This window comes from Lactuca virosa, chromosome 2 (assembly GCF_052849685.1).
Source record: "Lactuca virosa cultivar CGN04683 chromosome 2, Lactuca_virosa_CGN04683_v6, whole genome shotgun sequence".
Classification (NCBI taxonomy): domain Eukaryota; kingdom Viridiplantae; phylum Streptophyta; class Magnoliopsida; order Asterales; family Asteraceae; genus Lactuca; species Lactuca virosa.
The window spans coordinates 279,181,279-279,252,917 of NC_136427.1; the positions used below are offsets into that span (position 1 = coordinate 279,181,279).

General features: G+C 34.8%; 5 protein-coding genes and 1 long non-coding RNA gene across 12 annotated transcripts; 3 read left to right on the top strand and 3 right to left on the bottom strand.

The window, feature by feature from the left end:
• Window positions 1–27,986: 27,986 nt before the first annotated feature.
• Window positions 27,987–31,040, top strand: LOC145161183 (uncharacterized). Its single transcript, XM_079080672.1, has 7 exons — window positions 27,987–28,070; window positions 29,032–29,143; window positions 29,696–29,735; window positions 29,833–29,928; window positions 30,016–30,260; window positions 30,336–30,434; window positions 30,541–31,040. The coding sequence occupies exons 2-7, from the start codon at window positions 29,037–29,039 to the stop codon at window positions 30,902–30,904; spliced, it is 951 nt and encodes a 316-aa protein (XP_078936798.1). The 5' UTR covers window positions 27,987–28,070; window positions 29,032–29,036; the 3' UTR covers window positions 30,905–31,040.
• A 3,234-nt stretch (window positions 31,041–34,274) lies between these two features.
• LOC145161184 (CAP-gly domain linker) lies at window positions 34,275–38,095 on the top strand. 3 transcript variants are annotated; one of them, XM_079080676.1, is made up of 6 exons: window positions 34,275–34,452; window positions 35,001–35,081; window positions 35,193–35,519; window positions 35,613–37,251; window positions 37,338–37,544; window positions 37,613–38,095. In XM_079080676.1, exons 3-6 carry the CDS (start codon window positions 35,233–35,235, stop codon window positions 37,931–37,933), a joined length of 2,454 nt encoding a protein of 817 aa, XP_078936802.1. In that variant the 5' UTR covers window positions 34,275–34,452; window positions 35,001–35,081; window positions 35,193–35,232; the 3' UTR covers window positions 37,934–38,095. The 3 variants fall into 3 exon arrangements, with proteins under 3 accessions (XP_078936802.1, XP_078936800.1, XP_078936801.1); XM_079080674.1 differs by having other exon boundaries at window positions 34,277–34,452; window positions 37,329–37,544; XM_079080675.1 differs by lacking the exon at window positions 35,001–35,081 and having other exon boundaries at window positions 34,277–34,452; window positions 37,329–37,544.
• Window positions 38,096–40,302: 2,207 nt separating this feature from the next.
• On the bottom strand, window positions 40,303–45,037 carry LOC145161185 (glutathione S-transferase L3-like). 3 transcript variants are annotated; one of them, XM_079080678.1, is made up of 13 exons: window positions 44,103–45,037; window positions 43,785–43,978; window positions 42,830–42,901; window positions 42,366–42,670; window positions 42,128–42,199; window positions 41,819–41,879; window positions 41,644–41,730; window positions 41,436–41,534; window positions 41,242–41,344; window positions 41,072–41,148; window positions 40,886–40,993; window positions 40,690–40,776; window positions 40,303–40,576 (listed from the first exon to the last, which is right to left on the bottom strand). In XM_079080678.1, the coding sequence occupies exons 4-13, from the start codon at window positions 42,557–42,559 to the stop codon at window positions 40,559–40,561; spliced, it is 906 nt and encodes a 301-aa protein (XP_078936804.1). In that variant the 5' UTR covers window positions 42,560–42,670; window positions 42,830–42,901; window positions 43,785–43,978; window positions 44,103–45,037; the 3' UTR covers window positions 40,303–40,558. The 3 variants fall into 3 exon arrangements, with proteins under 3 accessions (XP_078936804.1, XP_078936803.1, XP_078936805.1); XM_079080677.1 differs by having other exon boundaries at window positions 42,366–42,685; XM_079080679.1 differs by lacking the exons at window positions 42,830–42,901; window positions 43,785–43,978; window positions 44,103–45,037 and having other exon boundaries at window positions 40,696–40,776; window positions 42,366–42,739.
• A 1,821-nt stretch (window positions 45,038–46,858) lies between these two features.
• On the bottom strand, window positions 46,859–49,407 carry LOC145161186 (CDP-diacylglycerol--glycerol-3-phosphate 3-phosphatidyltransferase 2-like). Of its 3 annotated transcripts, none has more exons than XR_013738405.1 (8): window positions 48,630–49,407; window positions 48,028–48,125; window positions 47,899–47,949; window positions 47,675–47,788; window positions 47,488–47,544; window positions 47,321–47,406; window positions 47,025–47,204; window positions 46,859–46,920 (listed from the first exon to the last, which is right to left on the bottom strand). XR_013738405.1 is itself a non-coding variant. In XM_079080681.1 (8 exons), exons 1-7 carry the CDS (start codon window positions 49,111–49,113, stop codon window positions 47,081–47,083), a joined length of 1,014 nt encoding a protein of 337 aa, XP_078936807.1. In that variant the 5' UTR covers window positions 49,114–49,407; the 3' UTR covers window positions 46,859–46,920; window positions 47,033–47,080. The 3 variants fall into 3 exon arrangements, 2 of the variants coding, with proteins under 2 accessions (XP_078936807.1, XP_078936806.1); XM_079080681.1 differs by having other exon boundaries at window positions 47,033–47,204; XM_079080680.1 differs by having other exon boundaries at window positions 46,859–47,204; window positions 48,630–49,406.
• Window positions 49,408–50,824: 1,417 nt separating this feature from the next.
• On the top strand, window positions 50,825–51,535 carry LOC145157031 (uncharacterized). The gene is made up of 2 exons (XR_013737053.1): window positions 50,825–51,107; window positions 51,214–51,535. It is a non-coding gene; the product is annotated as an uncharacterized LOC145157031 (long non-coding RNA).
• Window positions 51,536–54,842: 3,307 nt separating this feature from the next.
• LOC145158553 (uncharacterized) lies at window positions 54,843–55,406 on the bottom strand. The gene has a single exon (XM_079077438.1). The coding sequence runs from the start codon at window positions 55,404–55,406 to the stop codon at window positions 54,843–54,845; it is 564 nt and encodes a 187-aa protein (XP_078933564.1).
• Window positions 55,407–71,639: the final 16,233 nt, after the last annotated feature.

Below are 71,639 nucleotides of genomic sequence, written 5' to 3' on the forward strand. Positions count from 1 at the left end.
TAGTTTGTGAAATATTTGTTTAAACGCTTATATGTTATAAGTAAACAAACTAGTTTTAAAACTCAATATCAATATATGTTATGTTGTTAAAATGATACAACTAATAAAAATAACATATACTTTCCGACTATAAAAGTGCTATGACTATATAGATGGTTATCAACTTGGTATTTTCGACATACATCATACATAAACACACACACACACACACACACACACACACACATATATATATATATATATATATATATATATATGTGTGTGTGTGTGTCTGTGTGTGTGTGTGTGTGTTTATATATTTATATAAACCCTGGAGAAACTGGGGGCTCTCGATTACCCGGTCCACCACCCGGCCAAGCCCGTCCTTAAGGATCCAAGATATATCCTTTTCCAGCGTTCCCCTTGCGGCATTCTCAGCAACCAAATCAACCTCCAGTTCCATCGTCCGACCACTCAGACGGCTGTTCTCCAAAGTCAGGTCCCCCACACGATCGTTCAAGCGCCCCACCTCTTCCTTCAGCTTCGCCACTTGATCCGCTAAGCTTGCCCTCTCGAGCAGCACCGCCTCCTGCCTAGCCTCCAAGCTGCTCTTGTCGACTTCTAACTTCGCCACCTGGGCCTTCAGCTCTTTGCACTCAATGCCCCTCCTATCAGAATCAGACTGGAGGGTCTCCATTTTGGAGATACGATCGGCGGCCGCGACCAAAAAAGATGACACTTGGGCGGCAGCGTAGCGCAAGTCGTTGGCCATATGCTTGTCGGATAGGACAGTCAGGGCCTAAGTCGTCGCAGGAGGAAATGCGTACTGACACCATACGAGAGCGGTGTCGTGGTCGGAGACAAGATCTTGAGCAGTTAGTCTCTAGGCTGACTTATAGGCATCCGTATGAGAACTCACCAGAAGGGGGGTGGTTGCGATTTTACCAGAAGAAGTTGAAGCAAGAACATGGGGTGGCGAAGACCCAGTTTTCTCCTCGGCTCCCCCGGTTGCGGGAGAAGGCCTGGTTTTCTCGCTACTTTTTTCTCCTATATGACAGGGCAGTTCAGTTGCCCCAGTTTGTTTCCCCTCCGGCAGTTTCGAAGGACCTTCATCGGGGGTACGGGTGGAATCCTTGGTACCCTCTAGTAAGAAACTTAGATTGCGTTTCTTACGAAGAGGAGGACCGGTACTGGCTGACTCGGCTCGACCACCAGAAGAGAGGCTTCCACGAAACCATACCGCCTCTTAACACAGTGAAGACTCCTCAGAGACACGGAAGGTGTAGGATCTTTCTTAGAAGCACTGGTGACAACAATGTCCTGCAGATCTAGGTCATAGCCGGTGCCGGCGGCACTGTCAGAACGAACAGTTGCCTCGATTCCTCGTCCAGAAATAGGGGGTGGAAGAGCCTCCACAAGATCAACGTCACGACACTGAAGCTCATCTTTGAACTGGCCCTGAAGAGCTCTCTCTAAAGAAACAACCTCCTTCGCACCTAGAAACAAAGCAAAAGATAACGACGGTAAAATAGAATGTCGATTAAAATGGGCTTTGCAAAATTTTCAAAAAAAGGGGGGGGAGGAGAATAGGATCAAGAGAAATACCCTTTTTCTCAACGAAAAACTCGGGCATCTTTCCGCGAGCCCTCCAAGCGGTGCTCATTCCGTCGGCAGCCAAGAAGCAGTCAAGCCAGTCTTTACCATTGATGTTGATCTTCTCAAGGACATCGGCCAGTTCCTTGTCAGCACCAAAAAAGTATCGAAGAACGGTCGATGTCCACTTTAGTCCTCAGATAACTGAGCACCACGAGATAGTTGTTCACCCAAAAGAATTTCTCCTGCCAATTCTTCTTCGATTTCTTATCGGATCACAGTCGATGTACACTTTGTAAACCCTAATGACCCATGACTTTCCGCATTCTCATGCTCCATGGATTTAACTTTCATGGACTATCCATGGATTAGTTTAGCCCATCTACATAATCATAGATCATTGGCCCACACTACAAGAATCATTGATTTATATAATCAATCCCCATATATTTAATTAGTCTCTTTTGACCACAAAATTAATTCCAAATTAATTCTTGATCAATACTAATTAAATAATATGATTTCATATTAATATATTATACTTGTAATATACTAATAAACCATAAATAACCTTATTCTCAAAATCCAACCTATCAAATTGCATTGGTGAAGGCAACCCAAAAAGGACCATGCTACAATCGGGTCAAGTACATCCCAATTATAGTTATGGGCTTAGACACCAAATCCAACATAGCCTTGTTTAGTTATTGATTATGGTTTTGGGTTGTTTGCCTCAGTTCGAGAGACCATTCGCAACAGCAGCGGCAGTGTAGGATTATTCGCCTAGCGTTTGAGGTGAGTCTTCTCACTATATCCATGGGTCGAAGGCACCAATGTCGGCCCATTACGTGTTATGTGGTATGCTAGTTGTCTCTGTAATACTTGCATGGAAGACTCTAGGGGGATCCCGTGGCAATTAGATATCAGACCATGGGGTGAGCCCATGACATTTCAATTAAAGACCATGGGGGAGCCCATGGCATTCTAGATAAAGATCATAGGCGGAGCCCATGGCAACTATATGTATGTTGCATGATAATCTGTGGTTGTATGTTGTATGATATTTTGGGGAACTCGCTAAGATTTGTGCTTACAGTTTTCAGCTTTTTGTTTCAGGTACTCCGATTTTCAAATGGAAGGGCTCGAGATGATTGCAAAGTACACGCCACATGTTTCCGGATTTTGTGAATTACTCTAATTTAATGATGTTTAGCTAAAACTTGTTGAACTTGGTCTTATGGAAATATATGTATTAACGATTTATTAATCTACAAACAAAAAAAAATGTCTTGATTTTTGGGACGTTACAAGTGTTGGATTAGGTGTCTAAGCCATAACTATATTTGGTATGTACTTGACCCGGTTGTAGCATGGTCCTTTTGGGTTGCCTTCACCAAAGCAACTTGACTGGATGAATAATAGAGAAAGAGGATAAATATGATTTATTAATATATTATATGAATATTATATTAAAAGAGAAATCATATTAATTAATTAACATTTGTCAAGAATTAATTTAGAATTAATTCTGTGGTCAAAAGAGGTTAATTGAATTAAGGAGACTGAAGTTGTAATTATAGGATAATTGCATAATGGGCCGAGGAACCCTTTGGAAAGGATTGGATGAAATCTTATGGGAGCCCATAAGGATTTCGTCCAAGGGCTAGGGTTCTGGAAGATTCTTATGGGTTGCTTAGAGCCTAAGCAACCGGGTGAGGTCTTTGACCGAAACCCTAATTCCTCACCTATATAAAGACCCCTTGGGCATCTAAATTTTGGCCACTTGAACCCCAAGGATCTTAGAGCCGATTTTAGTATCCCTCCTCCCCTCTCTCTAACATTCTCCAATTGCTTTGGTGTTTGTGATTCATTAGAGGCATCGCATTTGAGGTGCTAGGTTCTCAAAAACTCAAAGATCATCAAGCTACAATCAAAGGTAACTTTCTAACTTGTTTATTAGATGTTAATTTCGATTTTGGTATGCTAGTTTTAGGGTTTGAGAGCTTTAGATGATTATTGCATTTACAATTAGAAAAACCTAGATCCAAAGCTTTAGGGTTTGCATGTGCACCGTAGGATTGATGATTAGCTCATAACCCAACAACAAGTTGGTATCAGAGTCTTGGTTTGAGGGATTTGGACATACTCTCGGATGTGTCTGAACTCAAACTGAGGATTTGGTAAAGTGTTCAAAAGAAAAATGTTTTTTTAGAAAAGGAATTTTCTAAGATAAGAAAAAGGTGTGGTGCATGCAATCAGTCGAGCTCAAGTAAGTTTTACCAAAATACCCATACGTGTTATCTGATATGATTTAATTTATGAATTGGTGCTAGTTAGGGCTAAGGATCTGCTCAATTTTTGCATGATAGAATTCTATGATAGATGCCTTTGTATGTTTATTGTATGAGCGAGTAGACTTGCATGCTAGAGCTGATGAGTCAGTGATAGATTGGCTTGATATATGTGATGTTTTGTAGTATTGGGAGTATTGGATGCTATGTTGTAATGGAAATATTTATTGGTATCAGTAACTGCTAAGTGTATGCTTTAAAAATTGTATACGGTTAGGATCTTATAGCCCTATAATAATTGATTTGGCCTTACTTCATGTTCCTTGTCTGGTTGTGGTCCTAGGGTAGAGTCTATTATTCGACAATCTATTCGATCATGTTCTGTGTATAATTTGCATGCATAAGGCAGCCGATGGTAAGGGTGGAATTTATAGCATGTGTTGTGGTGTGTGGGTTGAGTGTCCTATGATCGTTCTATGGATTGGAGTGTTACTGCACGAATGTTGCTTGCTTTGTGCTTTGTGGAACTCTTGGATGATGGGAGTCAGGTACTAAGTGAATGTGATGGTATTCATGAGGTGGATGACTGGCATTATGGGGAGTTCTTTAGCAGCTGATGGCAGTGTGAGCTCGGGAACCTAGGTGAGCCTAGGGAGTGCTGCAACGGTTTTAGTCGCATTGTTTAGTGAGATTTGGTGCATCTGTTTGAGTAAGTGACTTAGTGGATTCATGATGATTCTTGAGGAAAGTGGATATGTGTGGAAGGTAGTAATGGGCCCGTACTACTGAAAGTACAGGATCCATACTCGAATAGGGGAGAGTCTTGGAGAATCTAATAAGCTTGTGAGAGGAGGATCTTTGGGTGTGTTCCGATCATTGGCATGTTGTAGTTCAATGATATGGGCTTATTTAGTCATAGAAATCATTCATTATCTTATTAATTATTGTTGATTTTATATCATTTTATGGACAAAAGGTACTTAATTAGCTTAATATTTCAATTTCAGCAATAAAAGACATGCTCGGGTGAAAAGGAAGAGGATTGAGTGATTGGAAGCTTGGAGATTGAAGACTGAAGAAAGAAGGATGTTGCTGGACAGCTTGACCCCTCGTCAGTGTTTTGGCCATATCTCATGAACCGTAACTCCGATTGACGAGATTCAAAATGTTATGAAAACTAGACACAATTTCGGACGACTTTCGTGTTTTGAGAAAATGTTGATTCCAAAAGAAACTCGACGAGTTTTTAGCACAAACTCGACGAGTTGGTTAGAATGTTCCAGATTCGAAGATGCCTTGCCGTACACGCTGTATACGCGGATTATCAAAAAAACTCGACGAGTTTTTGGTGAAAACTCATCGAGTTGGCCCTGTTTTCAGAATTTATATATAGAAACACTTCTCATTCGAACCCTAACTTTTGCTGGAGGCTAGCTGCGATTATTGAAGACTAGAAGGGTTCTTGAAGCTTCAGATTTCGAGAATTCAACATAAGAAACAATTTAGAAGAGAATCAAAGGCAAATAATCATTCTTCTTTTCTTAATCTTTGTTTTGAACCATGTTTGAATCATTAGATTTTGATTTTAGGTTATTACTTGCTTTAGATATGAGCTAAAAGCTTTTGACTTCTGTTTGGATGAGATGATCTTATGAACATCGTTTGATTGAGTGGTTGGATTAATATTAATTTGGTTATTCATCTTGTTAAGCTTGTTAAAGATCCTCATGTATTGATGATAAATATTTTTTTGTTAATAAGTGAGTTATTAAGTTGCATGAACATCTTCTTGATTACTTGATTCATATAGTTTTGTGAATACAAGATTGTATGCCTAGGAATAATGAATATGAAACTAGGGTTAACTAGGAAATATGTAAATCAATGTGTGAGCATGTATGATGAACAACCATATATGAGTTGATTGAATTGAACAAATTTGATTCGATATTATTACAAGTCTTACTTGATACGAACTAAACACTAGGAAACTTGTTAGTTTAATCAACTGGCCATTGTTTGAATTAACTTGTCTACTAAAGGATTGGTAATAATGAACATGAACCCAATCACATTAGGAATCGGTAATCATTGACATATTAATTCATTGCACTTACCACGAAATCAACCATAGGAATAAGTAAATCGAATCTGAACAAAGGTCTCTTTTATCATTGAATCTAGTTGTCCTTTCTTGTTCTTCTTAGTTGTTAATTGTCTTTGTTTGAGTCTTAAAGTGTTTGCCTAAGTTTCTAGTCTTGCAAAACTAGAGAAAACCCCCCTTCTTTTATTAATTGTTTTATTTAGATAATATTAGTATTAATCTTAGCTGTTGTCGTTCCCTGTGTTCGATACCCTACTTGCTTAAACTAAACTGTTATCGATAGGTACACTGCCTGCGTGTGTTTGTTTTCATTTGAGTTTGTTAGGATTAAAACTAGTACGTTTCACACACATCATTCAATTTGGTGATGGGCGCTCGGGGAGAAGGTTCATGCTCTGGTTCCGGCTCAGGTGCAGGTGCCGACGAGCGAACAAATCTGGGAATTCATCTCGTCGGTGATTACCCGTGGTATTATGGAGCAGACTCTTGTAATCTTTTGGTTTAGTTAATGAGGAGATTTTGGAGATCGTGGGTGAACGCTTGGGCGCGATCCGTGCTAAGGATTTGGCTAATGTTGGAGCTAACACTTTTTCATGCTGTGAGCGAGAGATCGATTCGAGCACCTAGGCAATAGGGGGCAGATCAGGTGCGGGCAAGGGAAGGTCCCTGGGAGAGACCAAAGGTTTCGGATCAGCGATTAGGAGGCCAGCGGGGCCAGGGTCAGTGTGACACGTGCGAGAAACTGCACGATGGAGCTTGTCGTTCCAGGGGTATGGGTTGTTACAAGTGTAGCAAGATTGATCATGTCAGCATGGATTGTCCTCGGGGGGCAAGCCCGTTATGTTTTCTCTACGACCAGGTGGCCCACACGACCACCTTATTACCCTCAATATCCACACTACCCTCCACCGTACAATCCATAATTTCCACAACAATATCATCCGCCATTTCCACCTCAAGATCCTCTTCAGTAGTTCCGCTCTCTTCCTAAGAATCGAGGACGATGCTATATTTTTAGCCTGGGGAGGGGCTTTTCATTTTATTTTTCTCTCGTTTTTTTTTCATCTAAAATTTTTCAAAAAAAAGAATGAAAATGTTTTCTTTCTATTATGTTTTTAATATTCTTGCATCTCAAATTTTGCATTGCATAATTTTCAAAAAAAATGTTTGTTTTGATCCAATCCAAGTAGGACTGTTCATTATTTGGATAAAACCGAATTGTCCAATTGGACAAATTGGATTGGACTATTTGGTTCGGATATTCGGATTTTTGGATTGGTTTTCAACAAAACCGAATTGCTATTTTGAATTTCGGATTGATTTTGGTTTATAAAATATGAACCGAATAATCCAAAAAAACTGAATAACAATTTATTATTTATTTATTTTTAATATAACTATAACTATTTATTAATTTTATAATTTATTTTTTCAAATAAGTTCAAAAAGTTTCATCTAATAAAAAAACATTAATATGCATTTTCTCTTAAAAGTTCTTTATCTATTAAATATTAAACTATAATATACATTCTTAGTAGTTTATAAATTTTAAATCACAATTAAATATTTTTTTGCTTCTTCTATAAAAATTGGATTCTATTATAATTATATGTCATTTTAAAATGTTTTAGTTTTTGAAAACCGAATTATAAAAACTGATCCAACCGAATTGTAATTGGATCGGATCGGATCGGATTTGAATTTAGTTTGGATTATTCGGATTCATATTTTGAAAACCAAAATCAATTTGGATTTACTTAATCGAACCGATCCATCCAAACGAGCACCCCTAAATCCAAGCAACCGAATCTTCTTCAAACAGTTGAGTTGGTAAGTGAGTCATATGCCTTGAGATTAAACTTGCTCTTTTTATTGAAAATCTCAAAGCAAGCTAATCACACACGAACACAACTCCCGAAGCTACTCGTGCAAAAACATAAAATAAAAAGGTTTTCAACATCATAGCATAACGACATGTATGAGTCAAACATTTGGAACATATGACTGGTCTTATGAATAGTAAGTGCTCAATTGGACCCAATATGCGAAATTCAAGAAATCATAAAAAGAATATAAAATTTTAGTATCCCGAGGCTCCCAACACTCTAAAAGGTCCTTTCTGCCTATTGCCTTTTAAATACCATGCTTGGGGACATAATTTCCAACTATACCTATCGGTCTTTGCATGTTGACATCAATCCCCCGAGAAAAATGTCTTAAAATCCCCTCACGGTAATAGACCGTGAGATGTTCCAACAATAGAAAAGTCAATGACGAAAATATAAAGAAATAAGTCTAGCAAATAAATTAAAAAGGGTACTGTGTGTTGTCTTAGCTTTTAATTTTGTAAAAAAAATAAAAAATAAAAATAAAAAATAAAAAATAAATAAATATTATTAAATTAATCTGTGACCTTTGGGACTCGAATGAGTAAACTCCGAGGGGTGTTCTACACCTAATCGCCTAAAGCTGAATTATTTGGGACTGATTGGGGTGAAAGTTCGTTACACGGGTTACATAGAAAGTCATGAACTTAATATATATATATATATATATATATATATATATATATATATATATATATATATATATATATAAGGCTAATCTGTGGCTTTTGAGGTTCGGGCTATAACACCGTAAATTTTCAAACAAAATTTTCATTTAAAATCACATAATTCTCATAACAAATTTCACAAAAATCTCATTTATTTAATTTACAAATTGCAACTCCATAATTGTTTGATTAAAATTCAGGATCCTCAAAACATAACTCTTTCACTGGTGTGTACAATCAAGCCGGTGCCTTCCCGCGATGCTGAGAAAAACCTGAAACACATAACACATAACACGGTAAGCACGAAGTTTAGTGAGTTCCCCAAAATACCACACATATCTCAATAGCGTCTCATGGTTATACTCAGATAAGACCCTTCGGTCAATGTGTCTCAGTGGGACCCTCCGGTCCCACAACTCGGGTGGACACTCCGGTCCTAACTCAAGAAGCTCATAATAATAATACTCAACATAAATAACAAAGACATAATGCAGAATATCACAATACACAGATAAGCACATAAGAACTAAGTCCAAACTCTCACTCATTAGGTCTAAAGGTAGCCCACTAACCAACCCATTAATAAACTAAAACCCATTGGGCCCACCAAGGCCCAACAATAAATGGGCTCTCCCGAGGCCCAACTCTCAAATTCAATGGCAAGCCCAACCCAAGGGCCCAAAGCACACACACACACACACACACACACACACATATATATATATATATATATATATATATATATATATATATATATATATATATTCCTCTGGTCCAAAACTCTAGTGCAACAAGCCCAAACTCCAGGCCCAACACTCAAGGCCCAAAATAAGACTTAGCCCAAAAGTCCACAGTGAGGTTACGCGGGGCGTACCTCCCTTGGTACGCTCAACGTACTCACAAATCCAGATTGGTCATCGGGGACCCTTGGTCAGTACGCAGGACGTACTGGAATTACGCTCAACGTACTTCCCAGATTCACTCTTTCTTCTCATTTGGTCTTAATCCGTTAAGACCTTGGCTCATATCACAGATCTAGACTCCCTAATAGCTCTTACTCCATAAAGTCAGTGACTTTAAGCCTTGGAATGGCTGATAAGGTCACAAACACACAAAACTTTCACTCTTCTATCACAAAATGCTAATATCTCATGCATGGCTTGATTCCAACGTCTAAGTCTTGATTTTTATGACATTACACCACTAAATACACTCAAAGGTGATGAGACAATGAATCAAGTATTGAACGAATTAGAGTGTAAATTCAAAGTAGAATTGAAAGATTTGAACACCGATGTAAATATGATCTGTTTGGCTCTATTACGCTTTTGCAAATTTTACAGAGTACAATGAATATTCTGTAAAGACTTCGTTACTAAGACACTAGTAACCACTCCTATTTATAGAAGAGAAAAGCGTACAAAAAATATACTAAGGACTAAACATGAAGCTTCGAATATTATGCCCTAGTAAAATACATTACAAAAATGTTCGAAGACCCTAAATACAAACTTCGACTATTACAACATTTCGACCCTAACAATCTCCCCCTTTGTAATCAAAGTCGAAGTCTTCAGTTTGTAAGTAGAGTAATGGAGTACAGCAAAACTCTTCGAACCTCAGTATACCAAGAAATAATTTTCTTCAATTCCTTCTTGTCTCCTTCATTGTTCTTTTTGCAGTGGTTCATACGAACAATCAAGTTCGTATATTGAGATGTAGAATATCTCTCCACTTCGCTAGCTTGGAACAAAAACCGCTTCGCTTTTCCAGCTTTATCCTTTCCAGCAAAAACTATTCCAAATGGCTTTAAACATATTTCTCCATCAGCATATTTCTTTAACTCAGTCTGAGTCAACGAAGGAGCCATTGGAACTTTTACTTCCATTCCCTTTGCAGTAGCCAACTCCACATCAGTCAGTGCTAGGCACTCATAATAATTCTCAATGAAGATTTTGATGTGAGCAACTCCAAGTTTGAATTCCTCTTGATCTGTGTTTTGCAGAAAAGAAAAGGATTTGTCTTTCAGAAGCAATGCCACTTGTATAAGGTCATACAAGTTCATCAGAGGAAAATCTGCAATAGTGAATTCGCATGTTTTTCCATTTGCCCTGGCCACAACATATTTAACATTTTGAACAATGTTTTCAAAGACCACATCCTTTTTCATGCTTATCACCTTCTTGATCTTGATCAGTGACCAAACATCCTCAGGGGCTTTGCCAAGTACTGCATGAAAACGAATTTTCATATGAGTCCCTTCATCTTTTTCTTTGAAATTCCCTTCAGCTTTGAACTGAGGCATGATGAACATCATCTCATTTATAGGGAAATCCAACTGGCATGCATCAGTGTTTGTAACCACATAACTCTGTTTTGGCTTCTTATCAAATGAGTACATGTGATTAAAGGCAACCAAGGCTTCGATTGTTTCATAGTTGTAATGTTTTGCTGGATCACCTTTATTCATGCCCTTCGGATCACCAGCCCTCTGAGTCATGATGCTTTGAATAAGCCTCATTTTCTCGAGTTCAGCTTCAGCTTCAGCCTTCTTTTCTTCTTTAGATTTTTCAACCAGAATTGATTTTCCTTTGTCTTTCGAAGCAGATTTTTCAGTTACGTCTTTTAGCTTCGAACCACTTCCACCAGATTCCAAAGGTTTACCAATTACAATTCCTTTCGAAATTGTTCTTGTAATTGGTAATGTTGTTACGATTGTTGAGGTCACTGGTTGAGCAGACACAATTACTGCTTTTGTTGAAGGGATGCTAGATGGAAATACCTTGCCCACCACTTTCGCTTCTTCTTCTGTTGACTTCCTTTCTCCCCCTTGCACCCCTGTGAAAATAGGAGGGGCAGTAGTTGTGGGAAGAAGACTGGATATGCGAAATAGTGGAGCAAGTTGCTTGTTAAGTATGGCTTCGAACTGCACAAACTTCTAGGATAAAAATTCTGGAGTAATCAACGGTGACGAAACCGGTTTCGTTGAGATCTCCTTCAACTCCTTTAACAACTTGATCACACCTTCAAAATTTTCACTTTCAGACTTGGAGATTTGAGTTATTTGAGGACTCAAACCTTCGTATAGCTTGACAAATCGAGTGACAGCATCACAAATGATATCGACCTTCTGATTCAAGGACGCATAATCATGTTGAACAGATAGAATTTCCTTTTTCATGTCTTCACGAAGTTCGTGAATTTGGGAGTTAACATCCTCCCTCACTTTCTTGACTTCCTGAACAAAAAGAACATGTCGTTCTTTTGTTATGCTTCGCAGATCCTTAACTTCTCCCATAAAATCAGATCTGAGAGTTTTAACACGAAGCTCAGAATTCTGATATGTGTAATCAACCTTTTCTAAAATAACAGACTCTGAGGCTTTCATCATTCCAGAAACTTTGTTGATTACTCTTGATTCAAACATCTTGAGCATAGAATCAACCTCCAAACTTGAAATAGATGAACCTCCGCCAAGATCAGCTTGGGATTGAATGATGAAGTTCAACTTTTGATTAAGAATTTTGTATTGCTTCATTGTCATTAACATATGATCAGGAAATTCTTCTTCTTCATCATGAAACTCTAGGTCTTCGAATGTTCCACCAAACCCTTCATTATCAGTTTCAGTGGGTGAAGATAGTTTGGGTGTATCAGTGGATTGAGAGGAAAAAATGGAAGTAATTGGTCGATTGATGATATGTTCAAAGGTTGGTGAAACAGTGGTTGATGTGAGAGGAATAGTAGATGTTGGTGTAACAGAAACCAATGATTCGAAAGGAGTAGAGATAATTGGACCTTGATCTGCATCTTTCGAACCACCTTCACCCATGTTGACATTTGCATCCGTATCAGATACGTGTGTAGGGATGCCTGAAGTTCGAACCTCCTCAAAAATTGACTTGGCAATCGAAACTCCGGGTGGTATGATAACAGTCTTCCCAGGAATGGAACTTGTAATGATAGAAGTGAACTCTGGAGTTTCTGGTATTCGTTCATCCTCTTCTGTAGACTCAGTAGATAAAACAATCTTTCGAGTCTTCTTCGTCTTCTTCTTTTTCGGTTGTGACAAGTGTTTTGCCATATCTTCTGCTGCTCTTTTCTTGGATCCGGGAGAAACAGGAACAGGTACCTCACGAATTAAAACTCCTTGGTGAGTAATTTGAGGCTTGCGAATCAACTTATGTGATGGTGACTTTCGTTTGTGAGTGGATTTCATCTTGATTCTTCGAAACATCCCTGTTTTCGAAGGAATAATCACGTTCTCTTGAGTCTCTTCCACTATTGGCTCAATCACTTGTGTTGCTTCAACTGTCACTGCAACATTTTTTGTCTTCTTCTTTGGAGATTTAGAGGATGTTGAACCCTTCGTTTTCTTTTCAGGTGAAGCAGGATCAACTTTCTTCGACTTTTTGGTCTTCTTTTCTTCGCGTGGCAACAAAATTCCCGTAGGAATAGAAGAATCGAATGTTTTCAGATATGCAATCAAAACAGGATTCGTAGGATCCACCCTTTTAAGCATCGCGTCTGGAATCCGAGCAACGTTTGGAAATTCATCAGCATTGTCAACAACTTCCTTCGGAAAGTGATAAGATTGAAAAGTAACCTTCTCTTCTTCATTTGAAACCAAGATGCCTTCCTTGTAAAAATGTTGCAGAATTAGACTCCAGTACCTAGCACACGAAATGCCATGAACAACATTCGTATGTTCTACTCCTTTTTGGAATTCCTTCCATAGCTGTGTAGAGTAGTCTGCTAGAAGATCATAGTATAAACCAGCCACCATGGCATAAACCTCCATCCTTCCTTTATCTAATCCAACTGTTCTTCCGGTTAAACAACGCAAAAATATCCCAAACAAAAAATTCCATACTTTTGGAAGACCAGACTTCTTAAAGTCACTTATCTTTGACAATGGGGGCTGATATCCCATTTCATTAAACATATGAATTATTTGGGAGAATTGAAATTCAACAAAAGGAGGTGTATTTGGAATGTCAAGAATCTGACAAAACAGTTTCTTGGAAAGCCTAACGTTTTTGTCATTGATTAGGTGAAAAGTAATCGAATCAGAGGCTTTGTTGTATGTGGCAGTAGATCCTGCTTGAGAAAGCCAGGATACCGGAACAGAAAAGGAATTGAACATTGCTTTGGATAAAACAGAGTGTTTTAAAGAAACAATAAGCATCTTGAATTCTTCTGGACATTGAGAAAGTTCACCATCCACATAATAATTGGTAGATTGAATCCTCATAACTGGCACAAAAGAAGTATCTTCAGTAGAAGGATCGACATGAGCAGTAGTCGCCATTGTTAGGGTTTGAAAAAGATGAAGAACAGAGAATTTGGGAAGTTTTGAGTTTTGATCGCGTAAACGTATAAAGTACTCTTGAACCCCCTTTTATATGTAACCCTAAATGATTTGAATTTGAAGCGGGGTGCATTTAATGAGATCCGACGTGGCACCTTGAAAATCGGACCTGTACAGCGGAAAGGTAGCCATGCGTCAAAAAGTGTCTGTCACATCACCTAGAAAACCAGGCAGAATACCATACGTCACGTATACACAGCCTGTCATTATCCCCTTAATAGAATTGTAACCGTTAGAACCCTTCGAATGGAGGCAAGGCTCTTTCACTTTTGGGATAAAAAGCGAAGTCATTTGCCAGATGTTCGAAATCATCAGCCTGAGTTGGTATTACTCAGAACCTTAAGGATTTCGTGTGTGTAGTGTGCCAAAGAAAGTTTAGACAAGAAACAACACATTTTTTTTTTGAATTTTGTGATGTCAAAAATTTAATTTGACACGAAGGCAGTTAAACCCCGGGCAAAGGTTGCTTCGTTAATCATCAAGAGAGATGATCAACAGCTTGTGTATGTTCCCGTGAATTACAATCGAATACTTTTTGATAAGTATCAAAGGGCTTCTTTTAAGAATGCTTCGTGGGTAGGTTCAAAATTTCGTTACATGTCAACCTAAACATAAGGTGATAAAGTGTAACAGAAATTACTTGTATGACCAGTGTAGTCAGTGACAAGTCGGCTTTGAAAATTTTTAACATGACTAGGACATTCGAATGAAACTCACACGGAAATCATATTCATAAAAAAAATTTGTATACTGGATCTTGTTGGGTAACAAACATCGTGGGTTTCGAATGCTTGATCAAGACCACTCATTCGAAATGAATATGATTTGGAGTTTCGAACATTGGTACAGAAACAAAAGTTTCGTATATATCTGGAACAATGTTCCCCGTCAATTCCTTAATTTGTAAGATTTTTGGGTTTCACTTCCATCACGGACTCATGATGTCAGATCATAAACACAGAGTTTTTATATATCTAAGTTTCGATGGGTTTGATCAGAGACCTCTCGGATATACGTCTTTGTGTGTGATCGTGTAAGAATGTTTTGGACGAAAAAGATTGGTGTAAGACACGAAAAGTACCTCTGTTATGTTTTGGACCAAACAGGAAACTCTTAACTCATTGTGAGAAGAGTAAGGTAGCTCAGAGACTAATGTGAATTTAAGCCTGATTGGGAAGAAATTTTCGTACGAAACATTTCATTAAGGCTTTCGTACACACACATTGAGTCATGGAGGCTTTGGACGACATGCAGCAGTATGCTTCTAGGGACAACCTAACTAATTCGAATAATGAGAAACATATCAATTCATACGAAAAATTTTACCTGACCCTAAAACTCCCTGCATTGTCCCCTCTGAATCATCATCATAATCTGCAACAAAAGTCTAAAAATAAAAATATTTTTGTTGTTTTGAATTTTTTTTTTTTAAAATAAAGACCGAACAAACGAAAATCTTTTTGGATTTTTGATTTTTCAAAAATTTAAGGACAAAACAAAAGAAAATCTTTTTGAATTTTTGATTTTTCGAAAATTTAAAGACAAAACAAAAGAAAATCTTTTTGAATTTGTTGCAAACAGACGAATATTTGGCATTCCTTGAAGAGTGACAAATATACGAATTCGAAGCGTTCGAAGCGTTGACTATGAACAGTAACCATTAACTCAACGCTGAGAATAATTGACAATCATGCGAATTCGAAGCGATCGAAGCGTTGACTATGAACAGTAACCACTAACTCAACACTGAAAATAAGTGACAATCATGCAAATTCGAAGCGGTCGAAGCGTTGACCATGAACAGTAACCTCTGAATGCTGAATGACTTTGTGTTATCTTTTATTCAGCGCCTCTGATTCATTCTTTTTCGCCTATCATTCTTCTTTTTCGCATGGAACAGAATTGCCATCGATCATTCCAAGACCTTCTATTATTCGCATTAGAGATTTTTCATCCAAAGCTTTCGTGAATATATCAGCTAACTGATCAGTTGTTTTCACGAAATGTACTTCAATGTTTCCATCCTCCACGTGATCTTTAATGAAATGATAACGAAGAGCTATGTGTTTAGTCTTCGAATGTTGCACAGGATTATGACAAATTCTTATTGCACTTTGAGAATCACAATATAATGGAATCTTTTTCATATTAATTGCATAATCACGCAATTGACTTTGGATCCATATTATTTGCGAAGTGCAAGCAGCAACAGCCACATATTCTGCTTCAGCTGTGGAAATTGACACACACGTTTGCTTTTTCGACTGCCAGCTGACTAATTTGCCATCAAGAAATTGACATCCTCCACTTGTGCTTTTTCGATCAAGATTACAACCACCCAAGTCTGCATCTGAGTATGCTTGAACGAAGAATCCAGTTTTCGAAGGATACCACAATCCTAACGAAATTGTGCCTTTAAGGTAACGAAAAATATTCTTCACTGCAGTAAGATGTGGTTCGCGTGGATTAGACTGATACCTAGCACAATTACACACAGAAAACATGATATCAGGTCTACTTGCTGTTAGATAAAGTAATGAACCAATCATGCTCCTATACAACGTTATATCAACAGCAGGTTTGTCCAACGATGGTGTTAGCTTTATGCCTGTTGCCGTTGGTACACGAAGCTTTGTGCTATTCGTCAATCCAAACTTTTCTAACAGATTTTTCGTATATTTTTCCTGATTAATGAAAACCCCTTCTCTGTTTTGACGAATATTCAATCCAAGGAAATTATTGATTTTTCCCATCATGCTCATTTCAAATTTGCTTTTCATCAATTCTTCGAATTCTCTAGACAAAGCAGGGTCAGTCGAGCCAAAAATAATATCATCAACATAAATTTGAACAAGCATTAGATGATTCCCCACTTTCTTTCGAAATAATGTGGGATCAACTCATCCTTGTTTAAATTTAGATTGTTTCAAAAATGATGTAAGTGTTGCATACCATGCTCTTGGTGCTTGTTTCAGACCATAAACTGTCTTATCTAAAATATAAACATGATTAGGATATTCTTCGTTAATAAAACCTGGGGGTTGTTCCACATAAACTGTTTCTTCAAGCTCTCCATTGAGAAATGCACATTTCACGTCCATTTGATAAACATCAAAATCTTTGTGAGCTGCATAAGCCAAAAATATTCGAACCGCCTCGAGTCTTGCGACAGGGGAAAAAGTTTTTCATAGTCGATTCCTTCTTGTTGTGAATATCCTTTTACAACAAGTCCGGCTTTATTTCGAATAATGTTTCCATCTTTGTCGGTTTTATTTTTAAAAATCCATTTTAACCCGACAATCGAAACATTTTCAGGTTTAGGAATTAATCTCCAAACCTTGTTTCGTTCGAATTCAGACAACTCCGATTGCATTGCAACAACCCGATCTGAGTGTTCCATTGCATTCTTAATTGTTTTTGGTTCAATTTTAGAGATGAAAACATTAAACATGCAAAATTCTTGATGAGTATTCAATACCTCATTCTTTGCACGAATTTGAGCTCTTGTCAGAACTCCCTCTTGTGGATTCCCAATAACTTGATCCTTCGGATGGTCTCTTGTCCATTTTTCCATGGGTGGATATGCTGGATCAAATTCCAAAGGGGCATCTTCGTATATTTCATCATTTTCTGAGCCTGCATTCGAACAAGCATCATCAACATTATGCTCCCCCTCAACAACATGCTCCCCCTCAATTTCAGCATTCAATTGTTCTTTCTCCCCCTGGAAAGAATGCTCTTCATCATCTAAAGTATTCGAATCCAATTGCTCCCCCTCCAGTGGACTATCACTCATAGTTTCGCCTTCTTGAGGAGTCGATGGTGAATCATCAGTAAGTTTTGAAAATTCTGGTATGTGATTATCAGGAGCATGAACTTCAGCATCAACTGCATGATCTGAAATTCCAAAAATCAAATCATAATCAGTATCATCCATTTGTATAGATTCAGTTTCAACTTGTGTTTCTTGTAAAATTGGATGATTCGTAAATCTATGCTCATTTGATTTAACATAATAATCATCGAATGTGAGATTGAACGTTTCTTCCACTTTTTGTGTTCGCTTATTTAACACTCGATATGCCACTGAATTGTGTGAATATCCAAGAAAAATTCCTTCATCAGCTTTTGCTTGAAACTTCGAAAGATGATCCTTGAGATTCATAATAAAACACCTACATCCGAAAACATGAAAAAACTTCACATTAGGTTTACGATTATTCAGAATTTCGTATGGTGTAATATTAAATCGACGATGAATGAACGATCTGTTTTGAGTAAAACATGCAGTTGAAACAGCTTCAACCCATAGATATTGAGGTAAATTCGTATATGCCAACATGGTTCTTGCTGCTTCGCATAATGAGCGATTCCTTCGTTCTACAACACCATTTTGTTGTGGTGTATATGGAGATGAAAAATTATGTGAAATTCCTTTGTCCACCAAAAATGAATCAAGAACTTTGTTCTTAAATTCAGTTCCATGATCACTCTTGATTTTTCTAACAGTCTTCTTCAACGTGGTTTCCATCTTTTTGATAAAGTCAATCATAATTTGTGCAACTTCGGATTTGAGCCTGAGAAAATAAACCCACGTAAATCTGGAAAAATCGTCAACAATAACTAAAATGTACCGTTTATTGTTGAGAGTTGAAACAGTCGAAGGACCACACAAATCAATATGTATCAACTCAAGAGGTGCAACAATTTTCGAATCAATTGTGATTGGATGACCTTGTTTATGTTGCTTGCCAACTTCACAAGCTGCACATAAAGAATCATTGTCAAATTTAAGTACATGTAAACCTCTTACCAGATCTTGTACCACAAGTTTATTTATGTTTCGAAAGTTGAGATGTGAAAGTCTTCGATGCCATAACCAACTTAAATCAGATGTAGCTTTCGAAAGAAGACATACTGTTGGTTTGTCTACAATTGGATTGATGTCCAAAGTGAACATGTCACCTTTCCTTTTAGATATCAGTAATATTTCGTTTGTGTTAACATTCGAAATAACACTTCATTCTTCGTTGAAAAGAACTTGATTGCCAGTGCCCACAACAAGTTGAGAAACACTAATCAAGTTATGTTGAAGACCTTCAACATATGCAACACGATTCACTGTGAATTGTCCATTTGTGATTTTTCCATATCCCATGACTTGACACTTTTGATTGTTCCCAAACTTTACTACTCCAGCATTTTTGAGACTTCGAAAATCTCTTAAATTCTCCTTCTTTCCAGTCATGTGACGAGAGCAACCACTATCAATGTACCATTTGTTATCATATTGTTCGTCACACAATACCTGCAATCAATGAAAAATTTTAGGTACCCAAGGCTTTTTGGGTCCTTGGAAATTAGATTTCAATTTCGAATGAAATGAAGAACTTTTAACCCAATCACAAACTTTGGTTTTGAGACTATCAATTAAGTTCACTTCATCATCTAAAGGAACTGAAACATAAGTGTTTGATAGTTTCGAATGTTCACTGACTTTTCCCTTCGCATCTTGAGTTTGTGATTGAACAGTCTTCGCTTTTGTGACAGGTCTCCATGTTTTGACTGAGATATTCGAATCCTTAGATGATGAGCTGCCATTCGAAGAAGTATTGACATACTTTTCGTATGCTTCATGAATTTGCTCTTTTGAATATTTATTTGACTGATACATTTTTCCTCTTCCGTCAAGCCAATGATCAATGTTCTTCCTTGAAGTCATTCCTTTTTCCCGTGACGTCCTCATAGTTTCTTTCTTTGTGTAATTAGGAAAATTTGGCTTTTGAGGTACAAAATCAACTTTGGGTTTGGTAACATAAGAGTAAGCATAGGATGTATCAATTTTTGATTTAAAATGTTGACGTTGAAAAACTTTTTGATTTGAATTGGATCTTTCTGAAAAATCTTTTGTTTTGTTAGTTTCAGAAACTTTCGAAAACTTTGTTTGCTTATGTACTTCAGACCTTGTTTGATTTCATTGAGATGATTGTTAAGTTTTTGAAAAAGAATCATTTTTAACGTTGAAAACCTTTTTGATGGATTGTGATTCAGACATCTTTTGAGACTCAATATTTTGCCAAAATATTTTCTTTCGTGCTTGTCTTTTTGAAATGTTGTTTTCCTTCGAAAATTTGTCAATTTGATCTTTAAATTCCTTAGAGTTTAATTTGACAACTTTTTCATTTTCCTTTTCAACACGAATTACTTTCTCTTTTTCAACTTTTGATTTTTCAACCCATTGTTTTTGTGGTTTTTGTCGTTGAAAAATATATGAATTCTTTGTTAAGTTGTTTTCAACTGTGTTTTGATTTGCGAAAAAACCTTCCTCAGTTGTTTTTGAATTATCCTCCTCAACCATCTTCTTGAACTCTGGTTTGATATTCTCAACATTTCCGATAGTTACGAAAACTTGATTTGGAAAAATGACATCATCTGTGCATTTGAAATTTGGAAAAACCACCGTGTTTGTTTCAAGATAATGTTCACCTTTTTCATTCATCACTTTTTCGAACTTTTGTGTATCACCATACACTTGGTCAACAACTATTCGTGGAATTACTTCTTCCTTTGAAGATTTCTTTTCTTTCGAAACTTTCTCTACATCTTCATCATCACTATCATCAGTTTGGTAATCTTTGAGATCCACGAAGTTCATTTCACTAACTTTCGAAGTTGAGGGAATATCAGTTTCTTTCTCAACTATCAAATCCTTAACTTTTTCTTTCCCTTTAGAATTCGAAGCAACATTAACAATAGACAACTGAGAACAATCAACATCTTCAAGCTCACTAATTTCACTAATATTGTCAGAATTATCTTCAATATCAGCAAAATTAGATTGAGAATCAGATGATGAATTCTCAGTCTTTTTCAAAATGTGAATTTGTTCAGATTTAGTCAAAGTATCATTTACAATGTTAACTAAATCATTCGAATCAAGACATTCATCAACTTTGACAATTCCATATCTATACTTGTCATTCAGAACTTTGTCAAAATCAGCTATTTCTTTTTCACAGTCATACGAAATGTTATCTACCTTAGCTCTTTCATAAGCTAAAAATGGCAGCAATTTTCTATGTTGTTCTTTACTGATTTCGCATGAATGATGAAGTTCAGTTATTTTCCCATATAATCTTTTAGCAGCATTACAGTAAATGTTTCTTTGTGCTAACAACAGTTTATTATCACTAGATAAATTGTCCCTATCAACCATGATATTCGTTATTTGAAGTTCTAGACAATCTATCTTAGTGATTTTCGAATCTAATTTCTTCTGTGTCTCTAGCAATTGCATTGACAGCTTCTTAGCCTCATTGCTAGCAGATACCACAATCGAATCAAAATAAGTAACAGTTTCATCAAAATATACTAATTCAGAATTATAAGCATGTACTGGAATATTAAAAGATTCAAGAATGTTTCGTACCTTTGTGGTCATTGGTGATTTGTCAGCAGCTTTTGATATGAAGCATCTTCCATGCACTTCGTATGTTTCCTCCTCTGATTCTTCCTCCATTTTTGCAAACATAGCTCCATGGGTTGGATTTCGCATTTCCTCATCATCTGATCCAGATGACCAGATTTGATAAGTACCATCTTCATCCTCATTCGCACCCTTTGCAACCAGAGACAAATTCTTGTCTTTCGCACGAACCTCCTCCAACTTTTCAGCATAGTACGCCTCATCCTTGACCTTATTCTTTCTCTCATCCTTCTTTCGAAGCATACAGTCATTAGCAAGGTGATTAGCACCATTGCAATAATGACAATCAATCCCAGCATCTCCCTTTAGCTTCTTCTCAGACTTTCCCTCAACAGGCTTTGAATCTTTCATCTCATCTTTCTTTTTCTCTTCCCCAACACTTTACTCAGAAAGTTCCCTTTTGTCTCAGACGACTTTGCCTTCGGATTGAAAGGCTTTTTGAAGAACTTTTTCACACGATTGTTTGAATAAAAGGCAACTGCCTCATCATCTGAGTTCATGATGAACCCTTCATCTTCATCCGAAGCATCTTTCTCAGCATCTTTTTCAGAGATCTTCGAAACCAAAGCTAGTGGACCTCCCAACATAGCCTTCGATTCTTCAGCTATTTCGTTCACTTCGCTTTCATGAGTCTTAAGTTGGTTGTACAAGTCATTCAATGTTGACGTATCAAAGCTCTGTTGATTCTTCATCATCATGCTCACACTACGCCATTCCTTTCGAAGTCCCATAACAAATATCAGAGTGAATTCCATGGCTGATCTGGTGATACCATATCGATTGCATCGATATATCAATTCATTAAGACGATCGTAATAAACTTCAATTGTTTCACCATCTTTCTGTCTGAAGTCCTTCAGCTCCACTAAACATTGCTTCACAGAATTAACTTTCGTCTTCTCACTTCCCTGAAATTTTTCCTTGAGATTGTTCCAGATTTCCTTTGCAGTTGTACAACTCCTCACGTAGTTGTAAACAACTGGAGGCAAAGCTCCTCTTAGCTCTCTTACACACCTTTTATCCAGCTTTTTCAGACGATCAGATTGATTTTCAACTTCAGAGTTTCCAGAGGAAGAACCAATTGGTTGAACATTCGATGGTGGATTGAGATTGCCAGAAATGCAATTCCACAGTTCTTCATCCAATCCATTGAGATAATCCTGCATACGATCAGCCCACTGATCGTAATACTCAGGGATGAGCATAGGAATTTTGGTGGATGATCCTAGAAGATGAGAAAATGAAGTCATGGAATTCAGATTGAATGACGCCATTGTTGTACGGAATAGATCCTTGAGAATTTTTGAAGAAACTTTGAGAATTTGACAACAAACTGTATGATTCAAATCACAATCACTCTTAGAACACTCGATTTAATGAATTAAGTGCAGAATCGAATCACAGACTTAGATCTAAACAATTTTTCACTTTCAAAAAGTGCGGAAACTTTTGAATCAAAAAGTTGACTAAAAAACCTTTTGAACAAAGTGAAAATCAGATCAGAGATATGATTCCTGCTCTGATACCAATTGATGAGACAATGAATCAAGTATTGAACGAATTAGAGTGTAAATTCAAAGTAGAATTGAAAGATTTGAACACCGATGTAAATATGATCTGTTTGGCTCTATTACGCTTTTGCAAATTTTACAGAGTACAATGAATATTATGTAAAGACTTCGTTACTAAGACACTAGTAACCACTCCTATTTATAGAAGAGAAAAGCGTACAAAAAATATACTAAGGACTAAACATGAAGCTTCGAATATTATGCCCTAGTAAAATACATTACAAAAATGTTCGAAGACCCTAAATACAAACTTCGACTATTACAACATTTCGACCCTAACAAAAGGGGTTGATCAAAGTCTATGGATCTCAATATCTCATAAAGTCTCCAACTTTTGGGACAAAAACCCAAAAATACTATACTAAGATGCACAAATCAAAAGAGTGAGAAAGTTTGAAACTTTATACCTCTATATGAAGCTCCCAACATAGATATGCTCAGATCCAAGGGCCTGGACTCTCACTCCTTCTTCTCCAAAGCTTCTTCTTCACTCCAAGAACACACATAACACTCAAAGGCTCTCAAATGCACTCACAAGCTCCATGAACGAAGGTTTAGGGTTTAAGAGGGTTTGAAATCCGAGGATGGTGGCCAGGAATGAGGCCATCTCATTCTTTATATAGGGACACACCCAAAATTAGGGTTTTCACTTTGTACCTAGTATGCCCAACATACCAGGTGGTTCCGCTTAAAAATCACGCACATGAGTACGCTAAGTGTACACACACGTACGCCCATCGTACTCAGCTGCCACCTTTCTCAAATAAGGGATTATTCCTGCCAAAACTTCAAACTTCCATTGCTTCCTCGATATAACTTCATTTCCAATGAACCTCATATCCACGGAAAGGTGACGAGATGCCCTACGCTTCTAGCAACTCGTCGCAACCCTGGGACTTCCTCATGCCCGTGTTGCAGACCACGAACCCTAATCACGGACAATCCGAAACAGGATGTTACACGGGCCAGTAAACCCGAGGGATTTCTTTAAATATAGCACACCAAGGTCATATGACCTGGATGTGTTGGTTGGAAGCCCGTTACATGGATTTCAAAGAAATCCATGAGCTTTATTTGTAGGAAAAATATAATTAGATGGTATGTATATATTTATGTTTATAGTTTACTTGAATAATATGCATTATTGTATGTACTCAAGTTAGTAAAAACGCTTGGCTGCCAAAAGATTCCCTTGGACTTGGATTTGAACTTATGACATTGGGACTGATTGTTAACTACTTTGACTGGTGTAAGTGGTTTGAAACATTTATCCAATCTGGGTAAATTTTAAGGAATTTTTAGAAAAGATTTTTTTTTAGAAAAAGATTGTTGTTAATCAACAAATAGCTGGAGTCGGTCATTGTCATATTTTGTGAAATAAAGACGGTTGAGCATATTTTTCATCACATGTGTTTTCACGAGAGTAAGACCACAATTAGTTCCATGTGTTGACTCAATTCTAGTAAGAGTGAACAAGTGTTGTGAATTTGGATTCTGTTACATTAGGGAGTGGCCAAAAGTTTTGTTTTTACTGTTATATAATATTGTGAGACTAATGCCAAGTTAACTCAAGGCACAACAAGTACATTCTCAACTATGCTACAAAAATGAGGTTAATTGGGTTGGATATTTTTCATGTTTGTTTTGGTTATTGCGTTATGTTTCAAAAGTTTGGATTTTGATTTTCCTTTGTTCTGCGTTCTTTTATTCTCATCAGTCTAAACTTTTCTTGTTCTTTCTTGAGGACAAGAAAGGGTTCAAGCTTGGGGAGATTTGTTAGGTGCATAAATTGCACCTTTTCATAGGTTAATTTCATGTTTATTTATAGCATTGCATTGCATTTTTAATGTAACTTTCATGCATTTTGCATTGAGGGACATTATCGAGGATCTATCGATATTTCACCATTTTCTGTGGATGTTTCAGGGTAATTTGAAGATTAGAGTATGCTTAGGATGTTCGAGGGAAGCTCTCGGTGAAATTTCGGAATTTTCAGAGCTAAGTTGAAGAAATGAAAAAAATCAGAAATTGACTATTTTGTACTGCGTTACACGACCCGCGCTTTGGCAAGGCATACATTACGTGGCTGTGTTTTACATGTATTCAGCACAGGAGGGCCATTACACGGCCGTGTAACGGCAAGGCATGCGTTACATGGGGCGTGTAACGTGATCTGATGGATTTTGAAATTGTAACTTCCAATTTATCTTTGGTGGCTGGCACATTGAGACATAACTTCGACTTGGGACTTGGAGAGGGCGATTTTGGGAGATCATATCACTACTTAGCACTTTGGACACACTTTAATTTGCATTTTATAAGTTGATTTGAAGATCAAATCTAGTTGAATTTTTAGTTTGAGTTAGCCATGTGTGGCTAACTTCTCTATCATTTCTGATTCCAAATTCTTACGTGTTTGTTGTTAGATTGTAATTTGCACTTGATTTTATGTTTATCATCAAGTAATCTTTGATTTGGTCTTAAACATATGTTTGATTGGTTCTCTTTTCACTTGATCAATGAATCAGAGTTCTTATCAATCTAGTTAGTCAAATTGTGAAATTCGTATATGTTTTATGATCTGATGTTAGTAACATGCACTTGATTGGTTGTAAATACATCAAAAAGTAGTGTAATCAAAGATTAGATGTTCATATTCCCGAACTTATGAGGAATGTTGGATATTGTTGGTAATTGTTGCAAAAACTTAATGTCATTTAGTAATTTGATGCAAGAGCCTATTTGAATTAAATTAACTAAATTAAGTTTTATTTAAAGAACATATTTTGAATGAAATGCTTTTGTTAACTTGGATATTAGAGTTTATTAATATCTAAATACCAACCTAGATTGAACATGAATTATAGTCATATTATATCTACAACATAACACATACAATGGAATCAGAATCATAAATGTCTTTTACTTATTGAATTTTAGTATAAAATTTGTTTGTTTATGAGGTTTAATTTGAAGTCATACAAAACCCCCCATTTTAACATTGATTGTATGATGTGTGAGAACATGGCTAAATAAGAAATCCCGTATTCCTGTGGACTGACCCTGTTTACTCTATACTATCTTTAGTGTACGTAGTAGCGGTGACTTGTACTTTATTATTATTATTTTATCCCATTATTTGTTGGTTTGACCACCAAACAGTGTGTGGTACTTTGGGGGGAACTCACTAAGCTTTGACTTATAGTTTCGGTTTATGTTTCAGGTACTTTAGATGACCGTGGGAAAAGCGACGACATGATCATGCACATCCTCTTGGTTTTGATGATACTGATTTGGGACACTCTGATATATATGATTTCTATTTTTGAGAACAATGTTTTGTAAACGTTTGGTTTTGCTTTGGGTTTTGTTTAAAAACAACGATTCCTATTGATTTAAAAATGAAACATTTTATTGTGATTTTTGGGATGTTACAAAAATTGAGTCGACAAAAGTGTCAACTTAAGTCGACATGGGTGTTAGTAGGACTGTATATGGCCGTACCTCAACCAAAGTCTCACAAAGGAATACGACAAAGGTGGTACATCAACACACTGAAAACATTGTTATATAATTTGTTTTAAAAAATTCATTTATCAATTCATAACCGAACTAACATATTTTTTTAACAACTAACATACACCCACTAAATTCTACTCCTAAACTACTTTTTCAGTCCACTACAAGACTTGAACTCTCATAACCCCTTAAGGGAGGGACAATATCAACACCTTGCTACTGTTAGGCCAAACACACTTTCCATCGAACTAAGGGGACATTTGGTTTGTTGGAATTATAAGGAATTATAATCCAATTTCAACACTTTCTTATGTTTGGTTTAAGTTTTGAAAAGAACTAGATTCTTGAATGAGTCAAACTTTTATTCCATTTAGTGAAAATAAATTATATCCCAAATAAATTATCCTTTTTATTTTTAACAATACATATGAAACCCCTCTACAACCACCACAACCGCCACCACCACCTTCGTGATTACCCCACATCATTGCTAAGACCACCACCCATGATTACCGCCTAGTTGTCTTTGTGACTCTTGCATGTATTTGTATGTATGTTTGGGCGGTGCCCATTATATGTGTAAGACGATGCCCATTACATGTTATTAACAGACATGTACCGGGCAGGACCCGATGTATGTATGGTATGTGATATTTTGGTGAACTCACTAACCTTTGCGCTTACAATTTATGTTTATGGTTTTAGGTTCATTTGGTTTGAAGTGGAAGGGCCTGTCATGATCGCACAACATCCACCGGTGTTCCGCATTCTATGATTTTGATCTGTACTCTGATAACTATTTTCTACATTGTCACACTTGATTGGTTTTTGAAATGAATGATTGATGGTTTTGGTTGACTTAAAAATAAAAAAACTTACTTAGTATTTTTGGGACGTTACATCTACCACCACTGCCATTGCCACCACCACCACCCCCTCCTCCACTACCACCAAACTCACCTTCGCCACCACCTCCATCACCACCGTCAGTCATTACCATCTCCACTACAAACCACATCACCGCCCACACTACCACTACCACCACCATCTTCCACCATTGTCACAACCACAACTTACTATTCTTTTTTAATTTATATAATATATGCTTATATATAAGTTATAAAACAAAATAAAATGAAGCAAAAAACAAGGACAATTATGCTATTTTATATTATTTCAATTTTATTTTTTGCCAACTAAACAAATATATAAAATTAGATTCAAATTCTATTTAATGTCAACCAAACAAAACATGGAATTGACTTACAATTCCTTATATATTTCAATTTTTTGATAAATTTCAAATATTTAAAAACATTATACGATCCAAATGCCACCTAAGAAACTTGTTATATGAAATTTATTTTTGAAACTTTTTAAATAATACATTTTCAATTTGAAAATTAATTAGGAGATGGATGCATTGTATTGTATATTTTTTTAATATACCTAAAAAATCCAAAAAAAATAATAATAATAATAACTGCGGATTTGGACATCCAATCGCTATATAAATCTGTCAAAGTCTTTTATCTCTTTCCGGACTCCCAAAAAGCGAGAAACTCAAATCTAGGGTTTTGTACGAACTTCCGCCTTCTTCAGGTACCTCTTTGTGTGCGGGCATCTGGTTTTTCGATATTCTTTAATACTTGCGCGCTTATATGCAAATACTTGAATCCATATAATTTCAAAGGTTTTAGTTTGGTGGATCTGGATCTGTTAACTTCATGTTTTTTCTCCTTACTTTACATTCAGGATATTCTTTTGTTCTTCTTGATTATTATATGTTTCTGTGTTGATATAAAAACAATCTGTATAATCTTTCTAGCCTCTTTGGTGTTTTAGACGACTTGGCTATAAATTACGCTCTCTTCGGGAAAAGCGAACGGATTGTCTTGGACTTCGAAATTGATATTTATTTTCAATTTTTAACAGAATTTGTTTCCTGTAATAAGGATGGTTTCAAACCTTGGAGGTTTACTTGCTTTGATCTATCAAAGCGCTTTCTTTACATTCAACATGCTAATCATACAAATTTTCTACTAGTGTCAATAAAAGAGTCACCGGTTCCTGTACATGCTCTTTAATGTTTCTATTGAGCAATTCATCCCAATAATCTTTAACACTTTTGTAACCTCATTGTCTTTAGCTAGGAGTGATATCCATCATCATTTACGAATTAATCTGACCTGAATCCCACAATGGTTTCATGCATAGTCTTTCTGATGGAAAAGAACATTAAAATATGACAATTTTTTTAACTTGTTATTTTCATATTTGCTAAAATGTTGTGGATGAATAGTCAAATGTCTGAACAAGTAAATTTTTTTCGAATTTTTGGGTACATGGAATGTATTGTATGCTTACTTGGGAACTTGGTGTACATGTTACATTGCCTAAATGTCCACCCATTTGCAATTATAATCAAAATAGTGCTAAGAGGGATTCTGATTTGTTCATTAAGCTATGTTTTATTCTCTTATAAAGATTCAAGGTGGTTGTTTGCTTCTGAAAAAATTGTTTGATGTTATTTTGATTTTTAATAATCTTTATTGTTATGTAGGAAATATGCCTCGTTATGATGATCGCCATGGCAGCACTCGTCTCTATGTTGGCCACCTGGCTTCACGTACAAGATCTCGTGATTTGGAAGACATTTTTAGCAGATATGGAAGGTTAGCATTCAACTATTAACTATTATTAACACTATTTCTGTGATCTGTCTGTTTGATATAGTTATGCATATCCCTTTATGTTCATCATGTTACATAAGCCTCAATGATGTCTATGCACCATTGTACCTTCATATATTCACTTTTGGGTAGTACTAGTAGTTTTGCATAGCCCTTTTCCTTCTTGGACATTCTACTTGAAGGTGTGTACAAAACTAAACCATTGCCATTACTGGCTTAGTTTTGATATATTCAACAGCCCCTCGTTTTAAAAAAGAAAAAAAAAGTGCCATCCATCAAGTAAAAAAATTAACTTGAATGATCTTTATGAAGGTCTATGGTGAGAGGTTGCCCTTGGTGGGGAGATTCTGTAGGGAGACTTTTGGCGAATCTTTCTAAATTGTTTTGCGTGTTTTTTTGATGGAAATGGCAAACAATCTCAAAACTGGTGTTTAGTTCATCTTTGAGGGGCGAAGTAAACGTATCAAAACCCTTTGTGGGTACTTAATGTCATGATGTGATGGCCTTACTATTTCTGGAATCCATTTAACGCAGAATACGCGATGTGGATATGAAGCGCGACTTTGCCTTTGTGGTATGTAATTTTTCTTTCTCTTTTTTTTTAATATTCCACCCCTTATCTTGATATATTTTACCGTTTCCCTCCTCTCTCTCTGTTTATACCCTTATAGGAATTCAGCGATGCAAGAGATGCTGATGATGCAAGATATAGCTTAAATGGTCGTGATGTTGATGGAAGCCGAATAGTGGTGGAGTTTGCTAAAGGGGTAAATCAATAATGAAATTTCCAAAATTTTGATATAATTTTTTTTTCTTGTGACAATTAAAATACATTTTTTTTGGTAATTTAATAGGCTCCACGTGGCGGTGGCGGCGGCGGGCGTGATGGTGGCGGTCGTGATGGTGGTGGCCGTGATGGTGGTTCTCGTGAGTTTCTTGGGAGAGGTCCTCCACCGGGGTCAGGGCGGTGCTTTAATTGTGGGCTTGATGGGCATTGGGCTCGTGACTGTAAAGCTGGTGATTGGAAGAACAAATGCTATCGATGTGGTGAACGTGGTCATATAGAAAGGAATTGTCAGAATAGCCCAAAGAAAGTCAAGTAAGCTATTTTATTAATTATTATTATTATTTGATTAATGAAAAATTTAATTTTGTTTGTTTGTTTGTTATCAAGTGCTGAAAGCAGGCGTGGAAGGAGTTACTCGCGGACCCCATCGCCACCTAGGCGTGGAAGAAGCCGTAGTCGTAGTTTTAGCAGGAGTCGTAGCTACAGGTTACTTTGTCTTTATTGTTAGATGCAAGAAATACCAACATGCTTTCATTTATTTGTGTAATATTTTAATTATTAATTTGTGTTATTTTGATTGAATTATGTATAGCCAATCAAGGTCACCTGTAAAGAGGGAGAGGGAGAGAGAGAGGAGCATGGAACGTGCAGAAAGAAGATCGAGAAGCCCAAGGAGACACAGGGGGGCTTCACCACCACCATCAAAAGGGAGGAAGCGCAGCAGCAGCCCATCGCCTGATGACAGAACCGCCGCCCGATCACCTTCGTCATCACCAAGGCGGCCCAAGAGTAGGAGTCCCATGGAGGATGATGATGGTGTCCCTGTTGAAGAAAATGGACACAGTAGGAGCCCTAGCCCTGCTCCTAGAGGCAATGGTGGGACCGGGACCGGGACACCTGTTGAGGAGGATGATGATGTCAACAATGCTTCACCAGAGGGGAGTGAATCTGGTTAAATCAAAATGGTGAATTTGCCAACTTTTTAAGGATTGAGGAAATATATTCTCAACTATGACTTTCTTGATTTTGGACTAGTATGAATGATGGATGATGATGTTAAACAAAATATAACTGGAGCAACTTGATTTGTTATATTTTCTGTGTTTTTCGTCTTCTTTTTTCTGCTTTAGGGATGTTAAATGATGGACCCAAATATCATCTCTTTAGACTATGATTAATGTCCCAAAAACAATCTAGGTTTAAATGATTCACTTGTTTTAACAAAATTTAAAATCGACTAATCATTTGTAATTATCGGATATAATTATGTTAGTAGATGCAAATAATGATCTCCCTTTTACAAATCAGCAAGCTTCAATCCTTCCCACTGAAATACTTTACATTTGTTAAACAATTTATTTGAAGAATTTAGTATTACATTTTACCGATGTTTTAAAATTCGGTTCGTATCAGCCTGCCTGAACAAGGGAAGGAAACAGTTCAACCAAATGCATGCTTTTAGACTGGAATGAACTTTGGTGCACTTTTCTACACATGAAAATTAGCTTCGGTTTAACACATATTTGATAACTATCCATCATTCGCAATTGTAGAGAGCGAACATGAGACTTTTAAATATGAGATAATCTAGTAACATTTATTTTGATTTCTAATGCTTATATCGACCAACTTTATAGACCCTCAAAATTCTTTATATCAATTCTTTAATACGTTTTTGTCTATAGTTTAAGTAGTGTGGTTTTGCTACTAAAAATGTTAAATATTATAAAGTTTTTTATGCGTTTCAATCTAAAACTATATTTTGGTTTGTTATTACCTTTTATGTTTTCTTTTTGATGTATTTGATAAGTTTTTCTTTAGAGCTTAAATAGTGTGATTTTGTTACTAAAAATGGTAAATATTATGAAGTTTTTTATGTGTTTGTATTCATCTAAAAATATATTTTATTTTGTTATTACATTTTAATTTTTTTTTATGTAATAGGATTGATGTATATATGTATGCAAAAAAACTAAAAAAATTTGGAAACGAGATTGATCCGAGTGTCAAACCGGGAAACAATCATTAAAACACTGCATTTTACAAATTTGTATGATTGACATGGTCACATTCTATGTTTGACAGTTTCCTGTGATGTGATTTTGTATTATGTAATAAAACAATCAAATCTAGTGATTTGTGAATGAGAACGATTGATTCTCTTAAATAAACCATTTCGTTTCAAATTGAGACAATAAATTTACTATTATTTTTGTTAGAGCGTAACCATCATTTCCACATCAACATCAGGGGTCACATCTGTGCATGGATACACCAATGGAGATACGTATGAATTTTTCAAACAACATTTGAAAATGACTTCCATACAAGCCAAATGGCACTACACATGAAGAAACTATATGTCTATCATCTTAGTGAAAGGACTGTTTTGTCATGAGTTTTGTACTTGAAGGACTGAATTCATAATTACGAAAAGATGACACCTTTAGACTTTAGTTTAGCCTTTGGACCATGATTAGTGGAAGGATCACAAGCATTTTATAAGGGCTTCATGTCGAAGGTATTATGGAAAAGTGGAATGAAGCTCATGCATGGACCCCATATCCATATGGATGATGAGATTATGCATAATGCTGCATCATGATGTATGACAAAAGATAAACATAACTGTACCATATACCATGCTTTTGGTATATAAATTTATATTTTAAAATACATACACAAGCCGCTCTTATCTTGTAAAATACATGATGATGCAAAAATAATTGATCTCTATTTTCTGTCATGAAAACATTATCGTTTATTTTTTGTATTTATCTTTATAAAAAACACAATGACTTATGACTGTAGATAATATACTTAACAAACTATAAAAAAAGGCAAAATTGGATGAAACTTTTTTCCAAATATATTATTTTAATGTGAGTTGGTTGGTTTCAAACTAACAAATCAAAGTTCAAACCAAATTCAAACATAAAGCGAGTATTATGTAGTCAATTAAGTTAGTTTTCGGTTTAAGGTTTAGGACTTGAAGACTTTATAACTTATACTCACTCCTTCCCAATATTATTGTCCACAGACAAAAAACAAACATATTAAGAAAAGCATTAGTTACCACTAACTTTATTTAATAAAATGACAGTTTTGTCCTTACTTTGCATTTAATGTTCCATTAAATGCTTAGTTGGTTAAGTAATAATGAGAGAGTATTTTGGTAAAAATGTTATTTATTTTTAGAAGTGGACTATTATTTTGGGATAAACTAAAAAAGGAAAGATGAACTATAATTTTGGAACGGAGGGAATAGTATATTATACTATAAAAATCTTTATTTAGGATTTCTATGAAACTATTGTTTTTGTTTTGTTTTTTTTTTTTGTTCATTTAAAGGTTTTTATTTTCAAAAAAGCCACTGTGAGTTTTATCTGAAACACTCCCAATATAATGATTTTTTTTTTAAAATATGTCAATTAATATAAATGCAAAATCACCTTTTTAGGTCCAAACCAAAAATTAAACGTCCCTAATAATTTATATATTACTATACCCCGTCCTAAACGGATGGTATTAATTTTGACATTTCATAATTAAAAAGATATTTATTGTGATTCATAAAGTTTTTCACATTTATTAGTTGGTGTTGCTGATTTTGCAAAGTTGCATCCCACTGACAAAACGTTTTTCTTGCTTTTACATGCAATGTAACAAAAAAAGGTAACTAAGTTTTTCAAAATAATTATTTGATAATAGTTATTTAGATTGACATTTAATAAAATAAAATTATGTGTAGGGATTAATATTTATGCATAATTTTCCTTTTGATTGAAACCTAAAATTGTGCAAACTCAATTTATATATTATGGTACTACATTTATAAACTTATTTTATGAATCCATTATTGGTTATGAAAACTTTTTTAACAAACAGAAAATTGTACATAATTAAAGAACAAATTGTATAAAAAATAGATTTACAAATCTGAAAATTCTAATGTGCATCGTCTTTTATATATCAAGTCATGATAAAACATAAAATTTATATCCTTATTGTGTGTAAAAAATAAAAAAATTAAAACATTTGATCTTGATAGGTAAATATGTTTCTTTTTTCAAAATAGTTTGATGTATTATTATTATCTCAAATTATTATTAAATTAAATGTTGTAAACTTAAACGTGAAATTATCAAAAAATTAACAAAGTTTAGAAAGAAGATGAAGGTACACCGATAACTCCTGCACCCGTGCGCTCTCAATCCCTACACCGAAAAAAGTACGCTCCTCCCTTCCGCCGTCTCCGCGGCATCGAAACTTTCAAAATTTACAGTTATGAACAAAACCACCCCCTCAACTTTTGGCTCTTTCAATCCACCCCTAATTGCGAGCCAACAAAGCACAAAAAGATGACCACAACCACAAAAGCAGACTCCATTGCCATTTCCTTTTCTCTTTCACTTCCATTCCACCTTCTTCTTTCTTTCTCTATCAACGTTTTTTCTATCTGCAACACCCACCGCTGGCTAGTTCTTCATCAGCGCCATTATCGGTAACTCTCCAACTCTATCACAAGTCGGGTGCATTGCATTTTGTGTGTATAATTGCGTCTGTGACTTTATGGGGTTTGATCAATCTCGTATGTTGAATTATTTATTACATGATTTTGATTTGACTTGTTCATGTTAATTCGCTCTCAATCAGTACTCCTATTTTTGAAATTTGAAAGGGATGGTTGTGGTGATTTCGACTTGTTCATGTTAATTCCCCCTCCACTTTCGGGGGTTTTCAATTGATATCTGAGTTTTTAGGGTTTTAGGGATTTCTTGTTTTTGAGAGAATTAGGGTTTCAGAATATCAGAGAAATGAAGACGACGAGGGTACTTTGGTCCTTTTTTTCCCCACATGAACAGTTTGATATATGTATGTAGAAAAGCTACTGACACATGTTATTCAATCATAAATGAAATCCACGTTTATTGATTCTTTCAGGGTTCTGTTTTTCATGATTATAAAAAGGGTTTTCTGAAGTCAATGTCAGCATGTATTTTTTTTACTATCAGAGTAATTTATAGTTGCCGTTTCTTTTGTGGAATTTAGGGTTTAATGCATTGGAATTTTCAACTTGTGGGCTCTTACTTCTCTACATCTTCTTCATCATTTTGAAACAATCCCATCTGGGTATGTCTGAATGCAATCACACTAGCTTATTTCTAAAAGCTCTTCTTGTGTTCTTCATTTCAATTATCGATAGTTTGACCATTTTGCTAATCAATTTCTATATAATTTCAGGTAGTTTTGTGATTAGTAAAAATTTACAAGGGATAGAAAGATGAAAAAGCTCTTCTTTTTCAAGTCGTCCACATCTAACAATCAAGCACCATCTCAATCCAAAGAAAATTCATTTGGAGATGGAGTTCAAGATACCCATAAATCAAGATCTAAAAAGGCTGCATTTGAAGATCAAAATCAAATTCAAACTAGTCCACATCTTAGAAGGAGTCGCTCATTTTCTTCAGGAACTTTTGTTGATAGTGTGATGCTCAGAACTCAAAGTGACTCTGCTTGTAGCAGCAGCAGTAATGTCTCTCACAAGCAATCTGCTCCTCGTTCTTCACGGTTAGCCATTCTTTGTAAATATATACCTTTTTTTAAAAAAAAAAAAAATTGTGATGGTTTTTGATTTTGTATTGTTATTTTTGGTTGTTTCAGTCGAGCTGTTACCCCCGAGAGGCATTCAAGGGCAAAATGGTTTGAAGAAAATACCGGAGTCGATAATGTTTCATTAGAAAGCTCATCTTATTGCTCAACAAATGCATCAAACAAGATTCTTGATCGATACATTGATGGTGAACAACATCAAGAAAAGATCAGCAGAAACAACCATTCCAACATTAAAGGTCATCATTCTCAAAATGGTGGTGGAAAAAGACCACCAAGATTCCAATACGCAGCACCATCATCACCACCACCACCTACTGCTACCGAAGGTGGTGGTTTGACACAGAAACCGAGGTCACATTCCTTCAGAGACCCTAACAGAGAATCCAAACTCTACATGTCCACTAGAGATTGGGTTGAAAATGGGGTTGTTCATGGATCCCCAAGAAAACTAGCAAAACAAGTGATCGAAAGGCTTTCTCAGTCTCGTGTTTTGCCAAGGGTTGACTCGAAAGAATTCGAACATGACATTCCAATCACATTAGAAGATATCTATGGTGGGTCCCACAATCGTTTGTCTCCAGATGGGCTTGATGATGATGATGATGATGATTGCAGTAGGGTTTTGGAGTATGAGGAATCAGAAGAAGCTGATGAGGTCTCTTTACTAAGGGCAGAATTGCATTCCCGGACTCGGAAACTGGAAAAAGAGAAGAACGAGTTGCAGGCGGCATTGGAAAAGGAATTGGATAGGCGGTCAACCGAATGGTCAATGAAGCTTGAAAAATACCAAATGGAAGAGCATAGGTTGAGAGAGAGGGTAAGGGAGCTTGCTGAACAAAACGTGTCTCTTCAAAGGGAAGTATCATTGTATGGTGAAAGGGAGTTAGATAGTCAAAGTAGGGTTGAGCATTCAGGTCAACAAGTCAAGGATTTGACTTTAAGGATGGAGGAAGTAGCTGAGGAGAATCAAAATCTACATCAAAATCTTTCTGAGTTACAAGATAAATACAGAGCAGCTGAAGAGGATAGGGATTGTTTCAAAAGAAACTACATTGAGAAAGATAAAGAGTGCAAGGAGTTGCATAGGGCTGTTACAAGACTTCTCAGAACTTGCAATGAACAAGAGAAAACAATTGAAGGGTTGCGTGAAGGAGTTAGTAAAGAAGTGAGGAAAAATGGTTCATTGGAGAATAGTAACTTTGACCATGAACTGCGGTCAAAGTTGCAGATGGAGCAGTTGAGGTTAACCGGGGTTGAACAGGCTTTGAGAAAGGAGGTGGAATCTTATAGGGTTGAGGTTGATTCTCTTAGGCATGAAAATATAAACCTTTTACACCGTTTAAAAGGGAGCTCAAAGGAAAATGGCTTTTCGGCCTTGAAGCTTGATCAGGAACTATGGAGCCGTGTCCATTGCTTGCAAAATCAAGGAATGTGTTTGATTAAAGATAGTGTGGTTTTATGTTCAAAGCTATTGGAAAATATCAAAGCAAGAGCATGTCATTCCTCTCTGGAAACCAATGAAGCGTTACAGAATGGGTTAGATAGTCAATTGATCATGGAAGCTGATATGAAACTTCAAGGTTTTAAAAGGGGAGCTGAAAGCTTAACAAGGAGTTTGCAGACTGTGTCTGATGTGGTACGTGAGAAGTCCAAGTCCTCCACAGGAACTTCAGACAGCGAATCTCAGGTAAATAATCCAACTTTTAAGCTTTATTAATGTAAATCGTAGTTTAATGTAGAGTTATTATATATTTTATTTAATAGATTGTGCAGGATGTTGTAAAGTCTGATTTGAAAGCAGAGGCTTTGATAACAAGTTTACTGAGGGAAAAACTGTACGTGAAAGAGGTAGATGTAGAGCGGTTGGAGGCTGAGCTGGCAACTGCTGTCAGAGGAAACGATATTCTGAGATGTGAAGTTGAAAATGCAATGGATACGCTTTCTTGTATAACTCACAAGATGAAAGAGCTTGAGATGCAGGTAGGCAATTCTGGAAAACAAACGAACCCTAATTTTAGAAAACAAAACTAACTTGTGTTAACAAACAGGTGATGAAAAAGGATGAGGGGATTTATCGACTGCAAAACAATCTGCAGGATTGCAAAAAGGAACTGTCGATTGTGAATGGGATCTTACCGAAAGTTTCAGAGGAACGGGATATGATGTGGGAGGAGGTGCAGAGGTACAGCGAGAATAACATGCTTTTGAGTTCGGAGGTTGGGATGTTGAAGAAGAAGGTGGAAGCGCTTGATGAGGATGTGTTGATGAAAGAAGGTCAGATTACGATTCTGAAAGATGCACTTGGGAAGCCCTTTGATCTTCTTTCCAGTCCTGTTCCTAGTGCTAGTGGAGGAGGATTCTTGTTATAATAGTTTCATACGCCAATAATTTTGTGTGGATTTTTTTTTTCTTTCTTAAAAAAGAGTTTGGGATTTTGGTTTCTTTGTAAGTAAACTGGTAAATGATATGATAGTTTGTGAACAAATCAACAAAAGGCTTGCGGACATTTTTTACCGGTAAGTGGCTTAAAACTCGGTTACCGTTCTGCTGGAAACTAACTTAACTACCTTTGGTTTGGTTTGGTTGTGGATTTATTTTTATTTTTTTAAAAGTTTTTAGAGGTCTGAAAAAAGTGAAAGGTTAGAAAACACGTTTGATTCAATATTTTTTTCAAGATATTTCTAAAAAATAAATTTTCCAATTATACAATTTATATATAAAAAACCCTACACTCACCTTCACACCCATACTTCCTCTTGGCCGTCATCCAAACTTACACTCCCCACTGGAGGTGAGCATTTTGACTTACACTCCCCACTAGAGATGAGCATTTGGACTTGTGGACCGGACCATGACCGGTGAACCGAACCGTTTTTTTGGACCCCGGGCTGGTTCTCGGTTCTATGATTTGAGCAAAACCGGTCCGGTCGATTCCGGGCAAAAACCGGTTTTGGACCGACTTATTTTTAAAAAAAAATTGTATCATGTGATATTCTTTAAAAAAACATATCTTATTCGTTTTAAGTCGGATTAACATGCGGTTTTTTCCAACGTCCAATTTAGAACTTGTAGATAATTTTAGACTATAATTTTGTTGTTTTTGATGTTATTTTCAACGAGTTACAATCGTTCAAAGATGAGATATCTCATTCGTTTTAATTCGGATTGACATGTGTTTTTTTTCCAACGTGTACTTTAGAGTTTATAGATGATTTTAGACTACAATTTTGTTGTTTTTGGTGTTATATTCTATGAGTTACAATCATTCAAAGATGAGATATCAATGCTGAAATATTTCAACTTTTCAGCGATAAATTTAAATTTTGTATTCTGTGAAATTCTTTAAAAATGCATATCTCATTCGTTTTAAGTCGGATTGATATGAAGCTTTTTCCAACATATAATTTAGAGTTTGTAGATTAATTTAGACTATAATTTTGCTGTTTTTAGTGTTATATTCAATAAGTTACAATCCTTCAAAGTTGAGATATCAAAGCTATAATATTTCAGTTTTTCAATTATTATTTTTTATTAAAAACGAACAACATTTTCATTTTGTGTTTATGTAGAGATTGCACAATCCTTAACCATGTTAGATTTAGATGACAATGATATGGGAAGAGGACAATGAAAGATTAGATTGTGACGTTTGTTAGTTTGATTGATTTTAAATTTTAAACTATGATTTTTGGTGTTATGGTAATTACTTTTGTATGTTTGTGTTAAGATTGTCAAGTTTTGTTGGTGAACTTGATTTATATGTTAGGTGTTTTTATTTGGAAAATTAATTTTGCAAGTTATAATATTATAGATAAAGTTAGATTAGTTATGCATGAAATATGACAAAGTCATTAACTTATCTGATTCAAAGTTCAAACAAATGGTATAAACAATCAAAGTTTGATCGGTCCAACAGGTACAAGAAACGGAAACGTATTCATTTTTATGAGTTGTATCGTATAAAACCCAACAACATATTCGTTTTAACGAATTGTATCAAACCTAAAAACGCGTTTTAACTACTTGTACTGTATGCACATAAAGTTGTACCGGTCCAACCGTATCCAAGAACCGGAAAAACCGGACCTGGACCTGGACCCGGTAAGACTCATCCGGTCCGGTCCACAATATTCTCCGAAACCGGTCCGGTTCGGTCCGGTCCGATCCAAATGCTCACCCCTACTCCCCAACCATCAACTGTTTAATTTTTACGACACAATTAAACTGAAAGTTGAAGAGTAAACTAATGAAAAATGTTACTTACAGTAAAATGTAATCATTTCTGTAACTTTACTATTACATGGAGATCATTTCTTGAGATTATACAGGGGCATTTATGAAATTATGCAAATTATTAACACATGGATCATTTCTTAATTTTTGCATTCCCTTACAAGCAATGCACAACATTTGCTAAATTTTGTGTAGGTAATATGTTAAATATTGTATTATTTGAAATAACTAGAAATGGAAAATGAAACTGATAGAATATACACATCAAACACTTTTTTCTAATTTTTTAAAATGAAAAGTAAAAGTTGAATCAGTTTTAACCAAACACATTTTCTAAATTTTCTAGTAAAAATGAAAATTCCACTATGGTTTTTCTGAAAACAAATTTTCACAACTAAACACACCCTTAATGTGTTTTTATTTGTTATGTATATGCATCTTGATAGGTCCTCAAGGACTACTCAGGGTTTTAAGGCATACATTATAAATAATTGGTGAACAAAACTTAAAACAATGATTGTTATATATGCATAATGGATATAAGTAGTCGTATATGTATATGGACATATAACCAACCAGATAACAAGTTGGTCAATCTTAAAAATCAGATTTTACCAAATCCCCTCATTACATGTTATTTCTTGAACAAATTATTCTTCCTTTCATATAAAAAGTAACATTAATTTTTTTTTTGAGTTCCTGCAATGTTTCTGGTGCAATCAATCTGCAGCAAGCTCCTGTCTTCTTCTGTGGTTTGATCTTTAACCTTGTTTGGGAGACTGCATGATTTAAGAAAAACAACCACATGTTTGACATAATTTATTACACATTTCAGGTGTAAATTAAATCTATGACAACAGAAAATTAAGACACTAGACTGTTAATTGGGTACCCGTACCAAAAAACGTTTCTTGTAGCTCTCTACAAGTTCCTTTGGATCACGTCTTGTTTGGTTGAAATCCTCATTTTTGTTCATTTCCTGCAACACAAACACAAACACAAAAGCATTAGACATTTGGACTAGATAGATGGTACAACAAATCTTGCATACAGTACAAATTCTTTAAAGAGTGAGTAGTGAATAGTACCTCAATCCATGCTGCAAGTTTTGGCCTACCCACCTTAATATCATAATTTTTCACATCTAGCAGATATGGCTGAAATCTTTCGATAAATGGAGCATAAGCTATATCCACCTGTACATTAATTATTCAAGAATCTCAGCATCAATTATCAAAACTCAAAAAATTGGTAGAAATTATGTTACTACTTACCAGGCTCAACTGACCTAGAAAGAATGGTCCATCATCAAACTTGGAAAGAGCATTCTCAATATAATCAAAACCAGCAGCTGTTGCAATTATATATATATATATATATATTTAGTTTTAAATTTTCAAAACTGGTCTATAATTTCAAAAGGAAATAGTAATGCATGATATACCAGCTTCATCAACCCCATCTCCCTTGAAAGAGGTGGTCACAGATTTATTGAATGTATCAGTGTATGATAGCAACTCATCTCCAAATTCTTTTTTAAGAGGATCCTATATTGTAGTTTTGTAATTATAAGTGACTGAATCAACTTATTCTTTTAAAGATTAGGGCAATTAATTTCAATTATGGATGAAATCTTACATCAGGATAGAGTGAAGGTCCTTCGAAATTGGTGTTGATATATTTAATGAGATCAAGACTCTCTCCCTTTACTTCATTCTTGTGTTCTAAAGCAGGCACCTTTTAACATAACAACACACCACAACTTAAATTTCATGAAACTTTGCTTTGTGTGTTTGTACTCTGTGCATTGTTGCTTATATCCAATCAAAAAAACTAAAAAAAACACCTTGTTTGGTGGGTAAACTTTCTCCTTGTACCAATCTGGTCTGTTATGTAGATCAATAGGAACTAATTTAATCTTTTCCTGCAATCCCTGTTCATAATTTAACAGCAAAGGGTAAATATGATTTAATAATCAAAAGGATTTTTAAGTAATAGTGATTGATAGAGAGAGGGAGAGCCTTGCAATTCCGGGTAATCCACACGCGTTGGGCATACGGGCAAGTGTAAGATACATACAGCCTAAGCAAGAGAATTCAGTGAATTTATCTTTAGAGAACGAATCTAATTTCAGATAAGTAAAAATCAAAAATGCATATGGGAACTACAGTTCCATTTTCAGAATTGGAATTTGGAATCAAAGCAAATTTAGTTTGGATTTTGATGAAAAGGAACTCCGATTCCAACTCCAATATGTGAATTCCGTTTAGACGATCTAGGCCAGGTTCATTTAGGCATTTTAACAAGCAGTTGGTGATTCATAAGTTTACCTAGTTGTTCCATCAAAGACTGGAGGTGGTTCTGAAGTAGAATCAAGAGCAGGCGGAAGATCGTCTCGCACACTTCCAACAACAGCAAAGAGAACCAAATCAGATATTAGAATTTAGAAACAGAGAATCTAGAATTCAGCTTTTGAAACAAATTTGAAATTTCTTTAAATCTTTTATAAGCTTCTTTACGGGTTTCTCGATTATAAAAAAAAAGAGGTGAGATCATCATATATATTACCTAGTAGACATTGTTGTCGCTAGAACCAAGAGGTTGTTGTGAAGCTTTTGCCGATGAAATGTTAAAGGCATTGGGGAGAGAGAGATGTTATTACGACCATGAAGAATGGAAACAGAGGCGACATTCCGTGGTGGTGGGGAGTGAGAAAGAGAGTGAAAGAGATGATAATAGCAGCTTAGATTCAACGCAGCCATTTTAATGATTTGATGATCAAGTAGTAATAACTGTATCTGATTTTGATGCACAACTCTACCTTCACCTTCGTTTGTGAACTTGAATCAACCACGTTGATCTCCGTACTTAACCTTCATTATTCGTTCCTTTTTTTTTTTAAAAAAAAAATGATGTATTTGACAATTTGTTCTGGTAGTCTACTACAAAATTCATATAGAACTTTTTTTTTTATATATAATGATTTTTATAAAAATCAAATAAACTTTAAAAAATTTAGTCAATAAGTGTACCTATTCAAAAATTATATAATGTTGAACAGAAGACCTCTTTGTGTCAACTTGGATTTATCTAGAGTTAAATGTCTGCAAAAAAAAATAATAAAAAAAAAAAGATTGCTTTTGTTATTAACCATCACTTCATTAGACTTATCAATTTCCTTTAACATAATTTTTAATCAGGGGCTTCAGTTGGGGGTCGTCAAGGAGTCAATGAGGTAACCTATTGTCCACATCCTTATATCTTTACCAAATGATTGATCACCTTTCGGGACAAACATTCGGGACAAACATTCTAAACGACAATACTCATGACAATGTATTTTTATTTTTTATAATAACAAAATATCTAAAATATTTACGTAACAATAATAATTGTTCAAAAGTCTCTCTATTGAGATATTTTTATTTTTGTTGGCGGGACATGTCAACTTAACCAAACTACCAAAGTATAACAATTGGTTCTTAAGTCCTATCTTGAGGTTTCGGAGTGTAAACATATAAGTATTTTAGGTCTATGATGACAAAAGTATCTCTACTTAGCTATACTATTACTCTTTTGTGATGAGCTCTTTACTAAGACCAACTCCAATCACAAAACACTAAAATGATGTCTTTGTAACACTAAAAATGCAGTTTTCACTCCAACCATACATTAAAATTTTACATTAATAATAATATATAGAATAAAATAATTAGACAAAACTTCAAAAATGGTCTCTGTGGTTTCCAAAAATATTAAGTTTAGTCCCTAAGTTCAAAAAACTTCACAGATGACCGCCTGTGGTTTCAAAACTTTTAACAAATGGTCCTTCCGCCTAACTCCGTCAGCTTTCTACCGTTAAGTGAGGGACATTTTCGTCATTTCAATACACAGGGACCATTTATAAGGTTTTCTCTATATAAAAAAAAAAAGAAAAAAAAATATAATTATTTAATTAAAAGGTCTCTCTCATTTGCCATCACTTACTCTGATCATCGATCAAATGGATTCAACTTCATAGCCACCTTCATACGCATCTCATTTGACCTCTTCATGTCAACACTAGAAACCACCATTTTTGTCATTCCTTATTACGCCATTTCCAACCTCTCAATCCTTCCTTACATGACCAAACACATCCTCGCCTGCACATCTAGCTCGAAAAGTTAACACTCCAAGATCTGTTCAAAAAACCAATAACAAGCTTTTTCACTAACCTTGATTCAACATTAAAAAGTTTCAATCGCGAAGAACGATAACAAACATCATGTTCTTGAAGTAAAAAAAAACCTGTCGATTACTCACCCGAATTTGTTTCTTCAAGGACCTATCATTCATGGTGTTGCAGGTTTCTGAGCTCATCCAGATTCATGTCGCTTTCCATTGGATTAAGCTCAATGATTCAGGGGATTCTCAAAGATTTTCAAGATTTGGGTTTAGTGTTAATTAAACACAGTGATGCAGAACCACATAGACGAGGTCAAGGGTTCGATGGTCATGAGATGGGATCAAACCACAAATCAAATTACACGGAAGATGAGGTGGTCCAGTGAATCAAAACCACAAGGATCCATTCTTTCTTGGGGGCGGCGACGGCTCACATAGACCGCCGTGAGGATCGACAACGTCGATCTCTATTTCTATCCCTAATATATGCTTGTTTTAATCAGACACTTGGTCCAGAGATTACAACAACCTTTATCCAAATAGATTTCCTTTATCTCCAGTTTTAGATCTGGGTTGTTTTTACAGGTTTGAAAACCCATTAGAGATTCCGACGAGGCATTCTTGGGTTTTAAATCTGGTGGCTGATTCCGACAAGTCATTCCTGGGTTTCTTCGGCTCTGATGATGTGTGCGTATAAGTTGTGTGTGTGTGTGTGTGTTTATTACTTGCTTTTCTTTCCAGTCACCTCCGGTTTTCTCAATTGATTCTACGGAGAGGATTTGATGAAAACAAGTCGACAGTTTGTGTATTTGTATGAGATAGAGAGAGCTTCATCGGGAGGTTATCATCGGAATTGGATTGGTATTGGTGAGGAAAGTGATTGCAGTGGAGGCAGAAGGAACATGTCCAAATTTTGGTGGAGAATTCGACGATGGAAAAAGGGTTGAGTATGAATCGGAAATTATAGTTGTGGAGAAGGAGTAAGGGAGGAGAGGGTGATGTTGGGTAAGGGTTTGATCGGAGTGTAGATGGTCGGAAATTGGGATGACGATCTTGGGTTTCCAAATCCAAGAACTGTTTCATATTGGGTTAAATTGAGAAAGAGAGAGCGGGTGGGGCCCTTTAATTAAATAATTATATATTTTTTTTTATATAGAGAAAACCTCATAAATGGTGTATTGAAATTACGAAAATGCTCCTCACTTAACGGTAGAAAGCTGACGGAGTTAGGCGGAAGGACCATTTGTTAAAAGTTTTGAAACCACAGACGGTCATCTATGAGGTTTTTTGAACTTAGGGACTAAACTTGATATTTTTGGAAACCACATAGACCATTTTTGAAGTTTTGTCAAATAATTATTATAATGGTGTTAAAAATAGTATATATAATAAAATAATAGAGTTAAATTGAAAAAGTAGCCACCCCAAATTTAGAGGCCACCAAGAGGCTTCACAAAAATGGTGATGATTTTGAAGGTCCATTGAAATGGTTTTTAGAGGCTTTGCATCATTTTAATGGTCCATTGGAGTTGCTCTAACCAGTTAGTTCCGATCCAAATAGATATCAATACAATTTTTATTTGTTATATGATACTCTTTGAGACAATGATGTTGTGGTTTAGTGAGAATTGCTAAAACCAACTTATTTGAAGTTTTAGACAGGAATACATGGACATTAATGATGTAAAGCTTCTTTTACTTTTAATGAATATTTTATTTTTTGATTAATCTGTTTATTTTTTAATCACATACATAAACACCAAGATCATCTATACAAATCAAATCAAAACTTCAATCAAAATCAGATCCTCAAACTTTTAATCTAAGAAACATTTATCAACAACAGTACTCAAGTTCCATAGTAATCGGATAATAATAAGGTACTATGTAAACATCTACCTCACGATAGAGAAACTGATTCCATAGATAAACTTCTAACATAAAAACGAGAGAAAAAAAAAAACACAAACCCACACTTGGGATGATTTCATGCATAGTGAACGTTAATCCACAATGAAGAAATAAACAATGGTTTTGAGTATATTATATAGATACAAACAATAATTTAGAAAATAAATAAAAACAATGTTTAGCACGTAAATACCGAACGTGTACACAAATAGTGAAAACATATACTATCAATAATACTAATACAAAAGGTTAAAACACACAACACCATTTGAAAGTAAAAAAAAAAATGCTAAAACGGCAAAAAGAGAGCCACAAACACTAATAATGGGAACGAAGCTAGTACCTAAACTACTCATATATACCAACACAACTTTAAATTCTAAGCCTCTAAATAATCGTATAGGACATTTTCCTGGTAATGGTCAACTCCGCCCATGTTTCCATTTTCTTCTTATTCTCTCTCTTAATCGATCAACAACACATATCCATACAACAACACTGACCTTTGAATCACCCTATAGAAATACTCCTTCTAGTTTCACATCCTCATCACAAATAACTCCTGTGATTGCTCACCATCGTAACAATCTCATATTTATACGGTGGTTAACGTACATGAAGAAAATATTCAAAGCTCACACTGGGGTCTACAACTTTCTCACCAATACATAATTCTACTCCACCATTTACCTCCGTGCTGAAATTGCATCATACATACCCATTTTCATCAACTCATTACTAGTTTTTGATCATCGACACCTCTCCCTAAATCTCAAGAGAAATCTTGTCCATAATCAAAGCGAAAATTCGAAGACAAAATTTTGGAAGAAAAAGAAAGAGACCGAAATATAAGTTTAATCACTTTCTAAACAAGAAACACAACATATGACAAATCCAACATATCTCCATTCAGTTTGATATTAAATTAACATTAATCTACATATGACCATCATTAGTATTATTTATCAATCAACCTCAGAATATGCAAAAAAAAAATACCTGATATTCTTAAAGTAACCAGTTTACAATGCACGTTTATAAGACCCTGGCATAAATTTACCTCGGGTCAGGTCAACTAATTTGATAAATAAGCATCCGAAACATATAAAGAAAAAAAATGACAAGATATATTTGGTGATGCAAGTTAACCTGCATACATGAAGGGTTTTGAAAGAAACAAGGTAGTATTAAGTTGTTGCATGTTGCTACATCATCATCAATACTTTCCATATCTTCTTCATATACACAACCAATGACCATACAGCTAGCCCTGCTGATACATAAAGGAAACCAACACCTGCTGTACCCAGAAACCCTACTTCTGTAAAACTGCATATTTTCAGATAAAAACTTTAAAACATGACACAAGCAAGATTACTGTATTTCCAAAAAAGTAATTGTTACGAATATTCAAATTTAAAAGAGACTAATGAATAATAAATAACCTGCTGTCTCTAATTACAAGAAGAATGGTTAATGAAGTCATTTGAGTAGCTGTTTTCCACTTTCCAAGATTATTTACAGCAACAGCCTGAAAATGATGCATTATTTAAAAAAAAAATGAAAGAAAAATATAAAGTATTGACTGCTTTTCACAGAAATAGAATAGAACCTGTGAAAGTTTACTCCCTTGAGAAGCAGCCCACTCTCTAACTGCAGACATTGTTATCTGGAATACACCAAGCATTGTTGATCAGATTCTTAGAAGAATCTAAAAAGTATCATCAAAGCTTAGAAGCTAATGAAAAAAAAATATCACTGTCATCTTTATGAACAATGTGCTAATATCAGGAATTTACCTCTCTGCCAATGATTGCAATTGATGGTACAGTCAATAGCCATGGCAGTTGCCCAAAAATAGCAGCCTCTGGAGGTCTTGTACATAGCAAGACTAATGTAGCAGCAACCATAAGCTGTGACCATGAATGATCAAACAATTTTTACTATATATAAAAGATAGAAGATTCATTGTTAATCTAATTCTTGAAACTGGAAAGATAAAAAAAAAAAAAAAAAGGCATACCTTATCAGCCACCGGATCTAAAAATGCGCCAAAAGCAGTACCTAAGTTCATCTGCAATCACAAACAAAACCAAGATTCATTGATTTGTGTAATGAGAAGATACAAGTTTATAAACATATCAATGCATACCCTTCTTGCTAGATACCCATCAAGCCAATCTGTAATTGCTGCAGCAATGAAAATACCAGTGGTGGCAGTTGTTCCTAATCGACTGTTCATATGAAAAGCTAATCAAACAGAAAAAATGATATGTTAGTCTTGTAAAATGGTTTACCAGGATCTTTTATAACTAAATGCTACATCATAGATTCATATCCAATATGGATCCTGACCCTGATTGAAACTAAACTAACAAATTGTTGTGTACAAGGTACAGACTACAGAGATTATGATTCTTTTTCTTGCAGGAAGTATGATAAGGACAATAACCTATGGTCTAATGGAAACAATAAGACATAAACCAGCATCATGCTTCAACAAAACTCACAGGATCACCACAAACCAAAATTTTAGAAATGAATCAATCTAATGAGCGTAAATCCTCTGTAGAAACCAAAGAGATTTTCACCAAATTTGTTTATATTCATAAGATTTTCCTTTTCCATCAAAATATCTAACTGCACATCTGCTGAACAGCTTTCAGATGTCAACGATTCAGAGAATTCATAGTATTTGTCATTTTTGATGCTTGCTAAAATCAATCAGATTTAAACGGAAAGAAGGGGACGTACTGCTGATCAAAAGAGGAACGGCCGCGACGCGAGCGATTGTTAAGATCGTAGGCAATGTTAACAATTTAGAGGACGAATTTTGTTGAGACGGAGGAGGTTTTAGGTGCCGGCGGTCGTCCGACGGCAATGCAGGCATGACAGAGGAGCTGTGGTCAGCTTCCGTTGTCCTTTTGTCATCTCTGTTATCACTGCTTGCCGATTCCATATTCACTTTTCCACCAACAAACACTTTTCCTCCTTTATTCCCGGAACAATATCTGAAATTTTTCGGACTACGAAACCCTAGTCTGTTATAATCGTTGTTATTGATAACGTGAGCGTGCGGTGCAAATTGTGTTGTTATCCTCCACCAGCCCGAGCACATCGCAGGCAGTGTTCTAGAATTCCCGGTGGTAATTGCCCGGCGTAGCCATTTATGGCGGTGGCGTTGGTGGTGGTGGTGGACGGAAATAGAAGAGGTGAGTTTGAGAAGGTTTAGGGGCATGGCGGTCGGCGTAGGGTGTGGGTGAAGGGATTATATGCGCCACCTGGCTTAGGTTAGCAGGAAAGTCGTCCGTGTCTGGGGAGGTCATAGGTTAGCGATGTAAAACATAAGTTTTTTTGGGAATGGGTTGAGCCAAATGCTAATAACGGCTGATACCTCGATAAAAAGCTGGAATCCAAGATAAAAGAATAATTGAAGTTGTCAAAACTGAAGTGAACAGATGCAAGGAAAGGAACGATCATAAGATTATGGGTGTTAGAAAAGAGTTGGAGCAAATCAACATAAAGCTTTTATCTCGTAGAGTGGTGTACTGGTATTAGTTGTGTTGTTTGTTATATATGTAGTTAAGGTATGTCACAATTTATATTGAGCAAGCCAAACAAAAGATATAAATATATAATGTGAACAAGACAAAAGCATTCCTACTTCCATTGCATATGCATCAAAAGTTGTTCTTATCACCAAACATAAACATAAACAAGTGGAATTGTACAAAAGTTGTTTCCTAGATTCATCAAAAGACTACTAATTTGTTTTTCATCCTAAACTTAAACAAAAGTCTACTAGTACAAAAGGTGTGTCCATTTCTATTACATATGCATCAAAGGTTGTCTTCCATCCCTAAATCATTCCAAGTCCACTAGCTTTCCTTGATTGTTTTAACTTCTACCATTTGCTACAACTTTCTTCCTCGGACCAACTTTAGTGATATGTTCATAAGGTTTCTTAGTCATTTGTACAACTATCACTTCTGTTGGCGAATTAAATAAGTCTTGTTGATTTAATGTTGTGCTAACTATTTTTTTTTTTTTCATTTCTAATGTGATATAATAATTATCACTCTAGTAGTGTAACTAGATCCACTCAATTTATGTAATTAGATACATTATTAAAGTGTAGAAGTGAATCTATATTTTACTAATAAACAAACTCCTTTATATTTACATAAAAAATTGAAAATTCGATACGATTTTTTTTTCTACCATAAAAACTGTAATTTATGATGAATTAAGTAAGTTAAAAGAATTTAGGGTCCCTATCATTTTCAGTAAGATATAATTTCTATCATTTAAACAATTTAATTTTAATCAATACACGGTTAATATCTTTTTATTAATCATAATAGTAAAACGCATATAAGGATTTGTTTTTTAATCATAAAGTTAAAAACAATACTAAAATCAAAAACCATAACTAGTTTTATTCGCATGTAAGACATATTAGAGAGCATTGAATTGAATGATATGATTTTAATGAATGTTTATTTTATATGTTAAAAATTATTACAATTATAAATATTAACTTAGTGTAAGATTATTATTATTATTATTTATAGTTAATTTCAATTAAATAATTACATAATTCTAACCAAATAATTTTATTTTAGGCACACGCGTTTATTATAAATTAGGCTGTACATTGTATATATATAAAATTTTTATAGTTAATATATAGGGTAAATTACACGGATGGTCCCTGTGGTTTAGGGTAATCCGCATGTTTGATCCCTAACAACTTTTTTTAACTCGGACCATCTCTATCAATTGATTTTGTTGCATCGTTGGTCCCTGACCGACTTAAAATGACCAATATACCCTTATCTATTATTTTAATTGTTTTATTTATTATTAACTAATTAAAAAGTTGTAAAAGAAAATATTTAATAAATGTGGGTCCCACCCACCCTTCATCTGTCTCATGGCATCGGCCTCTTCATCTTCACCCCCTTTGCACCATTTCTTCATCGTAACCATTGCTTCTCCATCTCCGATTCCGGATGACTACCGTCGGCCATCACCGCCACCATTCCACTACTATCTCTCTATAGTCAACCCAAGTCCCCAACCATCACCGGGAACCCTTATCCACTAAAATTACTTCCTAACCCTAGATCTACCCCTAAACCCAATCATCTCTTTCAACCTGCTTCCACACCCTCTCTGGCATTCAATAACCACCAGAAACAATATGGGTTTGACTATGAAAATTAACAGGTTTTGAAAACAATGCTTTGGTTTTACTAGTCATTAATCTTGATTGCTTTGATTGCTTCATATGAATAATGCTTTAGATTTGTTCCAATCTTGAATGTTCTGATAGGGACAGAGACCATGGTGAAACTTGATGGCGACGAGAGGGGTAAGGGAAGTGAGTTCCATCATATACCCGCAAGCCCATCGATGAATCTGGTTTTCCGTTTCAATGGTGGATTTTGATTTCACAACATCGACCTTCAACCTCAGTGAGCTACTTGGAGCGGTTATCTATATTTTGTAGCTGGAGAAGATGATTGGGCTTCGTAGTGTTCTAGCGATCTTGTCGATTTGTGTTTGATGATTGTGTTTTGTGGGTTCTGTTCCAAACTCCCACCGTCATAGCAAATAAATCAAATAATGGAGCCTTTTTATTTCCTTTACCAAAATTTGATTTTGATTTATATTGTGAGGATTAAATGTCAGATATAATGTTTGTAATGATTTGAGTTTTAGGTTTCAATTTGTATGATTTTATGGTTTGTGGTTTTTACGGCAAGAAAGGGGAGGGGTTATGCAGGTTTCCAGGAGGGGATGGGAGGGAGGAGGAAGAAGATGTGTGTGGTGGTGACCGGTGATGCAGGTGCCGATGATGTTGGTGGTGGGCGATAGTGGAAGAGGTGAGGTGATGTAGGTGGGGTGGGGGTTAAGAATTAAGTGTGGGTTTCATTTTAACTTATTTTATTGTTTAATATATTTTTATTTAACTCATATTTTAAAAAGGTTAAAAAAATTAGTAAGGGTAAATTAGTCTTTTTAGAACGGACAGGGACCAAACGTGCAATAAAAATATAAAGTAGGGATGCTCCGAGTTAAAAAAAATTGTTAGGGACCAAGCACGCAGATTACCCTAAATCATAGGGACCATCCGTGTAATTTACCCTAATATATACACAAGTATATATTATTAAAAATATCAATAATATTATAAAAGACCTTGCATTTTTTTTTTTTTTTTTTTCTGTTTAAGCTAAACTTTTTTTCCCAAGCACTACAAATATTTGTCTAGTTCCTAAATAATGTTTAGACAGGGAACATCATAAAAACGAAACTAGCATTATAAATTATTATAACGATTATGATAAAAAAAAACTAAACAAATGTAACGTTATTTATTTAGTTATCACATACTGATGCATTTATATCAAAATATCAATATCAATTTGGGGGAATTAGGAGCTTATTTAAAAGCGAAAAGAAGAAGCACAAGGCCTCGAACATTCACACATCGGTCTACGCTTATGAGTGGGATCCATAATTTTGCAAAGACCGCCTTCATATGTATCCGCTTTGCAAGAATCCTTACATTTTCCAAGATCGCAAATCGGTCTGATGTCTTTCATGCGTTTACAAACTGACTCACCTTCTCCCCTCTTGCCACTTTTTTTTGAAACAACAAATATATTAATAAAACGTCTCCCAAACTAGCTAGAAACTAGAAGAGGATGAAACAGAACAATACAACAAGAGAAGTAAGGAGAAAACGAAAACAAAACAAAACAAAAACAAAATAACAGAACAGGACAATGCTACAAATTAACGAAAGGGGAAGTCTGCCATTCTAGCCATGAGCCCACTCCTGAATTTCCCCTACATTTGATCCAGAAATACACCATAGATTTGATAAGCTCCATCCCGGTTGTAGGATTGATAAACATTGCTTTGAATACACGATCGTTACGGTATTTCCATACATTCCACAGTAATCCATAACATATTGTGAGGAACCGATTACGTTTTTTCAAACTACCACCCCATGACTCCGCGTAATTCAATAATTCATTGATCGAGTTATAAGATGCCTGCTGTATTCCGCACCATTCGAACAATTTCTCTCTAATTGTCTGGGCAAACGGACACTCCACCAGAATATGGTTTGCATTCTCCTCCCCGCTAATGCATGCGCTACAATACGTTGAGTTTACAGAAACTCCTTTTGATAATAAAGTGACTGCCGAGGGGATTCTGTCTTGTTTTGCACGCCAGATGAAGCAGTTTACTTTACCTGGCACATCTTTACTCCAGTTAAAAGGCGGAATGATTTGTTGTGGGCCCAATATTTGTTCTATTTTCTTCCTCATGAGACTTACAATGTAGTTACCTCCCAGATCAAATGTATATCGCCATCTGTCATCCCCAACTTCCAGTTGTATAGGGGATAATTCATCATTTAATGCGGCTAGCTCAGAAGAAAGACCAGCTTCTATTGGACATGATTTCCAATGTGCCACAATTCCTCCGTCATCTATTCGCTCAGCCACCGTACATCTCTTCCTGGATTCAAGTTCGTATAGTGTTGGAAATTTGTTTTTTAGATTTTCTGGGCCTAACCATTTATCAATCCAAAATTGTATTTACACCAGATTTGACCTGCAGTTTGAATACATCTCCAATTTCTAGTCCATATTTGAGTAAATCTTTCTTTACCGAGACAATGTTGTTCCATACACCACTGAAATTCCTGTTGGACAAATAATCATGAGGTTTGTTGTGAAGATTGTGTATACCTTTAATGACCATACCCCATAACGATGCTTTTTCCTCCATTAAACGCCACCACCACTTCACAATTAAGCTCATGTTCAGTGCTCGGATGGATCCTACTCCAAGACCTCCTTCCGATTTGGGGGCTACCACTTTGTCCCAAGATACCCAGTGAATTTTCTTCTTATTTTCGTCTCCTCCCCATAAAAATCTTCTCCTTATTCGTTCTAGAGTATCAGTAACTGTCACAGGAGCCATGAATAATGAGAAGAAGTATGTTGGGAGATTGCCAAGCACCGATTTCAGTAATGTTAGCCTTCCGCCAAAGGATGAAGTTTTCGATTTCCAAGCAGACAATTTTGAGTTAAACTTGTCTATGATTGGCTTCCAGTTTTTTGATTGATTCATATTTGCACCGACAGGAACTCCCAAGTAATTGAATGGAAATGATCTTGCTTCACATCCGAGAATATTAGCCCAATTTGCAGTTTCACGTCCCGTAGCACCAATTCCAAATACTTTAGATTTGTGAAAATTGACTTTAAGACCCGATGAGATGTGGAAGCAATTTAAGATTCTGGCAATGTTTTTGAGATTGGGGCGTGTCCATTCACCTACGAATAATGCATCGTCGGCATAGAATAAGTGTGAAATCATAGGCCCATTGTTGGGGGTTTGGATACCTTTAAAAATCCCTTTTTCTCTAGCTACTAACATAGCCGCGTTTAGACCTCCCCTTGCTATGATAAAGAGAAAAGGGGATAATGGGTCTCCTTGTCTAACACCTTTGGATATATCGAAATCATCCGTTGGAGATCCGGTTATTATTACCGAGGCCCTTGATGAGTTGAGACATCCACGGATCCAGGATCGCCATTTACTGCCAAATCCCATATGAGATTGAATAGAATCAAGAAACTCCCAGTTTACTGAGTCAAATGCTTTATCGAAGTCGACTTTGAACATCATAATTGTCTTTTTCACTTTCTTTACCCACGAGTAAAGTTCATTTATCATCAGGGGCCCGTCCAATATATTCCTATCTTGGACGTATGTTGATTGTACATCTCCAATAACACTGCCTATGACAAATTTGAGTCGAATGGCAAGGATCTTTGAAATAATTTTGTACATGCATCCGATAAGACTAATTGGGCGGTAATCTGAGAGGGATAATGGATCTTTGACTTTTGGGGCGAGTATGATGAAAGATTAATTGCAACCCCGAGCGATGGTGCCAAATTTATCAAAATGCAGGACAAAATTCATCACGTCATCTTTGATGTTATCCCAGTAGGTTTTGATGAATTTGAATGTGAATCCATCCGGACCTGGGGCTTTTTCGCTACCACAAGCCCATACTGCCTCTTTTACTTCGGCCAGACTAAATGAAGCTTCCAGTTTTATTGCCTCCATCATGGATAGGGACTTGAAATGAGGGTTGATAAGTTTGGGTCTTAAGACCCAATTTTCTTTGAATTTGTACCGGAAGAAGCGGTAAATTTCCTCCTTGATCTCACGAGAGTCGTAGGTCCATCTTCCGTTCATTGTCAAGCCATAAATCTTGTTTCTCCTATTCTTGTTATTTATCAAACCATGAAAGAACTTGGTGTTTTCGTCTCCTTCCACAGTCCATTTGACCCGTGATTTTTGTTTCAAGTCTAACACCGCCAGTTTTTCTAGTTCTAGTATTTTTTGCAGACCTTGGCTACGACGATCCAACTCATGCTCAATCAAGGGTCTTGATTCTGCCAATTCCTCTAGTTGTGTCACCATGTGTTTGACACTAGAGATCTCCTGTGCTTCTATTTTTTAAGTTTGTCTTTTTCAATTTCTGATCTGATTCTTGAGGAATTTAAGTTTTGCAGCTAAGTGCGCGTCCGGAATACCGTATCCAACAAATCTTTCCAAAGCTTTCTTGACAGTAGAATCGAAACCTTCTTTTAAAAGCCATGAATTGAAGAAACTTAATTGTAAACAGCTAAACATAATATTTGTTGATATATATGTATATATATATATATATATATATATATATATATATATATATATATGAGTAGGATCAAATGAGAACACCAAAAAGGTTGAGAACGCGAGAACAAAGTATATTCATTTGTGATTCCATGCATTCATTTGTGGAGAAATGATAAATTTTTACGCCTTTAATTTCAATTGAAGAGAAAACGCATATTCATGTTGATTGTGCGTAAAAATTTAACATTTCTCCACAAATGAATACATGGTATCACAAATGAATATACTTTGTTCTCGTGTTCTCAACCTTTTAGGTGTTTTCATTTGATCATTTCCCTATATATATATGTATATATATATATATATATATATATATATATATATATATATATATATATATATATATATATATATATATCAAGGTTGTAAAAATCGTTCGGCGGTAGCTCGGCGGTCAACTGGCGATAAACGATTAATCAGACTCGGCGGGGATTAATCGGCGATTAATCGGGGACCCTAAATTATTAATAAAATTATTTAAAAAATTAATATTTCCTAAAAAATTAAGTATTTGGAAATTTTAAATTTTAAAATTTTGAAATTTTAAAAATTTTAGTATAATATTTTAAAATTTGAAAGCTTAAAATTTTAAAATTTTAAAATTTTGGTGTAATATTTGAAAATTATTTTTTTTTGAATTTTTTAAATATTTCCCGCCTATGACCGCCAAGGCCGCCAAGGACCGCCAAGCCCGAGTTTGACCGATTTTGACCAATTTCCGCCAAGCACCCTAATCGTAATCGGTTCGAGGCCGCCAAGCGATTAATCGGCCGCGAAGGCCGATTTCTGCAACACTGATATATATATATATATATATATATATATATATATATATATATATATATATATATATATAGGATGGATCATTTGAGAACCTAAAGTTTCCCGAGAACCCGAGAACTAAAAGTGAAACGTTAGATCAAACCTTTTAATGGCCTAGATCCAACATGACATATTTGTAACTATTAACATTTTCAATGGTAACATTGACTTTTTACAATAAATTACAAGGGTAGTTAAGGGATAAAAATTAACATACATAATAATTAATCAAAATTAATTTTGAAAAATACAACTCTCTCTCACCGTCTTTCTCTCTCCCTCATGTTCATCTTCATCCCAGATTTTGAGATGAAATCGTTAAATCAGAAAAGTTGCATTAAAGTTATTTGTAAAATTCCCAGCAATACCCAATACTTCTCATAAGCTCGGAAGCGTAAAGATCTGATTTTTACTGTTTATAATAAAGTCAAATCCCAAGCACGGAACCGATTTATTACTTGTTACTTATTACCAGTTAATTAGAACAATTACGGATTCTATTAACTGATTAACTGGAATGATAAAACCCTAGCTAGGTGATCAGACTAACAAGAATCAAAATCAAACATCCATTAAGAACAAAACTGAATAATCTAGATAGAAACACAAAACAAAAACCAGATCTAATGATCAATCAAATGAAAAGTACTTGTCTTTGCAGAATTGAAAACTAAGGTTTTAGCCAGACATGGCTAAAATCTGATAAAAACAAATGAAAAGAGACATCAAACAACTAATCTTACTAAACTAAACGTAGAAGATGATCTACAGTCTTCAGATCTTCAGAAATCGTTGAAATCGAAGAAGAAACACCTCCAAAATCGTATTTTCGTCGTCTGGTACCTCTGGAATCGCCAACATAGGTTACACGAATGCTATCAGGGCTGTATTTATACGTCTAACTGTCGAATCGCCGTTCCTGCGATCGCAAAGGCACAACCTGCGATCGCAGGTTTTGAAGAAAACACGTCTCGTGCCTTTTTAATGAAGTAGGATGCTATTTTGGCACTTTTTGGCCAACCTGCGATCGCATGTACACAACCTGCGATCGCATGTATTGATCTTTCACTTCCGGATGAATTTTTGGCACAAAAGAACCTCGAAGGCAACCTGCGACCAAACCTGCGATCGCAAAAAGGCTACATGCAATCGCAGGAAGGCAACCTGCGATCGCATGTTGTGCCAATGACGTCCGAAATTTCATCTACTTTCCGGATCATTTTGAATCACGTCAATCGGAGTTACGGTTCTCGAGATATGGTCAAAATACTGACAGGGGGTCAAAGCTGCCAGCAACATCCTTTAACTTTAGATTGCATATTCTTTCTTCGTGTGATCAATTCAATCAAATGTTTCTTGACCAAAGCATCTTGCAAGCTTTCCTCAACATACTGCATAAGTTCCAAGCTCCACTTTTTAAGCTCCAAACGCGCATCCAACTGCTCCCAAAGCACTGCTCCACTCGAACTATCTGAAATTGACATAAAAACATGAGCAGTACAGGAATTCTAACGAAAGACATGAGTTGAACATTATTTTAATAAATGACATGCAAATGTACAAAATATGATGCTAAAATGATAATAAAAACTACCCTCAAAGATGCATAAAATGACATCTAACAAATCTTCCCAAGCTTAAACCTTACTTGTGCTCAAGTAAGAAAAAGAATAAAACATTATAAACAAATGGAAAGATGTAGATGACATAAAAAAAAGATTTAGAATAAAAAGAAAATAAAAACTTAAACTAAAATACTTCACTCTTTTGTTTGTCACATGATCAGATTTCACAATGAGGAAGCTCCAACGAAATCACTACCTAGACAACAGTCTCAATACTTTATATTAACGATTCATAATTATATTTAATTAGTTAAACCAAGCTTGAGCAAATAATTTTTACGTCGAATTAAATTTGTGAAAACAGTGTATTTTTAAAAATAATTTCACGAAAATTCGTTTATAAAAACTTAGCTTGACCAACCCCTCCTTTTTTTCCGAACTCGTCCAGTAAACGCAGTAAGCTCCATTATGGATAGAAAATCCAAGCTTACCCCTATGATTCCACTATCAAGGGATCAATCTCATTATACCACACATCTTCTTCGTCTAGATCAACTCTTCAGATTTAACTTGTTTGCTTCTTGATTTCGACTTGAACTTGACTTGGATTTGACTTTGAATTGCAGATTTCTTCAAGTTGTTTAATATACCATATCTAACATATATATAGATCAGGCACGAATTTTACTTTGAAGCCCACCATATCTTCAATACTTCAAAAATGATAACTATTTGTGGGTATAACAAGAGTTCCCTCCTAACCTCAAAAGGCGCAGAAACTATAGGGTTCAGTACTTCAAGGAATGATAAAGGTTATCCAATCTAGGTTCTTTTTAAGGCATTCAAGGAAATTATTTTCAAAACACCGTTCGTTTTTCCATCCCACACTTTCATTGTAAAAAAATTATTGACTCTTATGTTGGTTCATATTGAAAACATTTAAAGCACTTTAAAAGACAATTCTTAAAATTGATTGTAATGAGACTATTATTTTTGGTAACTATCACACTTCATCTTAATAGAGCTATCGAATGTAAAAGATATCCTCATCTCATGTAATTTATTTCAATTTTTTAAAGATTTTTAAGAATTTTAATTAGCAGAAAATAAAAAATAAAATAACTAGAAATAAAATCTTTTAGGGTTTCTTACTTTTTTAAATGCAGAAAAATAAAGATGAAAATATTTTCGGATTTTCAAATTTTTTATATGCAAATGCAAAAGAATAATATGCAAAAAGAAAAATAAATTTTGAAAAATTTAAATAAAAAACTGAAAATTTAAATTTTTAACAAAAAATGCAAAATTTTTACATTAAACCCCTCCCCAAGCTTAAAATGATGCATTGTCCTCAATGCTTAGAGAGGAATGAACAGCTCAATAAATAATATAAAAGCAAAAGGGTTACAGCTAGGAAAGAATGTACCTGATAGATTGCAGAAATACTGATTTTGACGACAATGTGGCGAGAAATCTGAATTTCAACGACTTTGAAGATCCTCTGATTTCCCCAAGCTTGCTTGGAACTGCGACCATCTCTTTATTGAAAGCGGAAAAATAAAAATTAAACATCGGGTTGCCTCTCGGAAAGCCGCCCATTTTTAAAGTCGTTGGCTCGACTTTGCCCAGCCAGATTATTAACTGGTGTGGTTGGGACTTCTCTGAAGCTCAACTCTTTTTCTTTTGACTCCAGATCCCTTCAAATATGGCAGAATTTTGGGATCTGATACTTGCACATCAACCGGGAAAAACTCCTGATCTTTATCAAAAGACTCAAATTTTAGATTTTTGAGCCTTTTTCTTTTTCCGATCTTCTTGACAGAACCTAACTTCTTCTTTTTCTGAATTTTCTTTTTCAGCTTCGTGTTAGAAATCACATATTTCTCATCCTCCCCAAGCTTAACTTTTTCTATCAGCTTTGTACCAGCTCCTCCAGTAGAAATCACATTATCTTTCACCTCCCCAAGCTTATCTATGCTCAACTCCTTTAATGTATAATTATCTGGTTTCTGTCTAAAAATAAATCTTGCACAAAACCATTAGAAAAATCACAGTAGTCCTCAGACAAAGGACTGCTGATACCCAGATAATTAATAGAAAAATTATCAATTGGAGTTTCAACATCATTTATTTTAAAGTGCACAATATCACCATCAAACTCCATAGAAAGAGTACCAACAAAAACATCAATCTTGGTTTTAGCAGTTTTCATAAAAGGTCTTCCCAAAATAATTGAGTTTGCATCATAAGTGTCCAAGTTTCCCATGTCTAATACATAAAAATCAGTGGGAAAGATAAGCTCACCCACTTAGACAAGAACATGCTCAAGCACACCTTTTGGGTGTACTGTTGAATGATCCGCCAACTGGATGATGGTCCCGGTGTTTCGCAAAGATCTTAATTTTAATTTTTCAAAAATAGAAAACGGGAGGACATTAACTGAGGCACCAAGGTCAAGCATGGCTTTTGGAAAATTAAGGTTCCCTAATTTACAAGGAACTGAGAAAATCCCCGGATCCTTGCACTTTGGAGGCAAACCTTTTTGCAAAATTAAAGAAATATTTTCGCCAGCTTTTACAATCTCATTAAATTTTAGTTTTTTCTTTGAAATACATAAATTTTTCAGAAATTTAGCATAGCGAGGGATATGTTGGATAATATCCAAAAGTGGGATATTTACCTCAACCTTGCGAAGAATTTCCATAATATCTTCATCATCTCTTTCGCGCTTCATGCTCCTCAGTCGCGATGGGAAGGGCGTTAGTGGCTTATATTCTTTCAGAATTGGCTTGGGTAGTGTTGGAGTTTCTTTTTCTTTATCTTTTTTCAGCGAATTCTTCAACTAACACTTCTTCATACTCTTCTGTTTCAGCTTCTTTTTCTGTTTCTTCCACATCTCCTTCTTCTACCAGAACTTCTTCAAATTCTTCTTCAGATTTGTTGTCGGGTTCAGATGCACTTAGGCCTTCGTATGTTTTCCCAATTCTTAAGGAAATGGCACTCACGTTGTGCTTTGGATTGTTTTCTGTGTGCCCTGGTAATTTTCCTTGAGACTCCAGACGACCCACATAAGTGGCAAGTTGAGACACCTGCTGCTCCAAATTCTTAATGCTTGCTCTGGTTTCTGTTTGGAATGCTTGGGTGCTCGTGGCATGAATCTTCACTATATCTTCTAAGGCCATGCTAGAACTACCGGGTTGCTGATGTGTGTTCTGATTCTGTAAATTCGGGTTCTGAAAGTTGGGCTGAAAGTGAGAATTTTGCTAAAAATTTGTCTGCTGAAAACCCGATGGTGGCTGAAATTGTTGTCTTGGCTGATAGTTGTTATTCTGATAATAGTTTGGAGGCTGATTAAAGTTTTTCTGTTGCTGGTATCCTCCGACAACTTTGACTGGAGCAACATCCTCTTGTAAAATCGGACACATATCAGTTGGATGTTCCGTCTTTAGGCAAATACCACATGGTTTCTTCGCAGCTGCTTTCTCTTTCGTCAGGAGCAGAACAGCTTTCGTCAATTCAGATATTTGAGCTTCCAGATGAACATTACTGATCTCCTTGACACCCCTTAGCTGATCTAGATACCACTCGTCTTCATTTCCGGAATGTTTGGACTCGATCGCCAGTTTTTCGATCAACTCTCTGATTTCAGTTGGGGTCATGTCACCCAAAGAACCACCACTAGAAGCATTTGTCAAGCGCCTCTCCACAGGTGTCAAGCCTTCACAAAAACAATTGTAGAGTTGATAATCACTGATCCCATGTTGTGGGCACCGTACCAAAAGCTTTTTGAATCTCTCCCAGTAAGTGTGTAAAGCTTCTCTTTTTCCTTGTTTGATCCCAAGGATTTCTCTTCTGAGACTGGAGACTCGCGTTTCTGGAAAGTATTTCTCTAAAAACAACTTCGCGAGCTCGGTCCAAGTGGTGATGGAACCAGATGGGAGTTCATATAACCATTCCCTTGCTGAATCTTGAAGCGAAAAGGGGAATGCCCTTAACTTTATCTGGTCTTCAGTTACAACATGAGGCTTCATTCCAGAACATACCACATGAAATTCTTTGAGGAATTTATGTGGGTCTTCGTTTTCTAGACCGCGAAATATGGGAAGAAGGTGTATTAGCCCAGATTTGAGTTCGAAGTTCTGGACTTCTGGAAAAGTGATACATAGAGGTTGTTGGGTAACCACTTGGGTGGCCCACTCTCTAAGGGTCTTTTCTGCTTCGTCTCCACTCATGGTTAAGTCTTCAGATTCGGTTTCTGAAGAGTCTGTGGTTTCAGATTTAACGGAAGAAGGTGGGTAATATGTTTTATAAGGGCTGTTTTGAGGTGAAGATGGGGGTACTTTCGGAATAAATGGATCTGATTCGTTCCACAAGGGAGTGCCTTGTGGTTGTGGGGGTTTCTGGGGGTACGAATGAAGATGAACCAAAGAGACCACCTGATCGTTTATTTCTTGTTGCCTCTTTCTTCAGTCTCCTTGTAGTTCGCTCAATTTCTGGATCAAAAACTAAAGGTGTACCTGAACGAAAAAGTCTTGGCATAAAACTATTAGAAAGCACCGTGTCCCCGGCAACGGCACCAATTTGTTAACACGTTGTCGCGCGCGTATTAAGCAAATAAATTATCACTGCTGGTTGCACTAAAAATATAGCACAGGGAAGCAGGGTCGAATCCTCAGGGACACAGCCTAATGGTCAATGCCTTTTTGCATCAGGCACATCTAGTCAAGACAGAAATTATTAAAAGGGGGTTTTAATTAAAAACTAAAAACTAAAAATGCAGTGATATTAAACTAAATGAAAATCAATATAAAAACGATTTCAGCTCTGCTGCGACTTTCCTAATCATGTAACTGATCCAGATCTGATTATTTGAGATGCGTTCTATCTAAGCTGGTACTGAGAAAAACTAACAAGCTCTAGTAATTTCTCCTTTACCTAAATTAGTTAATCAAAACAAGCTCTTTAATTAACCCTAACTTTTTACTGTCTGATTAAATAAGCTCTTAATTAAATTAGAAAAGTTGCATTAAAGTTCTTTGTAAAATTCACAGCAATACCCAATACTTCTCATAAGCTCGGAAGCGTAAAGATATGATTTTTACAGTTTATAATAAAGTCAAATCCCAAACACGGAACTGATTTATTACTTGTTACTTATTACCAGTTAATTAGAACAATTACGGATTCTATTAACTGATTAACTGGAATGATAAAACCCTAGCTAGGTGATCAGACTAACAAGAATCAAAATCAAACATTCATTAAGAACAAAACTGAAGAATCTAGATAGAAACACAAAACAAAAACTAGATCTAATGATCAATCACATGAAATGTACTTGTCTTTGCAGAACTGAAAACCAAGGTTTTAGCCAGACATGACTAAAATCTGATAAAAACAAATGAAAAGAGACATCAAACAACTAATCTTACTAAACTAAACGTAGAAGATGATCTACAGTCTTCAGATCTTCAGAAATCATTGAAATCGAAGAAGAAACACCTCCAAAATCGTATTTTCGTCGTCTGGTACCTCTGGAATCGCCAACTTAGGTTACAGGAATGCTATCAAGGCTGTATTTATACGTCTAGCTGTCAAATCGTCGTACCTACGATCGCAAAGGCACAACCTGCGATCGCATGTACACAACCTGCGATCGTATGTACACAACCTGTGATCGCAGGTATTGATCTTTCACTTCCGGATGAATTTTTGGCACAAAAGAACCTCGAAGGCAACCTACGACCAAACCTGCGATCCCAAAAAGGCTACATGCAATCGCATGAAGGCAACCTGCGATCGCATGTTGTGCCAATGACGTCCGAAATTTCATCTACTTTCCGGATCATTTTGAATCACGTCAATCGGAGTTACGGTTCTCGAGATATGGTCAAAATACTGACAGGGGGTCAAAGCTGCCAGCAACATCCTTTAACTTTAGATTACATATTCTTTCTTCGTGTGATCAATTCAATCAAATGTTTCTTGACCAAAGCATCTTGCAAGCTTTCCTCAACATACTCCATAAGTTCCAAGCTCCAATTTAAGCTTCAAACGCGCATCCAACTGCTCCCAAAGCACTGCTCCACTCGAACTATCTGAAATTGACATAAAAACATGAGCAATACAGGAATTCTAACGAAAGACATGAGCTGAACATTATTTAAATAAATGACATGCAAATGTACAAAATATGATGCTAAAATGATAATAAAAACTACCCTCAAAGATGCATAAAATGGCATCTAACAATCACCAATTGTATCATTGCGTTTGATTTTCCCTAAAACGCTTGTTATATCTCCGATTGGTTATCTACCACCGTATATCTGGAATAGAAGTGGTTGTCTTCAATCGCCGTTCCATTCTCACCATTGTCTTTAATCACCGGAGTCTACCAACACCGCATCTGTTCCTCCATAATCCTGAATCATTGATTTGACCTAAAACATAATCGATGTCTCTCATTCCTTACCGATTGCAGTAGATTTGGAATAGAAGTGACAAAATTATCTAATCAAAGTTGCTTCGTCGATTCACTCAACTTCGATCATCAGGTATCATTGATCCTTACCTACTTGTATTATTCAGTTTTTAATTAGGTATGAAATCAAGTCATCTGTAGAATTATCTCTCTTCTTTCATCTAAACTAATAATCTTCAGATTTGGTTGATTTAACTAAGGTTTCTGTAACAATGTGTGGATTTAACTAGGTTTTCTGTAACAATGTGTGGCTGGAATTCTTTGAATTATGATTCATTTTCATGTGTTGTTTGTTTTGGTTCAAGTTATAAGGAAATGACTTGATTTTGATGAAGAATTCCTCACAAAATAGGAGGAATGTAAGGAAGTTGTGACTTTTAACTTTGTGTTTTCCTAATGAGCTATGCATATGCACTTGTATGGTTACTGTTGATAACTTCACATATAGAAAAACCACTCTGATTAAGGTCTATGGATTTGAACTTTTCATTTCTCCAACCTTTCAGTGATGGATTGCAAAAACTAATTGACCGGTGGTTTTGTGAAATTTGTGCTTATTCTGATTGTATAGTGTAGAAAGCTTTGATTGTATAGTGAAGAAATTATTGTTCATGGATATGTAATTTCTTTTTAATTTCATCGTATCTTTGCCTACTTTTGTGAATTTAATCTAATTCGAGTGATTTGTGTATGTGTTATGTATTATTCTAGATTGTTTCTTGGATTTAATCTAGTAACATCCTTGCTCTGTATCAACAATCATTTATTTTTTTTGTATGTATTATTATATATGTACTTGCTTTATCTAAACGAAATTTGCTTATTGTTTAGTATTTATATGGTTAGTTATGTTTTGAATGTATCATATATTTGACTAATAGATTTTTTTTAGTTTCTATTATTAGGATTTTTCCATATGTTTGCTTCTGTTTTGCTTCATGTATTTATTTGTTCTATGACTTTATGTCAAAAGATGAAGAACAAGAACAATTTCTACCAAATGAATTTGTACTTATTGAAAAAAAAACTTATGAAATGGTACAATTAAACAAATTATTTTCTCATATATGAAAATGTTGACATATATGATCTTCAATACTTATCATAAGCAATTTCATTGCAATTACATAATATGTCATATTATTATATTTTGTATTTATGAATTATTATTATTTTTTAGAAGGTTGGGTGGCCTACAAGACCACTATTAAAGCTAGTGCTTGCACAAAGAAACAACTACAAGGTAGAAACGTTGCATTCCATAAAGAAATCAGCAGGTGGAGCAGGTATATATTTTCTTGAAATTTGAAAATGTTTTTGTAATTTATATTTAACAAATCTTTGTGTTTTTACAATTACTTGGCATAATTAAATAATGAGAAAAAATTGATAGGCATAGCTCTTGCCATATCAAATCATGCATTCAATGCAACAATATGTGATGTCCTTGTAGATCCTAGCTACAACGTATATCTAATATATTATATAATTTTAAAGGTTAATATACTAGAATATATTAACCTTTTCATTACTGCTTCCATCAAAGGTACTCTATATTTTTATTTTTTCTTTTTTATTAAAGATCAAAGGTACTCTATATTTTGTGTGAGTGTTCTTCGTTTTTATTTTCTTCTGAATTTCACATTTGAATCTTAAAAGATACAATCACAAGTGAATATCACATTATATAATCGCATGTGAATCTTACGTTATATATACATATGCATTTTTGTGAGTATTCTTGCATTAATCATTTTTTTTAATTTTCTTGTAGATTTGAAAGAATTTGTGGAAAATTTTGAAGATGTAAAAAGTGATAAATTGAAGAAACTATGGAAATCTTGATATGAAGAAATGATAACACTGTGAACATTTGTAGTTTTTTTTTTTTTTGTATCGAATAAAATACTTGTACTATTATGTTTATAGATTGATTAATAAAAATAAAATTTTGTATGATTTACTTATGAATATTACAGTATAAGAAAAATATGCATATATGCACCTAAAACGTTGATTTTTTTTTTGTTAAAAAAATTAGGGTTTTTTTTAAATATTCTAGTTTTTTTTTTAAAAAAAATTGAGTTCTTTTTTTGAAAAAAAATTCAATTAAAAAAATACTTTTAAAAAAAATCATTTTTTAAAAGAACTACAATTTTTTTGCAAAAAATGCAATTTTTATTAAAAAAATTTTTGAAAAAAATGCAGTTTTTTTTTTTTTTTTTTTTTTTAAAGAAGTTTTTATAAAAGAAGTGCAGTTTATTATTATTATTTTTTTGGAAAAATTGCAGTTTTTTTTTTTTAAATTACTTTTTTTTAAATTCATTTTTTCTGAAAAAAACTTAATAAATTCGAAAGTTGATTTATTATGTTAATTTTGTCCAATAACACAAACTAATAAACATTAAATGAGATCGGTAAGATTATGATCATGCCCTTAATGAATTAATTTTGATCTAACGCTCCACCTTTAGTTCTCAGGTTCTCGGGAAATTATGGGTTCTCAACCGATCTCACCCATATATATATATATATATATATATATATATATATATATATATATATATATATATATATATATATATATAGATGTGTGCCCCGCAAAAGCGACAATAAACAACTCTTTTGGCGAATAGTTTTCTTACGTGGAAATAATTATTAGATTTTATTATTAGTTATTATGTAATAATAAAACCACTTTTAATTTGCTTTATACTACAATATAATATATATATATATATATATATATATATATATATATATATATATATATATATATATATATATATATATGCAAAAGTTCAACAATGAACCATTTTAAACAATAGAACAAAGAAACCATTATTTTTTCAAGTTTTAGATCTTATTATTTATCGAAAAAAATTCAAAAAATATAGAAATTCAAAACTTTTTATCTTCTTTCCATTGATATCAAATTTGATAATTTTTTTTTACTTTTTTTATCAGTTCAGATTCACATTTGAATCTACACTATAAATCATTAATTTTGTATAAATTCACTGTATGAATCTGCACAAATTCACAGTATGAATCTGTACAGTGAATCTGAATAGATTCACAGTGTGAATCTGAACAGATCATTTTTCTTTAAATATCAAATTTGATATCAATGGATGGAGGATAAAAAGTTATGAATATCTATATTTTTTGTTTTTTTTTTGATGAAAAATTTGTTATAAAAGTTAAGAAAAGATTGGTTCTTTGGTTCTAAGGTTTAAAATGGTTCCTTGTTGAACCCAACCCTATATATATATATATATATATATATATATATATATATATATATATATATATATATATATATATATATATATATATATATCCTTTTCTAATAAATAAATAGGCTAAATCTCTTACTGCCACGTGTCTTTTTCCTAGCCAGTTTGCTATGTGGCACCTTCTACCGTTTCTTATTTTTTTGTCTTTAGTAACTAATTTGCTGATTTTCTGGTATTACTTTATTTCACCATACTATTATTGGTAACACTATCAAATCAATGAGTTCCACTGGAAAAAAGACATGTAATCTTCTCCGGTTTTCAAATTTCAAAGTTCAAATTCAACATAAATTTCTATCTGCTCTTTATATCTCGCTTGACGTAGGCATTCCTGGAAAAAGGAATTAATGTTTTTGTTGTTTGAATTATATGCTTTTTTCCACATGAATCGTCTTCTTCACCTTTAAGGGAGAAAGGCCCTCCTCACAACCTTATTGTCAACTAATGCATTTTTTTACAGGTTTTCCGTATGCATCTTACATAACTCAGGTTTTCCTTATGCATGCAGGTTTGTCCACTTTCTTCTTTTTGGTTCTTGCAACATTCACAATTTACTAATTTCTTTTAAGTTCCAAAAGTTTTGCCCTGGTACGCTAATTGAGCGATTGGACAAAGTTAATGTCCTATTATACAATTTTCGGCGTCCAATTTCTTTAATGGTGGTATGGAGTAATTTGACAATCAATCGGTCATACAATTTTCGGTATCCAATACTATCTATCTGCCATTCAAGTTTACGTAGACCCATCAACACCTCTCTTAACCTCAAAAACCTCATTTTTTTCAATAACTTTACAAATAAATGTTGTTAAAGTTAGCTTTCTACCATTCATCGTGTTGGGTTTAGAAAATTTTCATTATATAAATTGTTTATAAACCACTATCTATTTGAACGGAGCAACAATTATGATAAGCAGTGTTGTTTTTTCCATTCGGTATTTGATGTTTCTGCTCTTTCAATAAAAGTAGTTTACTTGGGCTTAAAGAAATTTGATCTTATTGAAAATGTTGCGTTTGTTTCTTTAGTTGATTTTGCTTTGTAAGTTGTACATAATTGAGAGTTTTAGTCAGATGGAGGTGTGTCCTTCCTTCTCCTTTTATGTATTACGTTACTTGTGTATCAGTTACTTTTACCAAGAACTTAATAGAGAGTTGCATTTTGGGTTTAATAGTATGATTGACTTTTTTAAATTCATATTCATAATGACCATGGTAAATTATAGCAAGTTTAAAAATTGATCTTATTTTAACATTCTTACTTTCGCTCATTTAAAAATAAAACTGACGGTAAAATTCTAACACGTGCTAAAAGTTTTGAAATTTTTACATTTTTAGTAAATTAAACATTAAAAAAATGAAAAATAAATAAATAAATTATTAACTAATTAAAAATAAAATAAATAATAATAAATATTTTATTTATTATTTAAATTGGAGAAATTTATAATTTAATAACATTAAATAATTAATTTGGTAAAATATAAAACTATGATTATTGGTTAATTTAAGTTATTTACATTATCTTACATTCTAATCTATCTCTTCTAATAAACAAAACATAATATTATCATTTGTCTCTATTCCACAATGCTTATTTGCCATGTGACATGCTTCTAATTTTTTCTATTAAATGTCAAAATATTTAATTACTAAATCCCGAAATATTAATTCTAAAAATTTCAAAATCCACATTTTTTTTAAGAATATCAAAATCATTTCAATATTTCATACACAAATCTTATCCTATGTCAAAAACCTTTTAAATCATTCATGACTTTAATGAATTTTAAAGATTACATTATTCTATATACCAACTATACAAATCAATTATTCTATATACCAACTATACAAATCAAACTTATGTTATATTTATTTTGTTCAAATTTTATTTGTCTATATAATATTTATAATAATAATAATCGTGGTTTCCACGGGTTATTAACTGGTATATATATATATATATATATATATATATATATATATATATATATATATATATATATATATATATATATATATATATATATATAGTTTGGTACGATATTAAATAAACTTACAATAAGAGCAACAATGCTAGAGCTATTACGCTTATTTGCGTTTTGAATGTAATAAAATTCATTTTTCTTGTATGTAAAAGTATCAATGTGGAACCTATTTAATATTTAACGACACTTATATAGCAAGAGGCAATAAACGCTTTCTTATTTTTCATTTATAAATAGAATATGAATACTAACTATTTTTGTTGGTATATAAATAAAAATATAAGTAATAACTTTAGTATATCAACAAAATTGAGTAATAAGTTTGTATTGGTATATTGAATAATCTTTCTTAAAGTAATTGGCTTAAAATTGAGCAAGGATGGTTCCAATAAAATAGTAGCCAATGTGGGATTAACTCACTTGGTAGAGGTTTTGCCTCTTAGATTGAAGGTCTTGAGTTTTATTTTAGGCGTTGACGATTTCGTGATACTAACTGTTAACCACTAATCATATCGTTCAAAAAAAATACATAAATAAATAAATAAAAATATTTTTTTCACCAATAGTAATTATATTAATTTTTTAGAATAATATAATATTAATCAACAAATATATCTTTCACTTTTGATTTGGTTTATATTCGTATTAGAGTTGCAATTCTTATCTAATAAACTATGAACTTGTAATAGTCATTGGACGAAATTGCAAAAATGGTTCCTATGATATGTCAAAACTAGCAACTTTGGTCTAAAATTTTTGGATTCGCACAAATGGTACAATAGTTTGGTTTTGTTGCGAGTTTGGTCTAATGGCTTAGCAGCCGTTACCTTGGTCCCGTTAATTTCCCCATGCCCCCCCCCCTCACGTGAGGGTATTTTAGTCAATTCAATCGTGTATTATGTAGGTACAACGTAATGTTCCCGCTAATATCACCTATAGAGGTCGATTTCCTCTAATACACCCAAAAAAGCGAAAAAACAATTGTCTCCTCATTTTCCAATCGTCATTTATGAAGATCAACAAAACCCTAGACGCAATTTCTACTATGTTAGTTACGATTTGCAGAGATTAATTATGGATGAACATACCAATGTGGTATGTAAGGTTGTCAAACAAACCCTTCAACCCCAAGGTTGCTTATGGTACGTAATTTACCCTCTTTTTCCTCTGTGGGTTACTTGATTTCTTTGAAAAAAGTCCACCTGAGGTCATTTTTTTTTCTCATTTTGAAGATGAACACCCAACATTGTTTACATTAAGTTGTACCGTGGAGATGAGTTCACTAAGTACCCTGATGTCCGTTACATCAAGGGAAGTGTAAACTATATTGACATGGTGGATATAGAAGAGTTTCGATGCAATCATGAAAGGGTTAAGATATGGGGTTCCTCCTGTTATATACTATTATTTCCTTGTGCCTGGTGGAGACTTCCACTTTGGTCTTTGCCATTTAGGAAATGATGAAGATGTTGTAAACTTTGCTCAGTATGTGAGTGAGAACAAAGTCATTAAGGTATACATAGAACACGGTGAGACAAGACTACTCACATATTTCTTGAATCCTAAGCCTGTAAGGAAGGTTACCTTTGTATAGTTAGATGATATTCCGGAGGAAGTGCAACACACTGATGAAGCTCCTGATGACCAATAAGATGAAGCACTTGTGATGCCTACCCCTACTGCTATTTTAGTTGATGTGGTGCCTACTCCACCATACTAAACTGAAATCCAAGGCAATAAAATAGTTCAAGTAGTGTCCTTATCACCTGAGTATAATATGAGAAAGGTTATGAGGAAGGATAGAGGGATGACATCTTGCC

What these genes read in the sequence shown, in the direction of transcription:
- LOC145161183 (XM_079080672.1), top strand. Translation starts at nt 29,037, where the DNA reads ATGCCTCGTTATGATGATCGCCATGGCAGCACTCGTCTCTATGTTGGC. An exon ending in ATTTTTAGCAGATATGGAAG is followed by an intron (nt 29,144 to 29,695) that starts GTTAGCATTCAA and finishes CATTTAACGCAG; the next exon opens with AATACGCGATGTGGATATGA. An exon ending in AGCGCGACTTTGCCTTTGTG is followed by an intron (nt 29,736 to 29,832) that starts GTATGTAATTTT and finishes ATACCCTTATAG; the next exon opens with GAATTCAGCGATGCAAGAGA.
- LOC145161184 (XM_079080674.1), top strand. Translation starts at nt 35,233, where the DNA reads ATGAAAAAGCTCTTCTTTTTCAAGTCGTCCACATCTAACAATCAAGCA. An exon ending in CTTCAGACAGCGAATCTCAG is followed by an intron (nt 37,252 to 37,328) that starts GTAAATAATCCA and finishes TTTATTTAATAG; the next exon opens with ATTGTGCAGGATGTTGTAAA. An exon ending in TGAAAGAGCTTGAGATGCAG is followed by an intron (nt 37,545 to 37,612) that starts GTAGGCAATTCT and finishes GTTAACAAACAG; the next exon opens with GTGATGAAAAAGGATGAGGG.
- LOC145161185 (XM_079080678.1), bottom strand. Translation starts at nt 42,559, where the DNA reads ATGGCTGCGTTGAATCTAAGCTGCTATTATCATCTCTTTCACTCTCTT. An exon ending in GGATTACCCGGAATTGCAAG is followed by an intron (nt 41,731 to 41,818) that starts GCTCTCCCTCTC and finishes AATTATGAACAG; the next exon opens with GGATTGCAGGAAAAGATTAA. An exon ending in TTCTAGGTCAGTTGAGCCTG is followed by an intron (nt 40,994 to 41,071) that starts GTAAGTAGTAAC and finishes ATTAATGTACAG; the next exon opens with GTGGATATAGCTTATGCTCC.
- LOC145161186 (XM_079080681.1), bottom strand. Translation starts at nt 49,113, where the DNA reads ATGCCCCTAAACCTTCTCAAACTCACCTCTTCTATTTCCGTCCACCAC. An exon ending in TAGATCCGGTGGCTGATAAG is followed by an intron (nt 47,789 to 47,898) that starts GTATGCCTTTTT and finishes TCATGGTCACAG; the next exon opens with CTTATGGTTGCTGCTACATT. An exon ending in TTGCAATCATTGGCAGAGAG is followed by an intron (nt 47,545 to 47,674) that starts GTAAATTCCTGA and finishes GGTGTATTCCAG; the next exon opens with ATAACAATGTCTGCAGTTAG.
- LOC145158553 (XM_079077438.1), bottom strand. Translation starts at nt 55,406, where the DNA reads ATGGTGACACAACTAGAGGAATTGGCAGAATCAAGACCCTTGATTGAG.